Source organism: Paramacrobiotus metropolitanus, unplaced genomic scaffold, assembly GCF_019649055.1.
Source record: "Paramacrobiotus metropolitanus isolate TYO unplaced genomic scaffold, Prichtersi_v1.0 Parri_scaffold0000102, whole genome shotgun sequence".
Classification (NCBI taxonomy): domain Eukaryota; kingdom Metazoa; phylum Tardigrada; class Eutardigrada; order Parachela; family Macrobiotidae; genus Paramacrobiotus; species Paramacrobiotus metropolitanus.
The window spans coordinates 425063-496087 of NW_026570322.1; the positions used below are offsets into that span (position 1 = coordinate 425063).

The 71025-nt window shown below is 43.4% G+C and overlaps 7 protein-coding genes and 2 long non-coding RNA genes across 11 annotated transcripts in view; 6 read left to right on the plus strand and 3 right to left on the minus strand.

Moving 5' to 3' along the window:
* Positions 1-2958, plus strand: part of LOC129597262 (uncharacterized) — a 4308-nt gene extending 1350 nt beyond the window's left edge. The window contains exon 2 of the mRNA XM_055494744.1: positions 2158-2958. Coding sequence (XP_055350719.1) covers positions 2158-2732 — 575 coding nt within the window. The 3' untranslated portion in view covers positions 2733-2958. The remainder of the gene's footprint in view (positions 1-2157) is intronic.
* A 6821-nt stretch (positions 2959-9779) lies between these two features.
* LOC129597224 (uncharacterized) lies at positions 9780-11165 on the minus strand. Its single transcript, XR_008691543.1, has 4 exons — positions 11061-11165; positions 10580-10681; positions 10261-10367; positions 9780-10177 (listed from the first exon to the last, which is right to left on the minus strand). It is a non-coding gene; the product is annotated as an uncharacterized LOC129597224 (long non-coding RNA).
* Positions 11166-13204: 2039 nt separating this feature from the next.
* Positions 13205-18787, plus strand: LOC129597222 (septin-1-like). Of its 3 annotated transcripts, none has more exons than XM_055494690.1 (12): positions 13205-13469; positions 13769-13914; positions 15403-15540; positions 15900-16000; positions 16128-16199; positions 16298-16326; positions 16492-16565; positions 16720-16763; positions 17122-17168; positions 17238-17435; positions 17852-17968; positions 18350-18787. In XM_055494690.1, exons 2-12 carry the CDS (start codon positions 13785-13787, stop codon positions 18507-18509), a joined length of 1110 nt encoding a protein of 369 aa, XP_055350665.1. In that variant the 5' UTR covers positions 13205-13469; positions 13769-13784; the 3' UTR covers positions 18510-18787. The 3 variants fall into 3 exon arrangements, with proteins under 3 accessions (XP_055350665.1, XP_055350667.1, XP_055350666.1); XM_055494692.1 differs by having other exon boundaries at positions 17852-17944; positions 18350-18786; XM_055494691.1 differs by lacking the exon at positions 13205-13469 and having other exon boundaries at positions 13635-13914.
* A 3964-nt stretch (positions 18788-22751) lies between these two features.
* Positions 22752-23801, plus strand: LOC129597293 (uncharacterized). The gene is made up of 4 exons (XM_055494776.1): positions 22752-22880; positions 22966-23077; positions 23221-23340; positions 23438-23801. The coding sequence occupies exons 1-4, from the start codon at positions 22858-22860 to the stop codon at positions 23564-23566; spliced, it is 384 nt and encodes a 127-aa protein (XP_055350751.1). The 5' UTR covers positions 22752-22857; the 3' UTR covers positions 23567-23801.
* An 826-nt stretch (positions 23802-24627) lies between these two features.
* Positions 24628-25305, plus strand: LOC129597295 (uncharacterized). The gene is made up of 3 exons (XR_008691549.1): positions 24628-24755; positions 24896-25000; positions 25089-25305. It is a non-coding gene; the product is annotated as an uncharacterized LOC129597295 (long non-coding RNA).
* Positions 25306-26082: 777 nt separating this feature from the next.
* LOC129597294 (uncharacterized) lies at positions 26083-26824 on the plus strand. The gene is made up of 4 exons (XM_055494777.1): positions 26083-26101; positions 26175-26314; positions 26472-26588; positions 26661-26824. Exons 2-4 carry the CDS (start codon positions 26258-26260, stop codon positions 26790-26792), a joined length of 306 nt encoding a protein of 101 aa, XP_055350752.1. The 5' UTR covers positions 26083-26101; positions 26175-26257; the 3' UTR covers positions 26793-26824.
* Positions 26825-28612: 1788 nt separating this feature from the next.
* LOC129597290 (uncharacterized) lies at positions 28613-29485 on the minus strand. Its single transcript, XM_055494774.1, has 2 exons — positions 29127-29485; positions 28613-29012 (listed from the first exon to the last, which is right to left on the minus strand). The coding sequence occupies exons 1-2, from the start codon at positions 29242-29244 to the stop codon at positions 28720-28722; spliced, it is 411 nt and encodes a 136-aa protein (XP_055350749.1). The 5' UTR covers positions 29245-29485; the 3' UTR covers positions 28613-28719.
* A 6179-nt stretch (positions 29486-35664) lies between these two features.
* Positions 35665-38465, plus strand: LOC129597279 (uncharacterized). Its single transcript, XM_055494760.1, has 2 exons — positions 35665-36974; positions 37693-38465. Exon 2 carries the CDS (start codon positions 37990-37992, stop codon positions 38302-38304), a length of 315 nt encoding a protein of 104 aa, XP_055350735.1. The 5' UTR covers positions 35665-36974; positions 37693-37989; the 3' UTR covers positions 38305-38465.
* A 9240-nt stretch (positions 38466-47705) lies between these two features.
* Positions 47706-71025, minus strand: part of LOC129597254 (uncharacterized) — a 29595-nt gene continuing 6275 nt past the window's right edge. The window contains exon 2 of the mRNA XM_055494735.1: positions 47706-48644. Coding sequence (XP_055350710.1) covers positions 47824-48644 — 821 coding nt within the window. The 3' untranslated portion in view covers positions 47706-47823. The remainder of the gene's footprint in view (positions 48645-71025) is intronic.

A 71025-nucleotide genomic window follows, 5' to 3' on the forward strand; every position in this document is an offset into this window, starting at 1 on the left:
GATTTGAGTAGAAATTTAAAGGCAGGTACAGAACTTGCATCAAGAATTTTAAGGTTAACAGCAATAATTTTATCAAGCAGACGCTTTAATCGAATTTATTAAATCGAAATTCCATAGTCGCCTCTCCAATAACTCTCCTTGCCCGTGCAGCGTCGACTCTTGCCGGTTTTCGTAAATTATGTGATTCTGTGTGATTCTGTGTGAATAATGTGATTCCCTAAGAGCTGTTTGTGAAAATATTTTTTTTGCAAAAACAATAACAGTTTTATCGCTAAATACTGTTACTAAAAATATTTCTTAATCATTCTCTGTACTGAGGCGTCATAAATTTCGTTGAAATTGTAATAAACTGGAAAACTGTCGGTTTCCAATAAACCTGAAGTGGTATGTCGAGACGTTTTATGCATAAATAAAACGTTACTCTACAGATCTTGCATTATTTACGGATGTATCGCTAAGCGGTTTACAGCAGGCAGCGAGCAGTTTGAGTACTCGTACTAAAGCCTAGCATCAGCGGAAGTTTCTTCATCCGTATGTGGGCTCATTAAATATTAATTAGATTAGTGTTTCTGTTAAAATTTTTACATGTCAAGTTTAATTTTGAAGAAATGGTGCCTCTAAATTATTGATCAACCAAAAGTAGCACTGGGCAAAAATTGCTGTATTTCGATTCGATTTGTGCTGTGCAGTGTGCATACATGTTACAGATGCTTTATTAAGTTTTACTACTGAATTTGGACTATGTTATTTGTGTGTCTCACCAAGAAATTCGCTGTAAATTAGTGATGAATTTGAAAATTGCATTCGAGCGTAAACCATATCATACAAATTTAGCTAGGCCTCAATTTCCAAGAGATAATTACATCCCCGGTAATTTCCTTCGCGTTCGGTGTTTGTACACTGCCGCTCACTTCATCTGTCAACCAACACCCCGACCGGAAGCGCTTTTTGCCGTCCATCAGCGCATTATTAAGCCAAAACCGAAACCTGACACCATACATGACGCAACCATCATCCGTATGCTGTTGCAAAAACGGTTTTCTACCATTTTATTTACGGAATCATGTTTTTGCCTCCATCATATACAAACATTTCTATCCTCAGTCTCTGTACAGTACGTTCAAATTCAGCTCAGTTTACTTCGAAAACACAACACAAGTGACCTTAATTACAGTCCTGTGGTATAATGACCGCAGCGTCCCGATTTAGTCTATATTTTTTGCGACGCAGGTGACGATGATTATCGGTTATTTGTTTTCGGCTAACGACACCTTCTCTGACGTCGTCAACCTGATACAAAAAGCGTTCTCCAGAAAGCTGTTGACAAAATGGCCTGATTACACGGTATTCGATGGCATCTGTTTGGGCTGAAAGGCATAATGAAGACCCTGGTCACAGCGACAATTGACTGAGCCCACACACTAACCGATTCATATACTGGCATATCAAATAGGCACGTGCTGCCGCGCGGGGATTGGGAATATAAGGATTAACGGGATAAACTTTGAATATACTGTATTTTGTATTCACCAAAAATCAATCCGCTGTAAAAATGATTCAGTAGCAGGCAATTATTTTTTTACATCGAAGTGACAATCAACTTAGGGAGGCGTGAATAGCTGTAATCTTTGACGCTTTCATAAAAGGCTAGACCGGCGAGAATAACACTATTATCGACGGCAGTACCACTTTGCATTATTGAACGTTATACAATACCGACTGCTACCAGGGTACTACGCACATTACCCATGAAAATATCGTAAACATCGTTAGATGGAATTGCTTTTAAATTTCTGAGCGCAGGCAATTCAATAAATATTCATAACCTGCAAATTTTAAGCAGCGGTATACAAGAAGAGTTCATGCAGTTGAATCACAGAAATCGGAATGTACTGTATGTACAAAAGCATTGTGCACAATACTGCGCCTAATTACAATTTACGCATATTAATTTGTGGCTAAGCTTGCGCGACCTGGATGGCGATTCAGAGAAAATTAAATCAGCTCTGTTGAGAGCCATTTAATTCACTTCAATGCCATGTCCATAATTACTAATTCACACTTACTACGGACTGTGGAATTGTACTTCTAATATCAACAAATCAATGAAATCATTTATTTATACTGTATATTATACCTGCTTAATGCTTTTTGCAGCGGCTCTCTGGCTTCCCTATACGGAATTCTACGCGGTACACGCGGCGCTCTCTCTCATTGGCCTTCTCTGCTTCTTCGCCGGCATCTTCTCCATCATCTCCGCCCTGCATCCGCCAGATGCGGCCCGCGTACCCCGCAGTGTCCGCTTACAGCTGATCACCAGCATCGTCTCCATCCTGGCTTTACTGGCCACCTTTCTCGGCATCATGATCCACTCCGGCTATGCGATCACCTTCCCGGATTACGTGCTCCCGATGATTGACAAGCGGATGCCGGAAACGGAGGATCCGCGGAAGCGCTACCTCCGCGACATCTACATCGCCCTGACCGTGGTGTGCGTGGTGCTGGCACCGCTCCTGGCCTTGACCGCGGTGTTGGCCGTTGCCATTGGCTTCAAGATTGATGATGATGTGTATGAGCGGAAGAGCGCGGAGGAACGGGAAGAGATGCGGCTGATAAATAAGAAGGGCGGCATGCAGAGGCTGACGGTGGAGAACTACACCAACGGCGGCCGATTGTGTCCGGCTGGAATGGCCCCGGAGAGATCATCCATTTCGGCTTACGAGTCTTTCTGATCGCTTTCTATATTTCTGGTCAATTGTTTCCAAATCGTTCTTTGGGTATCGGATTAATTTTCAGTTTATCGTTGTCGAGTTTCGAGTACCTTTTTTTGACAGAGAACGTCATAGTTGTTCGACTGAGTGTAAAGTGGATTCCGCAGATCATCTAAGCGGAAGCAAAGTACAGTATGAGCATACCTTACGCGACATTTCCTTCGCTGGTTGCACAATCGAAGGTAAATTGCGTATAACAAATCTGCCAAAATCATGGTGCTATTTCCGGCTTGAAAGACAAAAAAATTCATTTTTTGCCGCCAAAGAAAAAGAAATTTATAACATTTCCTTTTTTGCCCACATTTTCCTTTTAACCTGAGAGTTTCTAGCCTTTCTGTATTTGCCGTAAATGTACATACAAGCTCAACCTCGGCGTCCGGCCTCGGTTGAGAATTTTTAGAATTGAAGAAAGTAATTCGTAATTTTATAAAGATTTAGTAAACGGAATTTAACTTGATCGGAAATGCGGTTTGTTTTGAATTTGTCACTGTAGTCATTAAGTACTCAATCTTACAGAATTCAGCTAAGTCAGTTAGTTATTTCGGTAGACGGTTGAAAGTGTAAATTTTGTTTCGTGTAAATTGTCGTCTACAAAGGTTGAGCCAAATACCTTATCAGCCAAAAATATCATTAATAACATATCGGCCAAATCCCTCCTCTATCTGACCAAAAAAATTCCCTTTTTTTCTATGACCGGCGAAAATTCTTACACCTCTGGTCTTACCGGTGAAAATCTCTGTACTTCTATCTGACCGGCGAAAATTCCTGTACTTCTATCTGACCGGCGAAAATTCCTGTCCTTCTATCTGACCGGCGAAAATCCCTGTACTTACAGATATATCTGACCGGCGAAAATCACCGTCCTTCTATCTGACCGGCGAAAATCTCTGTACTTATATCTGACCGGCGAAAATCCCTGTCCTTCTATCTAACCGGCAAAAATCCCTGTACTTCATCTGACCGGCGAAAATCACCGTCCTTCTATCTGACCGGCAAAAATCCCTGTACTTCATCTGACCGGCGAAAATCACCGTCCTTCTATCTGACCGGCGAAAATCTCTGTACTTATTTCATATTTGACCGGCGAAAATCACCGTCCTTCTATCTGACCGGCGAAAATCTCATTCCTTCTATCTGACCGGCAAAAATCCCTGTACTTCATCTGACCGGCGAAAATCTCTGTCCTTCTATCTGACCGGCGAAAATCCCTGTACTTATATCTGACCGGCGAAAATCTCAGTCCTTCTATCTGACCGGCGAGAATGCTTGTACTTCTGTAGAATCCCTGTACTCCTGTTCCAACCGGTGAAAATCCCTGTACTTATATCTGACCGGCGAAAATCACCGTCCTTCTATCTGACCGGCGAAAATCTCTGTACTTATATCTGACCGGCGAAAATCACCGTCCTTCTATCTGACCGGCGAAAATCTCTGTACTTATATCTGACCGGCGAAAATCACCGTCCTTCTATCTGACCGGCGAGAATCCCTGTACTTCTGGAGAATCCCTGGACTTCTGTAGAATCCCTGTACTTCTGTTCCAACCGGTGAAAATCCCTGTACTTCTACCTGTACTTCGGCGAAACTCCCTGTCTATCTACATGTATCTGGCCGGCGAAAATTCCTGTACTTCTATCTGACCGGCGAAAGTTCCTGTACTTATATCTGACCGGCGAAAATTTCTGTCCTTCTATCTGGCCGGCGAAAATTCCTGTACTTCATCTGACCGGCGAAAATCTCAGTCCTTCTATCTGACCGGCGAGAATCCCTGTACTTCATCTGACCGGCGAAAATTCCTGTACTTAATCTGACCGGCGAAAATCCCTGTCTTTTTATATGACCGGCGACAATCCCTGTATTTCTATCTGACCGGCAAAAATCCCTTCCTCTCTGTCTCACCGGGAAAAATACCATTGAAAATTATATCCCCAGTCGGGAATTTGCACATTACAGGGACATTTATTGTGCTCATCGTATTCCCTTCTTTTTAATAATACGTACTTATGTTAACCTTTGTATTTACCTTCCCCGTTAAGGTACAGTTATCCTTTCCTTCCGCCAATTAAATAACGTGCCGCTCGCATAATATTATGCTACGTGTTAGCGTTTTCGTTCGAGAAATTATACATTTCCGCCAATCAGCTGTTAGTCACCTTATGTTAAGCCAATTAGCGAAATTCGTTTTGGTCGCGCTTTGTAATGACGAGAAGAACGAAAAACTAAAGTCGTAAAGACAAATAATCCGATTTAAGCGTTCCTTAAGCAATCATGGGAAAATCAGCGCCGAAGGGATAAGAGAAAAATGTAGAAAAACGGCGAAGTTAGCTCTGTATACAAATAATAGTAATTGTAAAAATATGTACATGTACAGAACCAGGCTACCAACCACGTTACTATTACAATAATCAGTCAGTTTTACGTTACGCCTTTCCGCATTTTCGTATTTCCACTATATCCACAATATTAAGTAGGTTGCGTTTTGCACGGCCATACGATTAACGGCAGAATTAACGACGGTTTCAACGTGGTTAATTTAATGTTTCGTAGATTCGAATAGGAGGTTGTAAAAGATTACTCTTTTCATTCGGGAATGCGTGAATTTCTTGAAAACTGGTGGGTATGCAGTGATGCACAGTACAGGCTACAAAGTTGCTACAGAAGTTAGAACATTTGGTTGCTGAATCAGCAAAGTAAGTATTCGTATAACTGTGTTTTAGTCTTTACAATAATTTTTACATTTATGACAAAGTAAATTATTTGTTTTTCTAAATGGCTGGCAAAAGCATCACTGACAGAAGTTCAACTGTCAAGACTGGTACAATTTTCGAAAATTCGAGTCGAGTGGGCAACTCAGGATTGAATGCCCAGGCAGAAATTCCCTGAGTAGACTGTCTAGCCTATGCAGTCTTCGTGCTCAATGGTCCATGTTGGCCCAGTCGTTCATTACGGAACTTCAACGTCGTTATTAACGAAACGATACCCCCTTCGTTTCGTTAATAACGACGAGTACTGCCGTTTAAACGTTCGCTAATTGTACCCCGTCGTTAATTCTATCGTCAATCGTACCCCTTCGTTGATACCGCAGCCTGCTTATTAACTAACAGTTTAGTGCTCTTTGGCTTATGAATGTCGTTTTACCGCGTGCTGTTAGTCAGCGGTTTTCTTTCGAAACGTTTCGCATTTCCGCCAATCTTCTTTTAGTTTCTAATGATAAGCAATCAGCAAAATTTTTTCGAACGTGTTTTGTAAAATGGAGGACGAAAAGAAAGATCGAAAAACGAAAGTCGTTGACGCAAACTACATGCTTTTAGGCGTTCTCGAGCTATCGTGTATAAATAAGTATCGAACGGTGGAGGAGGAAATGTTTCAAAATAATAATTATTTTCATCTTCTGCATTCAAAATTTGCATTTCCGTCAAATGAACCATCGGAGTGGACAAACCGCGTATGTATTTGTGTGCTTTCTAAATGTGTATATCCCTTTAGCTTAACAATTCCAATACCATTTCCCAGTGGTATTGGCGCTCGCGCTCGTGCAATATTGTAGTTCGCAACCACCGCTAGTATATATGTGTGTATTTGCTAAATGGGTGTATGCCCTTTTGCTTAACAATATGCATATGCATATCGGTATGTTCGTACATAGCCATGTGTCAGCGGTTTCGGTTCGAAAAGTTACGCATTTCCGCCAATCATCTATTAGTTTCTAATGATCGACCAATCAGCGAAATTCGTTTTGGAGCCGTTTCGTAAATCGAAGGTTGAAAAGATAGAAAAACGAAAGTCGTTGCCGGAAACTACATGATTTTAGGATTTTTTTGAGCTATCGTGTAAAAATCAGTGTCGAACGGTGTAGGAGGAGATGTTGGCCGAAGAAACGGCTCAGTTAGCTTTGTATATATAACAAAATACAAATGTACACGCACAAATGTACATGTACATGCGCATGCCCAGATGTATGAAATGTACATGCACAATTGTATAAAATATTGTACATGCGCCTTATTCTACTCTTCGAAATTGTTATGTACAAAAACAGCTTAAGCTTCGCTTACGTGCTTCTTGTGGTCCAGTGACCGGTTGCAATCAATGAATTTTGGTAGAACGAGGATTATTGATGTACAGTATAGAGAATTACAGATGTAAACAGATAGTACGTATACAAAGCTTGAGATGGTGCAGGTCGAAAGCGGTTGGATGGAACGCTTAAAGCCTTAGTCGTATGAGACTCATCAGCATGTTGACGTCTAGTCCACTTCATTTATTGCACATGCACAGAAAAACAATTAACACAACATCGCAGTATTAACTGAATCAGCAATCAACATCCTCCGGTGATCTGAAAACAGAAAACTGGACTTGATTTGCTTCTGGTGGAGCTATTCCCGGAACGGGGCGACCCCGCTTCCACGCTGCATTCCTATCATTCTGGTCCTGATAAGTCGCTAAAACGCCAACATAGGTCTGTTCCGCTACATCGCTCTTGTCGGTTTCTTGTCGTATCTTCTTACCCATTTTGGTGATCAGCTGGCCGAGCCATGCCGCTCAAACATGGCAACGGGCTAGGTGAACTTTCCTTCTGGGTGAGATTGTGGTTCTGGGTCTTTCTGACCTGCTCGACCCGGCCCCCGGTGCGCCACCTCGAATGGCTGTTACAGGAAAATGTTGATCGGGATTTCCCATACGGCATACGCAAGTGAATTCTCAAGTCAAACATTGTCCCTCTTGTTCACGGTCCAAACGTGAAGCCGTCAAACGTCGTTATCCGTTCGAGATGCAAGTTCCTTTTCGATTCTGGTTGATGCAGAACTCAATCGGACAACACGATGTGACATTTCGACGCTGGGACACTTTGGTTTGAGACACCTAGCTTTGAGAAATTTTACCTGTGCGACATTTTGACGCCATTCTGATCGCTAACAGTTCATCTTGGGACTTTTCAAATCATGCGGCAATTAGCCGCAAAGTACATACAGTAATTCGATGTGCTTAGTTTTACAGGTTTTTTCAGGGTTCCACGCTTTTTGTCGAAACGACCATACGACGGAAACTCGCGGCGTGGTATCCTGCCGGCGAAATAACCTTGCGGCCAAATGTCTGCGACCAAATGTCTTCCGACTATAGTTGTCCTCGGCGAATTGTCGCGGTGCAAGCGCAAAATCCCCGTTTGCAGACTACGCCCAGATATGCATGTTGTGTGCTACTTGTGCTTTCCAGCGGTACCCTTAAACGTATCTGCAACTTGTCCGCAGTTATGCTTGTTTACGAAATGCATAAAGGGAAACGTGAGGGGTGATGTGATAAAAAGAACAAACGAACGCCGGTCTGACAAATTTGGGGCAAAAGAAAAATTGACTACAAATCTGTTTGTAGTGCACAGTTTTGACTGGTAAGTTAAGTACCTGTGCGCATGAGATACTCGTAAAATCAGTTTCAGAAATCACCGCAGAATGGCAGATCAGATATCAGAATCGCAGATCACAACGCGAAATCCAATGAACTGCCCGGCTATCATGACCTGACATTTGGCACAGGTAGCTCGCCTTCATCCTCCATGAGAAGCCGCGGCTTGTACCAGATGTTTAAAAGCGGCACATAGATGAATACAACAATTTTAATGAAAAGTAGGATCAAGTGATGTAGGAAAAGACCGAAAAACGAATAACACATGCCGTGCCACAGTATCTGCACAGTAACGCATGAATTAAATTGAATGTATATTGTACACCGACATCAACATGCAGCTGCATCAGCTCGTCAAACTCGGATGTTTGCGACAGTAGGTACTGTGTACTGCATTCCACGAAAAAGAAAAAGCGCATCTCGTATTGCTACTTCCGTATCGGCGCTTCCTGTGACCCCTGGCACGAACAACTACAATTATGAAGCCAACGTACTTTGCCGACATTTACCGAGTCGTAAAAATGTTCATGACGGGAAATGAAGAGGGTGCATGTGGAAAACGGAGAACTCCGAAAGCGCTGGAATCGATGCAAGAGATAAGGTTAAGAAACATCCATAGACTTTACTTTAATTTAATTTGATAAGATTCTGGTAAAAATTAAACGGAAGTCGAGCAGTTTTTCTTTATTTGTTACTGATTGCTACAATATAGTAACTTGTTATCCTCGATTTCTCCAACGTAACCCGAAACTCCGAATCTGCAGCCAACAACAGTAAAGACGACTGAATTTGATCTTCTTCCGAGGAGAACTGTGTATTTTAGTAGATACCGTTGACGTTGGGCAAAAAAGTGCTAAAATGTAAGCAAATAAGCAAAAAATGTATTAAAACAGACGTAGCATAAACTTGTAACCGCGTCAGTAGAAATGGCAACCGGAAAGCTCTGCAACTTCGTAAAAGATTATTCATCTAACAGCAGCTTGAAAACGAACAGAAACGGAACTAGAGGATCTATTACCGTCATTTCTGACTGCTGTGAGGTGCTAATAACCCGTACCCGGCTGGGAAAGATTAGCCGAAATCCCTTGCTGTCGCTGCTTAGGATGATATTTCCATATACTGCACATTGAATAGTACGCCGCATCACTCTTCGTTCTTTAGCAATTCACAGGTCAGTTGGTCAGAAAAGGGGCTTCCGTGGAACGAGACGGTTAAATTCACGGAAGTGGTGGTTTGTCGAAAACATGAAACTTGGCTTTACGTGACTTGTAACGACTAACTTCCGGAATGGCACAGTGAATGATAAAAGTGCAGATAATTGTGCACTTGTGCTGCTCGTATGTAGTTGTGTTTAACGCGATGGCCTTTATGTTCATATTGGCCCAGAGGATACCGAGTATGCGGTAATTACTTTCAAGGTACTTTGTAACTGTTACACTGTCAACTACACTCACTCACTTACAGTAATATGTAGTCAATGCTAGTCATTTTGTTTTTGTTTTGCTTTTGCTACATTATACTACCTTTACACACGTACTGGACACTTCCAGAAGATCCATGTACACAGTCCTTCATTAATTAGGAGAACTGCTTGCAGATTTCTAAAATCTTAGAGCTGTCATGACAGTTATGCAACCGATGTATTGCGAGTTTGCGAGCGGTTTAAGCTAAGGGCTTTGCGACGGACGTAGCGCTACAAAAAGAAATGCAGAAAACTCAGAAACAAATAAACTGACGGAAAAACTGAGAGCTATACAGCATGAAATAATTTGTACATGTTTCGGAAGCTTCATAGGTAGGACTTAATAACCAAAACTCAAAAGCAGGCAACCCATAAGCGAAGATGACAAAAATTATGAAGACGACTGAAAGACGGGGTCGTTGACGCCGCCAGCAGATGACATATCGGTCAGGTCCCTCAGAATCCACAGTCTCCAGAGTACTTCCGCTAGGTTCTTGGAATTTCCCTTCAGCAGCACCGGATAGGGAATGTCTTCCACATTCTGAGTAGTAAGGAAAATTAATTATTATGACTAAACTATTTCTGATTATATAAAACTGGAAGAAGTGGCAATTGCTAGCTTACCTCAACGCTTCGCTTGCCGAATCTTGAAAACTGCAGAAATATTCATTTAAAGCTGGAGTCAGTTGATTAAAGGAGGCACACATGCTTCTACGTACCGGTGGACAATTCTGCAACACAAACATGAAATTCTTTAGAAAGAAGTCACGACGCTGTCAAAACAGATTCAAATGCGACAACTAGCCTAACAAATTGAGGCGCCTAGGAAGTACAGGGTACAGTATCTCTCAGTTGTCGACCTGTGCTAGCAGCCAAGAGGAATGCGTACAGAGTACGGCTGCGTACATAAACAAAGCATCCGACTTTCTGCGCGTGCACTTACCCGGATATCGATCTGGACATCCATCAGACAAACAGGAAGAGGAGGTTAAGGTCAAAGTGATTACGGGGTGAATAAACAGAAACTTGTGCTTACCAGGCATGCCTGTAAAAGCAGACAGGTTTATGTTCAAGGCCAATTATATTATACATATAAAAGCCTTCGTACTTTTCCGCATACGAAAGGCTGCAAAATCATTCATCACCTTTTGTTAGTTGCAGCTATCATTCCCAAAAAATTATCATTGATTTTTAAAGGCTTAAGTACGCTTCTGTCAGGGTGATTATCATATTATGCACATAATATGATAACAAGGTTTTCTTTAAACTTTCATGTTATTATAGATTTATAGTCACCAATCACTACAACGCAATATGCGTGCGAAATGCGAAACTAAATTACCTAGGTTCTAAGTTATCAGAGAAAACGAAAATTACTTGGTACGATGTTCAAGACTTAGCGTTGATAGGTATCCCAGACTTACCAGCTAAAACAATCGCCATTAGTCACGGTCATCGGAATCGTGCAAGGTACAAAGAGGAAAAGAAAAAGGGTCAGATCATTTGTGACAAAAATGATTACAGTGGAGGAGTTTTGTGTAATTTTGTATACCATACTGCAAGCCGTTTAGATTTTTAGCGTAAATTAATTACGCAGCGTTGACCAAGCGTTAGCCGTCTTACCGTTTCTCCCTGCAAAGAAAATCTGGATAAGTCATCAAGCAAAATACAACTACATAGATCTTGTATGCATTTTTTTGCAATCACCAATAAGGAAAACCACATACCATGTTCTGTAAAATAGAAAACCGAGAGTTAGTATACTTCGGGTTTCGACAAGTAAATGACTGCAGTGACTAAATTAATTAATTGTCATTACCTCTCGTTTCTGTGGCGATTCTAGCAGGAACACAGTATCCCCTGCACGATCGCTTCCTACAAAAGAAAATAGATTCTTGAAGTATTAACCCGTTGCGTAATTACTAATAATAGCAACCTCTTCACCTTTTACTCCTGCGCATATTGACAACAGTGCCGTTATGATGTACAATCCACAGATAACCATCTTGCGCTTCATAATGCCGGTTGTAGGAGCGAAAACGGGATACTACAATACAAATTACTCAACGATCAGCCGAGGATTTTCAAGGCCATCTCTTATATAGACACAACAGCAGCCGGCAAACGGAAATTACCTGGAGAAGCAGTTAGCCGGCAATGGCTGATTGGCATCGTTACGCAGCAGGAGAAAACAATTCCAATTGTGTTACGGCACACCGGCGCAGCTGCCGGCGAAAACCAGGAGGGCCACACGATTGTCTGGAAGGGAACAGTAGACAGGTGATTCATTATGGAAATGAGCCGTGTCCCTGCTGTTTACCGCGTTTCCCGCGATAATATATAGGGGACGCTGGCAATTGTGTAAGCCCTCGCGGCTGTCGGTACCCTGCGTGAGCGGAAACACACACTATTACGAAATAGGCGATGCGGTTTTGTGGCCGGTGGCGGTTATTTAAATGGTAATTGGTTCGCAGCACGTGTTACATAATTGGCCAACGCTTATATGGATCTGATTTGGTCGACGTTCCGTAGTCGCTACGTGCCGTGGTCGGGAATTTTGCGGTGATTTGTAATACCAGTATGGTTGTGTTATTTTCGATATCACTGCATGAAATTTTCGCCGTATTCAAGGATGCTGTCAGAATTCCTGGGATGAATCTGATTGCTATAACCAAAAAAAGTTATTACCGCTCTGCTTTGTACAAGAATAAGAAGGAATCGATAATTTAAAAATATCTACCGGCGTAGATTGCTATTATTTTAAAACGTAGTGGAGCATGCATGATGTTTAATTCAAGGGAAGTGTGACCTTTAGCAGATATCGCTGCAAGAGCTCAGTATGTTATGTACGCATCGACTGCATGCACGCTGGCCAGGAACGGCCCGAGATAAAATGAAATGTTTTCGAGAATAAACTAGCGGTGGTTGCGAACCACACTATTGCACGAGCGCGAGCGCCATTACCGACTGGGCAATGGTACTGGGATTGTGGAATTGGAAAAGCGTGACGTACGCTCTTCGTGGCTTCAGACAAATTTTATGCTCTTGACGAAGACTTATTGCAGCACCTCGAGCGCGCTCGGTGCAAATTATTTTTTAAGTTAAAAAATTAGTTTCAGGTGTAATGTCGACAGTCTTGACATAAAGTACCCCACAAAAAATTCAAAAATCGTCGCTGCCAAAATTTGAGTTATTCACAAATACGGTGAAATACCACCATTACAGCATTATCAACTTGCACTTTCGACAGCAGGCTGCAATACAAAATTATTTTACAACTAACAAAAATTATAGGGAAATTAATTTTAACATATTTACCAACTTAAAGCTGTCATGGACAGTTCAAAGTTGACACAAAACAAAAACAAAGCAAAACACATGCAAAAGCGGGTACCGGAAGCTATGGCATGCCCACTGTTCAACAAGAATTTAGCGCTCAGACGCAAACGCTGTGGTAGCTGCAGATGGGCGGTTTGTCGCATTAACGGCTCACCACGGAGCTTGACGTTGTACTGTAATAACTACATACAATTAATTTTTAAATCCGTACTTTATTAAATTGGTTTTTTGGTACTTGCATCCGTATGGTATCTCCAAAGATCATTCATTATTCAGGCTTTTCCGTTATCTTGGAAAACGCATGAACCCCCGAAAATTGTTGTAGGGGAAATTGCTGATCTCGCAGTGGAAACTTTATCATTGAGGAGACTGCAAATTTGCAACGGACTGATCACTGTGCAGTGTGCAGTGTACGCTGTAGGAGCTTATAACAGCGCAGCTGAGTTTTTTCTCTGATTTGTCTTTCTCGTTTTCTGTTCTACGTAGCCTTCAAGGTATGTAAAAAAACTAACCGTACAGTACGTGTTCAATGTGATTTTTCTTGGTGAAAATAGCATAATTTGCACTGTTCATGTATTAACCACCCAACATCCTTGGCTTTAAGTTTAGGGCCTTAGGCTTACGAGTTTTTGTACAGCACTACCCTAGGTGACTAGTATGCAGTAATGTGAGATTTGGTACTGTTTGTAATCTGCACCAGTCTCCCTCCAGCTCTCTCCAAATGTTGCCGTATCATTTTTGGAGAATCTACTGTTAGTGCAGTTCTTTAACGTGACGAATTGGGTCTGTGCAGCGCGCGGCAGTTGAGGATGGAGAGCAGCAAGAAGACCGTGGATGTCGGGGGACCCGGAATGAGCTACGTGGGATTCTCCGATCTGCCCAACCTCATCCACCGCAAATCCGTCAAGAAGGGCTTTGAGTTCACGCTGCTGGTGGTTGGTAAGTGAGAAAAATTGTGGCACATTTATTCCGAGCTTACCAGTTTTTCTGAATTTTTTGTTCCAGTATTTTTACACATTTTCGATTTTCTCGAATATTTTATGTTTTTCGCAGTTGTATTGGCAGAGGGCTTGATGATTACGTACTGAAATGTCGTTTTAAAATTATGCTTCGTGATGGGAGTAAATCGTGGAAGTTTTACTATTAAGTCGCGCGATTTAGATTCTAGAATTCAGAAATAAGACAAAGAAATTAAATCGGAAAGAAATAACATGCATTATTGTTACATTGTGAGTTCTCTCAGTTACAATAAAAATTACTGATTATTTTATTTACTAGTTATTTTTTATTTTATTTTTTTGATTGTTGATCACTGTGATACGATTTTTAACTCTCGCCGAGTGGATTCAAAAATGCACCCACTTTTCCCGAATTACCTGTCTTAAATTAATCTGGAAATTCGTGTTTTGATTTTTGTTATTTTTGCGTTTTGTTGCTCTTAAGTTTTGCCGTCGATGCTGTATGCAGACGAGTAGCGCACCGTAAAACGATACGTATATAGCATATTTTTTGGAGATTTCAGTTGCATACTATTACTATTCAGTGATCATAGTCAGTAACGGTTGTTGGAAAAATTATTGGCAAGTTAACGTTATGCGCAGTATGTACAGCAGTTGCTATTCCGTGCTAGCGCATGCCGATCAGAAATTACCACGCACAAGCTAAAGAGTGCTGGTGTGTGTGAATGGCCGATGAGGTGGCCTTGTTCTGCTGACACTTGTTTATTACACTTGTCGAATTTCGTCTTTACAAGCTCCCGACCTAATCAAAATGGCACCTCGCTACTTGACATTTATGTTTCGATGTCCATGCGTTGTTTGCACATAATTAAATTTTGCGTAACATGAAGATTAGTATTAACGATATTGTATCATGCACGTTAGGGTATCTTTAATTTTTTACATCGAGTTAACGTAATCTGCATTTTATCCGTTTTATCCAAGATTTAATGATTTATTTAACCTGAAGTATAAAAATTGTCTGATACTTCATTAAATTCTGTTTCTGTAAAAGCCTGAAACTCTTGTGTTATTGTTTAAAATTAAAAGGCATTCGATAATTCACGCTGGCAATTCCGAATTAGATTAACAGCATAAATTTTACTTGAGCAGTAACAGCTGTACTGCATTCAATTCGCAGTGTTAGCTTTGATTGCTACATTTTTTTTGAAAATCTAAAATTACTTCCAGTCATTGAAAACATGAATAATCTAATTGAAACTACAATTTGTGGCAGTGCTGTTAATATGCCGGGAAAAGGAAAACGGACGGAAAAAGTCGTGTTTTATAAATACGCACGTTTACACATTGTGGTTGTTTTAATTTCACGTAGATGTGTTTTGCTTTTCGAAGAATACTCTGTATAAATAGCACACATTATTTTTCGATTAGATTAAGGTTGTTAATAGACGCTGTGATTTGTGTGCAGGTCGGGATGGTACCGGGAAGACGACCGTGGTCAACAGCATATTTCATACGGACATCATCAATGAACCACCGGAACATGTGGATTTCTCTGACTGTAAAGTGGTCCTTGACCCATCGACCGTTGAACTTGAAGAACGAGGTAAAATGTTTGCCAGTACCATCGTATACATCCTGGAGCCTACGCAGTTTACTGATAAAAAAATTTGAATTTTTTTTCCTGAAATAAGTGAAAAAATTGTTATGAATTCCTTAAATAAGGGTATGAATTACTTATTCTAATTGCAACTGGTATCGTGTGTCCATGAATTTTGCGTATGAAATACAATAGTTGAATAAATTTTTGGGTTGATGATCAGTTTCTTAGCTGCATTTCTTAGCTGCATTATTTTGGTCTCGCAAGAAGCATAAAATGATATGTTGACTCGTCTGTTTATATTGGCTGTTTTTTTTATTTCTTTTATACTTTTATATATTTTTATTGAGAGTTCATTCTTTTAGGCGTGAAAGTCCGTTTAACCGTAGTACACAGTCACGGTTATGGCGACAGTTTGAACAACACCAGCAATCCCGATCCCATTATTAAATATATTGATGATCAGGTAAAGAAATATTAATTAATTTTCTTGATTTTCTGCGATTTTATTGACTTTTAGGCGTACTATGTACCCATACTTTATTCTAGAAATAATAATTATAAATTTATAATAATTCCTGTTGTGCTTGTAGTTTGACAAATATTTCAACGATGAAAGCGGAATTAATCGTCGTCACATTTTGGATACCCGTGTGCATTGCTTGGTACGATTTGTCGACAAAGCAACAAACTAATGAAAGCTTAGTCAACTGCTGCGATTTGTATCAAACTTTTATGATAAATTTTATTTTTATACTTGCAGTTGTATTTTATTGAGCCATACCAGCGCGGGTAAGTTGCAAATCATATTTATTTATTTTGTGTTTATCGCAGATTAATGATTCGAATCAGTCGTAAAATTTATTTTTACCGCACAGTGTACATAAACGTCTGCTAAAATTTTACTCCAGAAAATCAGTGTGGTATGATTATTGATGCTGGGTTATTCTGTTGTAGACTGAAGCCGTTGGATGTCAAATTTCTGAAGGCAGTGGGATCAAAAGTGAACGTTATTCCTCTTATCGCTAAATGTAAGAATTGTCTCCTCCGTTTTCTGTTATGCACCGTAGCCTCGAACAGAGTTCCCAAGCATTACGGCCATAATTAAATTCCATTTTTGCCATAATTCAGTAATCAGACCTTGACGCATTCCTGTTTTAAGTGCACGCTTATCCGATTTTATAGCCGACACTTTGACGAAACAGGAGCTGGCTGCCAAAAAGGACCAAGTACGTAAATCTGAAATTATTGATTAGCGAATACTGTACTAGTGCAATGTTAAAGCGTGAATTACCGTTTTTTGACGGATTTGAGTTGTGAAGCGCGTGTAGAACTTTAGTGGATTCGCTTAGTTGAATCATTATTAATGCGTGCTAAGTAATGCTGTAGGGTAACTATACCAGAAAAATGATAATAATTAACACGTAATTTTGCTCCATACATGGTTAGAGAAAAATACTCAGAAAATCAGTATTTATTTAAGTTAATAAATAGTTTGCACTAAAGTCAGAGAAAAGCGTAGTGTAAATTTAATGGTTGACAATATTTATGGTAGCAGTTAATAAATGTTTGGTGTTGTCGGTTTAGTTAGCGCGGGACATTGAGAAATATGAAATCAAAGTGTACCAGATGCCGTAAGTCGGTGGATACATTTACCACGCGTTTTCACGGTGTTTTACATGATTATCTCGCATGTTCTGCAGTGATGGCGAAGATGATGATGCCGAGTACAAAGAAACCTTCGCGTGCATCAAGAAGTGTATGCCGTTTGCGGTGTGCGGCAGTAATACGCCCATCGAAATGAAAAACCACAAAGTCTTAGCACGTGCCTACCCCTGGGGCATTCTCGATGTGGAGAACGGCGAATGGACCGACTGCAAAGCGCTGCGCACCATGATCATGTACGGAATAATTGCTACTTGTTTTCTAACGGCTTCGTGCTTACTTGAGAGACAACACAATGAAAATATGTTAAAACATTGATTTATGGATGCGAAAAAATTGTACATATTTTCTCATAGTATGAATCAGTTACGTAGCAGATTTTGCATCTCCACATTTATTAATTTTTAGAAATAAATTTCTCCAGTTAAACAAATACTGGTTTAATTTTATGACAATTTTGTAAATTTTCTAATTGACTTGCTTATTAACAAAACTGATTTGCGTTTTAACAAAATTTGGAATTTGAAACAGTATTCTTATTATTTTATCCGAATTTAATTTGAATGCTCATATTTCTGTTTTTTTTTGTGTTATTTATGGTTTAGTTATGCTTTTTATTCTGTCCATAATTAGTTTTTGAGCTGTATTCCAGAAGCCAGATGTCCGATCTGCAAGAAGTGACGCATAATGTCCATTACGAGAATTACCGGTCGGAACGCCTCCTCAAAGATAAACTGGGCAAACGGTATGGAGAGGCGTCAGAATCCAGGCAAATTATACCATTTCGTTGATAATAAAATTCCATAATAACGGGAATGTTTCTCACAACTGTTTCCTTTGATTTTCGGTATTTTCGATCGCCCTTTATTAAAAAAATTAGGTTTTCTGGTTGTTCGGGCAGCATTTTTAAAAACTTATTATTTTCCTTTACTTTTTTTGGGAATTTTTGAATTTTTTTATCCGAGCGTGAACTTCAGGGTGAAGAAATTATTATTTAACTTCTGTTGGTTGCTTTTTTTGAAAGTTTCTGGCATTTTTTATCCGCACGCACAATTTCAGGATGAGGAAATTATCATTTCACTTTACCTATTTTTTAAAAATATATTTGGTTGCTATGGAAGGTGTTTAACACATGTAAATTCGTTTTCAGGATGGACGCTATCGGTGAGCAGCAGCGCGAGCAGGACCGTTTGCTGCGCGAGAAGGACGCTGAGCTGAAGCGCATGCAGGAGCACATGGCGCGTCTGCAACAGCAGCTGCAGCAGCAGACCAAACTCGATGCCATTCCGGGTCGTGACAGCCGCGTGTAAATTGTGTATTTTGCCTTGCAGCTGATTTTTTCCATAATCTGTTTGTTATTTTCTAAAAATCTCCGCATTGCTGCCTTACTGAATCTTGCGCTTCCTTTTTTGTTTGTATGCTCTGCCGTTGTTTATGGTACTATGCTTAATAATTCCTGCGCGCTGTGAATCTCGTCGGACCACAATTTTTTGTATTTTTTATGAGGGAATGTTTTTTAAGTCGATGGTGAAGTGCATGTTTCCATGGTGTTGTTTTGTTGGATAAAATGAACTGGTTATTTGCACGGTTATCAAGGTCATGTCTCAGAAACTGACTTTCAGAAAAATGTACATTTATTTCGGTTTTGAACTGTAAATCCGTGTAGGTCCACTTCACAATTTTCTCTCCAGCAGTCACATTGAATTGTTTACATGAAATGTTTAAATTATAAATATGTTAATTATAGGCATCAGTTTAGGTCGGACGGGTGTCGACTCATGAGAAACTGCAGTCAGACGGGTCAAAATTCTCGGATCTTCGACCGCAGCGTAAAAAGCAAAATAAAAATCCAGGGAAATTAACTGAACTTGAGATGAATGCTACAGTTTATGAAAAAAACCCGTTTTGCTGTTTGCAGTTCAATTAAAGGGTGGATTTTTCATATATACTGTAAATTCGTACTGTCTAGAAGCGGTCAACATTAGCAATTATTTTTTTACTAATTGTTGATCTTAAATTGCAATGAGATTTTCTGGTTTTTTTCTGGATATAAGGTGGCTTATAGGATAATTCGCATTCAACCGGGCAAGCCCATCTTTTATTCCATATGAGCATAACACACAACCGCCGTTAACACCTTAGCTAAAAAACGTAACATCGAGTCATCGACAGCACATATCGTAAAACATGACCTTTCGACACAACTTGGTCAAACCAACCAATCATTAACCTTGACCTTTCAGTTATCCAGCACGGACCATACTCCCCATACCACCATAATGTTGCTGCTGGTTCTGCGCCCATCTCCTCTCGCGTTCACCGGCCTGGGCGTAGGGCGCAGGCATCCCGTGGCCGGAGTAGCGGGCGGCCTGTCCGTAGTAGGGCGCGGCCTGCTCCATCTGGCGGCTATAGTAGGCGTACTGGTCCGGGTAGTTGTACATCTGGGCGGTAGCCGCGGCCACGGTCAGCGCCAGTGCGAGACACAGACGTAAGCTGAGCATAGTGATAAAAAACGATAAAACGGACGTGGGGTAATTCCAATTAAAAAATGGGATGATCGTTACAATAAAACGCACAAACTAAAATTTCCAGCGCTGTAGATTTTGTATCGTTTACTTTCTTCCAGCACTCCCAACAGCTGCATAGCAACCATGATAATATTAAAATGTTAATTATTATTTACTACTGTACAGACAGTACAGTATAAAGAGTACAACAGGAGTGCATTTTACGTATGTATTTATAGAATTTCCATTTACTTACTTATATGCAATTAAGCTGTCTTAATCAACCGAAGCGTAGCAAAGGTCACCCATGCAGGGCAGTGTCAATGTAGCTATTTGTGCACATCCGGTCCGTTTGTGAAATCACAATGAAAAATACGCTTATGAAAATGTGGTGAAAATGCAATCGAAAAACAAAAATTAATGTATTCCCGTAAGTGCACGCGCGGTTTAGGGTAAGAGTACCAACGCCGGCACCACCAAACAGCTACATTTGCTGCCGGTCTAACGATGCCTAACGAAAAAAAAGCAAAGAACTGCTTACACTTAATTTTATATATTAATATGTTCAGCTAATAGTAATTAGCTCCTTTTGTAAGTCCCACATCAAAGAGATATCGAAACATTCAAATAATGATCTACAACCATGCAAAATATTTACAAAATGTTATGGTTACCATTACCATTCACGTGTACAGTTTGATCTTGACTTGTCTTGCGGGGATCCAAAGTGAGAATAGAACATACTGCACTCAGCGTTTTTATGCAGTATCATACGAGTTATACCATGAACATGGGTTATTTATGCGTTCAATAGCTACAGGCAAGCCGTTTTTAGCAAGAATTAATTACTGGAGTGTGGAGTCGCCGTAATTGGACGTAATAATTATGATTCAGCATGACATGAACCACTCCTGCAGTTCTTCGAGTTCCCTACAGGCTCGGAAGCAGTTTAACAATTAATCGGTACATTGTCAGGCGACTGGTTCCATGTACAGAGAATAAAAAAGTGATAAAACCAAAGAAAGTTTTGTTCACTTCGGTAAATGGCTGCAATTTTCAGCGTTAATAACAACTACTTTATTCAGTGTATCGGCTTGCCAGGCTCAATATGTCTCGTCCTTTTTTATACCTGTGAGTCTTTCTGTAAAAATTTCCACCAAGTACAGTTAATTGTCTGCAAGTGTGTCTGTTTCTAGCGTTTCGGCTCTGCTGCTTACTGAACTGGTTGCTGCAACTTCCGCACCGCGGAAACCTGAAGTCGAAGGAACCGAGCAGGAACCGAAGGAAGTCAATCAGGACGTCAATTCAAAAAGGCTCTTGCTGCGGTAAGCGCTGTCGCGAACACTATGCAGTTATATTTTTTCTGCAACTTCAGGAATAAACTTTGTTGTATAAACCTATCCCTCATTTCCTTCGACAGAAACTTTTAATTTTTACATTTACCTTCGTTAAAATCAAACTGCTTGTTGTAGGTTGCCAGTGAAATAAAAGCTAAGATTAAGGTCAACACGAACATTTTTATACCGGTGTCGTACGCTCCTCAAAGAGGCGTGGAAGGCCTGTACTTCGTTAAGGTAAAGTCGGCGTAATATACACTGCATAAGCGTCGTTCCCAACCGTATCATACACAGTAGCCTACTGTACTTTATAGTCACTAAACATGGGTGATTGTGTTTACGAATAATAGGTCCGAATTGGTGCTGATCAAGGCGCAAAGTACGTTCACGTCCGCGTCTACCACACTTTCGAGGACAAATACCTTCTAGTGAGCATTCAGAACGATGGCCAAGCGGATCCGATTACCTACTTTGAATAAACCGTCCCTTGGTGATTAATATAGTTATATAACAATATGTTATGTATATTATAGTACTTACTGGATTCTCTTTTGCCTGTATTCTCATGCACTGCCCATAGGCGAGCAAGGAATTCAGGTAACAAGAAAGTATCCCGTTTTTGGCTTAATATTGAATTCCTGTCAGTTTTACCCACCTGTGGCTTGCTTGTGCTAAACTGCTTTTGGTGAAATAATGTTAGGTGTACAGTATTGCAGATATAACTGCTGAATGATGTTAACCGAGAAAATAAAATGTCATGTACATTAATACTTCGTGCCTTAATAAAATCAAGAGAAAGAGATCGGCCATGTCATTTCTAATGCTGTACAGGGACCAACTTGTACTGGCAACCTTCGTAAATTCGTGTGACATCGGCCTACGACAGCCGTAGTAGCGTTAAAAGGTCGCTGGCGGACCTGGCTTAAAAACCTCAGGCACCTCTTAGACTTAATGCTATTTTCCAGGTGAAAATCTGGTTAACTTCACAGGGTGCGAAAGGAAAAATACTCATACGGTTTCATACCATGTATAGGTTAATTGATTTCGAGAGAAACAGAATTGAAAAGCAGAAAACTTCCGGGGAACAGAAGGTAGTAACACTGTAGCAGTTACAAATTACAGAACCAGATGCACTCCACTTTTCAAGAAACGCGAGCTCAGATAGAGCAGCTTTGAACAAAGCCATACACCGGTATGTATATTATGCATTCACTTTTTAAATGCCCCAGTTTTCAGACACCCGTGCAGAATACAAACGATTAAAAACGTGCTCATTTGATGACCAGCTACAGCTCTAATTTGCGTGTTGGTGGGTGTACTACCTTATCTGCATGGGCTTGTCTGTCAGCGGATCTTCAACGCAAACTGAAAACTACTGTGTATAAAAATCTATTTAATTGTGCGGTCGGAAAACAGGGAGCAGTCCTTTGAAAAGTGCAGCATTATGTACTCGGAAAACCAACAACTCTTCACATTATATTTAGGGAACAGTTCTTTTGAAAAAACCACATTTTTCGGAAAAACGAATTAATGTGGCTGATAGGAACTTTGAACCGGCTCGGCAACGAGCCAGTCATGCAGCGCTTTCCAAGTTCCAACTATAAACATACTAAATTACTAATGACTCATCAACATCGAGTAATTAGCAATCGTTCAATAAGATCAATTACACATTCCTGCCTAAGCTATGAGCTATGTACTTAAAACCGGCGAAACTTTTTCGATAGCGGCAGTTTGCTAAACTTTTCGTCACTTTCCAGTATATCACGCTTCCAGTCGCTGCTTTTTAGGTTAATTGAGTAGGCTGTGGAAAAATGTCTCGCGTTGTTTTATACCTGTAAGTACAAAGTATCTACATTAATGTATGAAAACGTTCAATCGCGACTTCTAGTATAACAATCAGTGCCTGCATCTTATTCCAGCGTTTCCACGCTGCTGCTTGCTGGATTAGCTGCTGCAAGTTCCGAGCCGCATCCACCTGAAGTCACGCAAGCCAAGAAAATTGATGATGAAGCAAAGAAGGCTGTCAACGCGGTAAGCGCTATCGAACAATTTAATTCATTATTTCTACAAAATCTGTAAACCGTATTCGAGTTTCAATTTTTGAACGCATCTATCGAATTCTTATGCAGAATACTTTTGAATTTGGTAACATTCATGAAAAATGCTTTGGGTAGGTTTCCACGGAAATAAAAGCCAAGGCCAAGGTCAGCAGAGGCACCATTCTCCTTCCGGAGACGTACGCCAACCAGTTGGATTTTTATGCCGGCGTCATCCGCTCTGTCTACTTCGTCAAGGTAAAGAAAGACCTGTACAGATAGTATAATACTTTCTCGATCACTGCACAGTGCACCAGTAACATGCTCAGCATTAAATTTTCTTTTCTAATCTTAGATCCGACTTGGAGGTGGTCCGGCAGGAACATACATCCACGCCAAGATCAAACGAGAGGACAAGGGCAAATACAATTTATGGGGTATCAAGAACGTTAGAAAAGAGGATCCGATCGTCTACTTTAACTAAAACAACCGTCTTACCATCCACGCTGTGTACTGCAACAGTGAAACACCACTAAATTTTCTCTTTTGTAATACTCTTTTAGCAGGCAGTTCAAGGTCATGTGAATAATTCGCACTTTATTTAGCGCGATATTTGGCTCAGTGTCAGTTGTTCGACAGTTCTATACATTTACGCTAACTGCATGTGTTTGAATAATGTTACGTGGGTTGAAACATACGAATAAGCAAATGTTGACAGAGTTCCAACAGAAACAGAATGAGTGAAGGTCAAGGTTCCCGTCTGATTTATAAGTTAACTGGCACGGAAACGGTATTTCCATTCGTTCGCGCCAGGTTGTCTGTACTGTATTACCGCATCCATTTACCATTAGAGCCTTTGATCATTACATAATTATAGTCAGTATCTACGTTGAATCCCTTACCATATGTACGCATTATTGTACAGTTCTTCTTTAACTGTAGAAAGAAACTTACGTAGCACTTACTGGTTAGCGGCGTTATAATGTGCATGCCATCTTCTACTTCCCCATTCGGAAAAAATGTAAAAATTTAAATAAGGCAACTTTGAGTCAGCATCTAACGGTAATCAGTTACAGCTTTTCTGTGGCGTTTCTCGCATGCATCCCAGGTGCGAAAAGGATTATCCAGTCTTGTGCTACAAAAACGCGTTAGAGTATGTAGTCATAGTCCATAGACAATCAGTTCTCTTTAAAAAAAACATTTTTCGGAAACATTAGCTACGTAATGTAATTGATAGTAAGTGGCTGCGAGCCGGTTTTGAAATGAACCACTCCCGCAACTTCACACACACTAATAAGCACAGTGTTAATAATAATCGGTACAGGTTATATGATCATGTTATATTATCGATATAAAAACCAATAAAGCATTGTTCGTCTCAGCAAAGCGTTAACTCCATTGCATAGCGTGTTGGTTGCCAATTAAGAACTGCTTTTCGAGATACATAGACCGTGGCAAAATGTCTCGTGGTCTTTTATACTTGTAAGTCGTTAAATATAGAAACACATCCAAGTTATAAGAATTACTGGCTGCTTGCTATTCTTTGTGTATCTTCCTCTAGCGTTTTGGTTGTGCTGATTGCGGGATTCGTTGTTGCAACCTCCGAGCCGGAGACACCTGGCGTCGGCGAAACCAAGCCAGCCGATCAGCAAATAAAGAAGGCTGTCGATGCGGTAAGCGCTGCCCAGGACAATCCTTGCAGCTTTTCTGTAAATTCGAAAACGGTTTGCGAATTGTAAGAAATCCATCCGTCAGGTTTTTTTCTGGAGTGTTTATAAATCTGTGTAACTTTCGTGGAAAACGAACTGCGTAGGTGTCCAAGGAAATCAGATCCTTGACTGGAGTCAGCAACAGCACCGTTCTCACTCCGTTGTCGTATGCCGTACACATCTGGTTTGATACCCTGTACTACATCAAGGTAACGGTCTGCATTATTTTCAATGCTCAAGCGTTACCCAGAACCGTAATTATTGTAAAAAGGTGCTTATGTTTATTTCCAAGTTTAGGTCCGACTCGGAGCTGGTAAAATTGAAAGATATATCCATGTCATTATCTACCGGAGTATTTTCAACGGCACATACTCTTTGAGCACCGTCAAGACCGCTAAGCGAGACGAGCCCATTACCTACTTTGAATAAACAGTCATTTTGCTAATTACTGAATGATATTACCGAATTATTGTCTTCCTTGCATATAGCGCCAATATGCTATTATGCAACCAAGGAAATTTAACCTTAAAAATTACCATGCTTTGGTGTATTTAACGTAATACGATTCTTTGGCAAGCTTTATGATTTGCGATAGAGTGCTCACGCTGAAGAGACGATGCATATGCGGTAGGTTAAAAAGCATAAAACTGGTGAAAACAACTCCGATAATATTAGAGTCTGCACATCGATAGAAAGTACATACACAGATTACTAGTATCTAGTGAATTAGTAATAATCAGCTCGGGCTGCAGGATGTTACTTTTGTTATTTTACGCTCAATATACAAATAGTCTAAGGTGCAGCCTGTTAAGTAAGTATTCGTAATTTCGCCTTAAGTGTTGGCAAATCGGCGAACCGTCGCCAAACGGAAGCGGCTCCTTGACCTTCAAACAGTAGCAGTGAAACCTGTAACAATTAATGTAGTACCTCGAAAAATGTATTTAGTTAGTTATGCAGATAAAGGAAAGCAGCTCTTTTGGAAAACCATTCGTACAATAATAATATTACTCGAAGTAATTTGCTAATGTGATTCCAATGGCTTTGAACCGGTTTCGCAACGAGCAGTGCACTGCTGCATCTCTTTCCAACTACACATCACATACGATCGGTCTAGTAATATAGATATAAGGCTATGCGCATTCATGTAAACGACATAAAACCCAAGAAACTTTGTCGAGTGCAAAGGTTTGCTTAACTTTCGATCGTCAATTGCTTGGCATTTGGCAACTTGGCACAGAATAATAAACTGTCAGCAGCTGCTTTTTGAAATACACAAACTGCGACAAAATGGCCAAGGCTCTTTTATTCGTGTAAGTTTTTGTAACAAACAGTCTTTTTTCGCTTATACAATCATTGTCTGCAAATTAACGTGTCTTCTTCCAGCGTTTCCGCTTTGCTTGTTGTGGGATTCGCTGCTGCAAACTCCGAACCGCATAAACCTGAAGTCACGAAAACCAAGCCAGTCGATGAGGAAGCCAAGAAGGCTGTCGGCGCACCTGCGCACCGGCGCACCTGTCGGCTGGGTAAGCACTGCCGTAGAGACTAATTACAGTATTTACTATTTCTGCCAAATCCAATAACTGGCTGTTAAACGTCTGATTCGTAAACCATTTCTGTCTGCGTTTCTTGTAAAACAGCTCCCAATTTTTGTCACGTTTGTGGAAAACAAACTGCATATAGGTTTCCAAAGATATAAGGGTCAAGGCCAAGGTCAGCAGTGATACCGTTCTCACTCCGGTGTCATACGCCAAAGAGAAGGATTTCTATGGTGTCGTATATCCCGACTACATCGTCAAGGTAAAGATCTACCGCATAAGCGTCATGCCGAATCGTATTTATTAAAAGTACCGGTGCGCACCTTTCAATTAGATCCGACTTGGGGCTGGTTCGGCCGAAAGATACATCCAAGCCCGTATCTACCATGGTATATTCGACGGCAAATACTATTTGGAGAGAGTCAAGGACGCTAGCCGAGATGATCCAATTACATACATTTCCTAAGCGAAGCTTTACTCTCCAGAATATTGGCTAAATCAAAAGACACCTCCTCTTTCTCCTGAACATCAAGTGAAAATATCCGTATGAGGCCACCGAACTCCGACCGTAAAATTCACGATTGGTCTAACGAGTAATGTAGTGTGTTTTGCTCTTCAGAGTTTTGGTACATAATTACTGATGCAGTGCAAAATAAATGTGCTGTACTACTGACAAACACCAACAAACTAAAAGCAGTTTTAACAGGCTATAACAAGAAAATTTCCTCTAATTTCTCATGATCCGGTATTGTGCCCATCACGCACATAGCGTTTCCTCTTTGAATCTGTATAGAGATCCGCTGCCGGAAAAATTCCTTCTTCGCCCGTGGACCGTGGTTGCCCGGTAGTGGCCGCGACATGACATGTTTTGGACATGCTACCATTCAGTAACAGTGCTACGCACCGGCATTCAGTGCGGATGTTAATGCTCCTTTTGTATCTGTAGGCCGTAGAAGGAAGCAGAAAACTGGTGAATATGTTGATAAAACTACAATAACAAACTTTCCAATGAGCAAGCAACAATAAAGCTTCGCTTTCTCGTTGAAGATTTCAAAAGAACACCCGAAAAAACTGGCACCGAAACGGCATCTTTTTGGCTACGCGATTGCTTGACAGAAGTGCATTACCGCATTCATTCAGAATTTCAGCACTATCACATTGTTAATTGGAGGTAGGGTAACTCTCCACCTGCGGCTAAAAATTATGTTGAGAAATAATAATGTGCAAGTCAGTCATAATCAGCGTCCTTTTACCGGATTAATAATGTTGCTGAAAAGCGATTACAGAAGCCAGAGGAGGTAGCATCGGTAAGCTTTTTAACTGCATGTTAATGTTTCGTGTAGCGGCTGCAGTTCGTGTTTCAGCTGCGGCGCTACAAGCACAATTATGAGCCATATGCGGATTTAAAAGCTTACACGAGATGCTAGAAGCTCTCTTACTATGTACAGTAAAAACATAACATAGCATTCAGAAAGATAGCATAACATTCAGACATAAACATTTCCTCTATAACATTAAGAAAGTTAAGAACGGAGGGTGTACGTATTAGTCTATTAGAAAAGATTCACAGTATTATCATTATTTTATTGTATAATTTGCTGTACCGCAGTAAAGACTACGATTCTATGTACGGTACAATAAGAAATCAAATGACATTTTCTTTGGAAAAATGTGCAATTACATAGTGCAATACGGTCGACATGGACGCATATTATCACTAAACCGTCGTCGCGCGGGAACGCGTTCGACTGGATAAAATCGTTTGGATGCAGCCGTTCCATCGCCGCATCCAGAACCGGACCACTTGGCCCAAATACTGCCGACTGGTAGCCGCATCCGGGCTGAGCTTGTTACATCGCACATAACCATATGCCGGCGCCGACAACCAAAGGCTGAATTTATTATGCCTGTACATAACGGCATCGCGTACAGGCATAATAAATTCAGCCTAACATCCCACTACAGTTAGGTACAGTAATTACCTACTGTAGCGGGATGTCAGATGTTACGGTTTTTATCGCTCCACAGGCCTGGCCGCTCGGTAGACGGTTATATCCGATATACTGTAAGATATAATGACGGCACCGAAAGCGCGCCGGAAAATACGAATACCATGAGCGAAGCTGTGATCGCAGCTGCGCGTTTGCGGCGATACGGTATCCGATGAACAAATACGGCGTAATCAGTCCATTTAATTGACGAATAAATGCTGTGAAGTTGACTGTCTTTTCAGCATCGAATTTTTATTTATTGAAAAAAAAACACAAAAGTCAGGATGTCGCCCGTTGCCATAACTAAGAAAGCTAAGAACTCGAACAACACTTTTTTCATGAGTTCTCTGTTTTTGTTGTTGAGCTTTAGACTGTGAAAGATATGATAGTACAAACAGTCTCTCAAAAGAGAAAGACCAATGTACAAACATAAAGCGCCACCACCAGCGACATCCTGGCGCTGGCGCCGCTTTTCAGCCTGGACAACTCCTTAACTACAACATCGGTCTCGTTGACCATATTCTCATTCTTGTTGACCATCTCCTCAGTCCCGAGGACGGCTGGTTCCGGTGTTTTCAAACGTGAAGTGTCCACAGTTAAGCGCTGTACCATCGGCTCCTTGCCGCTGCCTTCAGCTTCCAAAAGATCAGCATAATCCATTTCCTCGTCATCAGCCGAGCGTTGTTGTGCAGCGCCTGTCAACCGGTTTGTCTCGTTAGCAATGTGTCTCTTAACCCGGGTTTCGTTGGCAACGGTCGTAATTGTCGCATTCGTTAATCTGTTTGAAAACAGCAATTCTTTAGCATTACTTCCGGGAGATATAGGGTCCGTCCGACCAAAGACTTGGGCATCCGATGTTGCGAATAATACGAGAATTAAGACGGAGACGGTTTGACCGGCGAATTGCAAAAACATTCTGAACGACATTCTGTTCAACGATAAACATGTGATGAAAAAACTGTGCTAGTCAAATAATCCCAATACAAGACTGAGAACGTTGCATATACCGCCGGTTGTGATTGAGTTGTCCCTATCACACTGGTTCTAGCTGGTGTAAAGTTTCTCGAAGTCGTGCGCGCCGGCTGCAGTTGCAGTACACTAGCTTATAATAAGTAATCTCTCAAAGCATCATGAGAGTTTGTGTAATTAAACCGCAAGAAAACGCGATAATGTGATACCATCGTATGGCCTTCCTTCTTTTCCCGGGACCGATCTTTCCTGTATAAGCGTTTCTAGTTTGCATTTACATATCTTATTATATGTACTCGTCCATATTATATAAGGTTGCATGGAAAAAATAACAAGTAAAACAGCAACTGCACTTTTAGACGCTGTAAGGAGGCATAAAACGGTGTTATCTATTTTTTTCTTGCACAAGTATTGCAATATTTTTGTAGATCAGATAAAAATGATAGCAGTACTTGGTTCGCCTCATTACTCACAGGACAAACTCCACGATCAGGTTTCGCTTGTCTTAGTGGCGTTCTTTTCGCGCTTCTTTGTCTGTGCACGACGAACAGCACTCGAGTATCGAATATATTGAGACGATTTTTAGCATTAATAGTGGTGCCAAGATATTTTCCACTATCGTATTTTTTAAATTGATTAGCAATTTACTTATTTGCTATTCTGCATTCGAATCAACTGGAAATCCTTGCCGCAAAGTTTAATAAGTTGGTAATCCGCTTAATAATTTGTGACCACGATCGCGAGCTGGGGGAACAGTAGTAGTACTAGTACTAAGAGTCGTACTAAACCCAGTGATGATATTATAAGACCGTAAATCACAATTATTACGATCAGTCTCCCAGTGATTATTCAACACACCCTCGGTGTTACGTATACGGTTTCGGGTCAGTAAACTACACGTTACAGGTCACATCCCATCACAGATTTCAGATCATATGTGCAGGTTAAGTGGGTGAAAAGTTGATTCTATCTCATGCCAGTGTTCAGATGATTTTAATAAAACCGCAAGTGCATGGTCTCACATTACAGTACCTTACTGAAGCAGTACTGCATATAAGTACATACTGGTGTTACTTAATATCTGGGGTGGGGATGGCCAAGATTTTACTACCCCTGGGGGCAGTTCTGTAAATTTAATCTATCTGGATATTAAACACGGGATTGGCTGAACCGTCGGCGTACGTATTTAGAATTACAGTACTTAGTTTAATAATACCAGGTTTACTGTAGCTGCACTAGTACGCGAGCGTTCGATCTACAGTATTAGTGACGTTGCGCAAACGCGCTTCTGGTGGCAGTTGCTTGTAGCTCGTAGATTTTAACGCCTTTTAACCTGCCTGTGCTCTATCTACGATAAGCAGAAGACAGACAGGATTAGGGACATTAAAAGCTACGAGCAACAAGCAACTGCCACCAGAAGCGCGTTTGCGCAACGTCACTATTTTATTACTGTAGCTGCACTAGTACGCGAGCGTTCGATTAATTAATTAATTAATCGAGACATGTTAATTTTTTCTTTTGGCTGATCGCTGAACGCTGTTAAAATTACAGTTGCGCAAAATTAAAAGCAAATGCGATGGTAGTTAAGTGTGCATCCGTCGCATCGCGCTTAGCGGATACAGAGCACGTACGTACGTGCACCTAAACTCAACCCGGATATGCAGTGCTTTGCTAAGCGCGCAGGCCTTACGGTAACTTCGCAAGTTATCGTCGTGGCTGAAGCGGTCTTGCGCTAAACGTCACGAATTTGGGGAGGAGCCACAAATAACAGCAGTAAAACTTTAGAGCTAGTGAAAAATTAACCTCTATAATATCGATACTTCTACACCTACTAATACAGAAATAAAATACTGAAATCGGACTGTACAATACTTACATGAACTGACAATGAATTCAAAACCTCCTGTATCAATATTGTGACTTCTGTAATAACAGATCACCTTCACTTTTATTATTTTACCGATGGCATATAACTTAACAGCGCAAAATTAAAATTAACAGCGCAAAATTGTGTCAAGTAAAGCATATTGTTAAGTAATCTTATTTGTGGAAACAGGCAAACATAGTGGAGTAAATAATGTAAACATTATTTATACCGTTTGCAACGGTCTTCATCGACTTTAGCTATCCTAATGAAATAGGGTTAGGACAAGATGTGTAACGTCCAGTCCGCACAGATAGCGGACACATACAGGGATATCAATAGTCAATATATAAATATATGCAATAGTCAATATTAAATACACATATATTCACTAGTCAATATTAAATGCGTTACGCTAATTAATTACCGAAACTTATATTACTATAACATAATTACCATGCAATTCCAGCTAAGCGGTTCTATCTTTGAACTACTTACCACCGTTCGGTCTGTGGTCTTTAAACATAGTCAGAAATCACCTGTCTTCCGCAAGTAGTGTTTCGCAGTGAATGTCAGTCTTCTTAATTTTATTCATACAGCAGAAAACTTTTGCCTGTAAGATGCTAATTAAGACACCGTTTAATGATCTTCATATTTTTTTTGCATCGCTGCATGCTTTTATTAATACGCAGCTACTTAACAAAATTTCATCATTTACTTGGTCTAAAGTTTTCCAGCTTCATAGATTCTCTCAGGTCAGTTTTGCAGCTAGATCGCAGTTAGCCTAAATAAAGTTTAAAAAAAATCGCATCCTGTAAGGGAATAATCGGTATTTTTAAAATTGTAAGCTGTTCAAAGCGTTTTTGGCAATATTAAAATATCAAGGACACCAGTAGAATTTACTTAATTTAGTATAAGAAGACATTGTCTAAAACATTCGGAAGGAGAGAAGCACTCGAGGACTAGCTGCACATAACATTAACGCTATAATACCTGTACTATTAAATTATAGGCACAGTGCATACTCGTTTTCTGACAGTGCCAAGTATGGATATTGGTGCTGTCTGCTGACAAATCCGTGGTCATGTGCACAGCTTTCGCAAAATGATAATTACGAGTATTACACCATGTATTATATACAGTACCTGGATGGACGTACAGTTGCACTTTACTTTTCCAGCCGGGTTAATACCTAATACCTCGTTGCAGATTCTGTGAATCATCTTAAGTCATAGTATGATAATTATGCTGATAAAAATACTTACAGAGTTTGAATGTGCCGAAACTGACATGCTGTTTTTATTGTGGTTGCTTACAGTTATAGCCATGCACCCACGCATACTTACACCGCACCATACCGCTTCTGTTTTCCGGTCCTGTGCAAGTGTTTACGGGAAACCGGAAATTTTTACTTACTATTCAGCTGACAGTGGCATTTGTGGAGGGCAGTCTGCTGCATGTTCTGAGAAGCGACGCACAGAACAGAAGGCGAAACCGAAAGAAAGCAGCTACAAGCCCGTCTCACAAGTCAGTGAAAGCCGGCAATGAGATGCGTACAGAAATGCAGAAAATACCTGCTTCAGTACGGTTGTGGCTGCAACTGTGTTGTAGAGTGAGTGCAATCACGGAATGCACACACGGCTGCGTAAATTGTTTATGATATATTTATCTTCCCTCGTTAAGATTTCGCTGTTACAGTGTTCGGCTTTCGCTGAGACGGGCTTGTATAACAACAAAGTCCTTTTATTATTATTATTATTATTGCAACTACAGTTGCCAAACTCCATTAAAGGAGACTTTATACCCTAAGGTGAAAACCTTTGGGCTTTTAGGCTACTGGAAAATTTTTTTTGTTTAATTTTGAAAATTGTATACTTTTTTTGGTTTGATTTTATGAGATAAAAATTTACCATTATAAACCGTTGGACCGTTGGCCATTAAAAATCGTATAGTTATAGTTAACAATCTTTGCATTACAGTAAACAGGATTTGTAATAAACATATGTACAACTTAGGACTAAAAAGACGCATAACCCCATACCCAGATACTTATCCGTACGCATGTGGCAAGTGCACTTGTACGACAACCGGATATTTAGCTGAGTCGTACAGCGCACTGCGCCGCATATGTTCGGAATGCGGTGGGTGGGACTATGCGTCTTTTTTGTCCTAAGCTGTAGTATGCAGTGGAAGACAAATTTGATTTATTTTACATTAGGGCTGTTAGGCCTGCCAGCGTACAGCGCATAATTCGATAAATGACTGCTGCAAAACAAAACTAAACCCGTAACTAAACTAACAAAACAAAACTAAACGGGGCCGGTAATTCTCAATTCCAAGGAAAGTACCTCGGCTAATATTACGCGCCCCTTTCAATACTTCAGATATTTCCGCTTCCGATGCCCGGGCACGGATAAAACATATATAAAAGATAAACAGGATAAGACAGATTTTTATAGATAAAAGGAACATATAAATTTCTCTGGCCATCCAGATCTAGGTTCCTCTTGAGGCTGTCTATTAAAATGGATAAACAAAATGTGACCCAGAGGCCATATAAATACATGAAAGATATAGTTTTCCATGAAAAATTTCAACAATTTCGGCAAATGTTTGAGCCCACACCATAAAACTGACCGCATTAAAACATACGGCAGTTGGATAGAATGCTTGGTGCAATGTGGTTTGGAAGGCAACATCTCTACAAAAATGTTAATAGTATCAATACATTTTGTATATATTGATAATATTAACATTTTTGACCGCACAGTAAAGAACAAACTATAATTTTGTTAAAAATCTTGTTTAATATTTTTTGTGTCTTACCTTGTAAAGAATAAGAGTGTTCCATTCTGAAATATTCAACAAACACTATACTGCTGTACAAACTTTTAAAAGTTCTAATGGATGTAAACTTGCTTGAGTAAGTACAGAAATTGTCTGCATAACATTAATTTATACGGGAATTCCATACAGGTTAATTTTACTGCCAATATGCTAACGGTTTTTGATGGTCAGATCTTCTAAAATAAGGAAACGCTTATTAGCACCTTTTTCAATCAGCAGTTAAGAAGACTACCGAAACTGGAACCAAACTTACCGCTCATGCCCCATAAAACAAAATAAATGCCGCATTTTGCAGTAATTTAGTTGGTAGTCAAGTCAATTGCAAACAATCTTTAATGAGATGTTCATGCGGCACAGTTTAATGTCTCAGCGGCACACCTCATACGCGTTTAGTTTGCATCATAAGACCTAGCTGTAGAGTAGTGTTTGTGTAAATATAAAGCAATATTAATATTTATTAGAATTCTCAACATTCACCAGCAGGGGCATTCGTGCGTGTGTAGATGTCGCACTAAGATCGTACGTTCTAATTTTGTTTCGTTGAAATGTAATTATTTGTTAAATTTGCATCGTTTAATCTTGTGTGCAGAACATACTGTACTGAACTAACAGTTTTAAATTCAAATTTTTGGTGGGCGAATTTCGTGCTTAAATGTCCATCACTTTAAAGCGTGTTAAGAAACCGAATATGTGCAAAAAACGCGTAAAAACGCAGTGCATGTACAAGATGTCCGCTTCAAAAATTCCCGTCAGCATCATTGCAAACGAAAAAACAGTAGCACGGGTTATTTAATTTTTGGCGGGCAAACAGAAGATTGTCTGCCGGCATGATAGTAAGTATAATATATGGCTAGCGTTTTATTTTCAAGGTGCAGAAGACACACGTATTACACTGCATTTCGAACTATAAATATTATTAAATTCATCAGTGCAAAATTTATATTTTCTTCATATAAGCACATTCATATATTACAATAGATACAGTTGAAATTATTATATCCACCTTCTACCAACATGCATAATATACATGTGGGTAATATGTATGCATAATATGCATTATGCATGCCCACATCATTATACGTGTAATTATTATAATAATGTGGATAAAGTAACTGAACTAAATAATTGACAACCCCTTTATTAATACTGCTTAAGCACACTGTCGTGTCAGCTCAAAATAATTCTGTCATGCGGCGTCTTTCTAATAATTGTAAATTAATTCTTATGGCTTTGTTGATCTTGATTTTATCCGAACCATCCACTTTATGACTGCTGGATCCCGAGGGCGTAAATAGCACATATTTCGTTAGTGGAAACAAGATTATCCGTGACTGCGCTCTTTGATTTAGCTCATTCGTCATGCTGTTGCTACTGTGACAGCGCCATCAATTACCGCAATATGAACAATACACCCAACACTAGAAATCCCAGGTGCGCGGCTTTAGTCGAATCCAGCCCCAACACTCATAAATGTTGGTGATTGATGAAATAATGCACAAACAAAATCCTGAAGTTACTATGTATTCGAATTTACAAACCACCACATCAGGATAGCCCATCAGGCAAATTAACTTCCGGCTACAAACGTTGAATATAAAATATGAACAAGCACTTACTAATTTTTAGTTGCCGACTTGCCGTCGTGACGTCCCCACAATCATGGATTACAACGGCACAGTTTTCACTAAAGTTTGCAACTTCACATATATTCCGATAAGCCTTAACGTTAGTGAACACTTCCACGTTAACTGTAGCCCTGATAAGTACCAAACAAGTATTTTGTCCCTGGTGTGCTTCCATCTTTTAAATACTTTCTTATCGATGCTGAGTGCCCGGATTATCATGCCATGGTTGGAAAAGAAACTGAAACCACCATGTGAACGCTTGTGGGCCTGGATACGTACCAGTCATATCTATATCTGGATATCGGGAAGAATCACGGGGATACGTCGCGGTATCCGCCGCTGTTTTGGTCTGCATGACCCTCCGCCAATACAGGACGGCCACCAGGCCGAAGAACTGGAACAGCTAAATTCCGGGACCGTCCAGAGTCCCGTCCAGACAGACATTGTCTGTCAAGAAGAAACAGCCAAGCCAGCCAGAACGGCCCCGCGTTAAGTGTGTCCCACAGCTTTTAATTGGGCGCGGTACACGTGATTACGCCCTCGAAATACTCTCTTTTTTTCATTTAACATATCTGTATATTTAGCGCTCGAATCAGTCTTACCAAAATAGTCTTTAAAGCTTAATCTACGTTCAGTCTTTAATCTACGTATAGTTCTGACAGCGATCGAAATGGCTGAGCAACAAATCAACAATAATAATTACGCTGCCTGATCCATATCCATATACCATGCATACATGCCGACGAAGCGACTGTTAATGGAACGTCCGCTGATTGTGACCTTAAGCATTGCAGGAAAAGTTGAATGCTCTCAGCCGCTTGACGATAGAAGACACAATCTCTGGCAGCAACACGAGTACACAATTCAACCTGAAAGTACTGCGCCTCGCGAACACCTGGATGTACAGGATTAAGAGGCAATGCACCGGCTTCCGCAGTAACACATACACGCATCCGCCTACACAACCCAGCCTTTCTCCGAGTTTTGTTGTCCCGTCTGCGTTGATCGGAGTGTTCATTTAAAGGGCAGGATTATTAACGGGTCTATTCTGAGTATTCTCCTTGGATGGCAGCAGTGGCCGCGCTGGTAAGACTTCCTGTCAGACGCTCAGTGGAATAATACGCAGGCTGTGTCAATGGCGGTGGCAACCAGATGTGACCGCGCACATTAACACCCACCACTGCCGCCGTTTGCAATGGGGGATCGCGTTTTGTGAGGAGGCGATTACGAGCGGGAGTAGATTGAATTTTATGATTATACCGAGTGATGGACTGGAAAATTAAGATTTTACGCGTGTTGGTGGTATTCGATGACGGTTTCCGGCTGCTGTATCGGAGCGCTGAATATACCATGTTAGTACCAATGATCGGCCAAGCCGACATAATTATTTTAATCCTAAGCACAAGAATTAATGTTTATTTATACGAACATGATTTACTTCTACCAGTCTAATTTCTAGCAACGATAATATTCAGTATGATCGATAATAACGTTTTTTATACCCACTTTTTACATCAAGAACAAATGTAGACATATATCGCTTGTATTTTCCCAAAACCTTAAAAATGACAGTACTGCAGAGCCTTTCATAATATTACATGTCTAACTATTTATTTCAGCTTCAACAAATTACATGTATAAAGATTTATTGATTTCCGTTGCCATTCGATTAACTATGCTCTCATGATGTCGTTTGAACTATTTGCATTACATCAATAGTCGTTGTCTTCCTCGTATATACTCGGATAACATTATCGTTTGTGACTTTAAGTACCATCGTTTGAACCAGCTTTATCTGGAGGAACACTCTTTGAATACATACAAAGACGTAATCCATCTATTATATCATGGACGGATTACGTCACACGTGCCGGTGCGGCCTTTTAGACGGTGGATTACAATGGCATTATTACACTTCTCCATCTAAAAATTAAAACTAGATAATATTCATTTATTAAGCCTCATTACGTACTGCAGCAATATATAGAAGCACATGTGCGTTAGTTAATTTTACGAAGCTTTGCATTTGTTATGCGATTATAACTGACGTGATGTCTTAATTCTTGGTAGTGGCAGTTCACCTGTTCAGCTGGCGTTTTGCCATCTTCCACATTGGCTTCTTCAGCCTGTCTCTCCTGCACACCATCATCGGCATCACCGGTCTGTGCGCCGCCACACCCTCCCACTCCTAACCGGCGCCTGCTGCCCATCCACTTCGTCGGCACAATCATCAGCGTGGCCTACTCCCTGGTTTTCTTCGCCGCGCTGGCCTTCGAATACGACACCATCTCCTTCCCGAAGTCCGGCGTGGCGCTGGCCCGCAAATTAGCCAATCTGTCCGCCACCGACGAAGCGTACGTCTACGCCATGTACAGCGCCCTGCAAGCGGTCTGGCTGTTCTCCACCGCGTGTCTGTGCGGGAGCGGCGCGCTGGTGTTGTGTGTGTGGAAGGCGGCGGTGGAGCAGGAGAGCGGCACCCCGTTGTGTCTGCAGCATTATGCACTGCCGGGGACGCGCTATTCCCGCGCCGGCCGCTCCGATTCCTCGGTGATGCTGTCGTCGTTCGGCGGGTCAAAGGTCACGCTGGATATGGTGGACGAGCCGGCGTCGCGTGGCGCCGTGGAGGAACTGAAGGATCCGGCGATGGAGGGGGTGGAGATGAGTAGGTTTATTGAAGTGTGAACCACTGGGAATCGAGCGTGAAATCTTTGTAAATTTTATCGTTGCACAATTGTGACCTCATTCACGAAAAACAGCGGTAGCGTACGCGTGTACCTGTGCATGTGTACATACAATATCTATAAAGAAAAAAAGTTGCTTATCTTTCCTACTGTTATTTTACACTGTCGTTATAGCAAATGCTTGTTTTCTGGGCGTTTGTCTTGGTATTATGTATATGAAAAAGGAACATTTCATAAAGAGTCAACCAGTTTGACTCGTTTTGACTGTATTGCGGTTTAAATTAATACGAGTACTGAAGCTAATGTTCACAGTGCCCACTTTTTTACGACGATATTGTACTTTGCACAGATATCTCCGGAAAACTATACTCAAGCTTAATAATAATAAACTAAACTCAAGCACACCGTCACCTGTAATCAAAATTCCGTGAGAGCTTTTTGGATGACGATGCGCTTGGAGGTGGCCCTGAAGACGTGCACGATGACCTGTGTACTTTGCAAGAAGCGCTGAAAAAAGCCGGGCTGCATCTGAACATCGCAAAATGCGAATTGGTAGTGAGTCCAAAACAGATCGCCAAAGAGTAACTGACGCATTCCTTCAATCGTTTCCTGATTTACAACTGCCACATCTGAAGGAGTTGAATTACCTCGGCGCACCACTCCACGACGACGCAGTTGCGGGCACCCTAGCTGCTGAAACCGAGAAGATTGCCAGGATGACTCAGTGGTTAAATCTGCTGCCTGCCCACCACGCGTTGTATCTTTTGAAATGCAGCATGGGTCCAGTAAAAATGATTTACAGGTTGCGCACTACGCGGTGCTACCTGCAAGCAGAGTTGCTGCGACAGTTCGACAAAATGATAATCGGCTGTTTGTCCAGAATTACGAATGTGGATATCACCGACGCAATATGGACGCAAGCGTCACTTTCGGTCGCACAGGGTGGTCTCGGAATCCGGAGCACTGAGAAGGTGGCCCTTCCGGCCTTTTTGGCCTTGGCTTACTCAGTAGCTAAACTGATCAACGAGATAGTGGATTTCGACCCGGAAGTGTACTGTTGTGGCGCCTTAGAAGAGTGGCAGCGAACAGCCGAAGCCGATCTCCCGACTTCCGAAACCCGAAAACTCCTGAAGACATGGGACGAACTGATCATTCGGGGCATGGCAGAGGCCCTGCTGGTGGCAGCACAATCGGACATGTCGAGTGGAGCTCGTCTTCAAGGTGTGAACACTAAAGATAACGGCACATGGCTCGAAGCGCTTCCAACCGCATCCCTCGGGAACTTCCTAACCGACACCACACTCAGAATTGCTGTCGGCCTGCGTCTCGGCGTTCCAGTCACCATTCCACACCGCTGTAATTGTGGTGAATGGGCTGATGCGCGAGGATACCATGGCCTGAGTTGCAAAAAAAGCCGGGGCCGGAAGCCCAGGCACAGCTGCATCAACGTCGCTTTAAAGCGCCTATTTGCTTCGGCCGGTATAGAAACGGAATTGGAACCACCTGGTATATGCCGAACCAACGGCATGCGCCCCGATGAAGTAACGTTGGTCTAGGGTTGTTGATACCATTTGGTATTTGGTATTGTGGTACGGCTGGTATACCACTTACCAATGGTATATCAGGCAGGTGTCAAATGGTAAAATTAAATACCAGATATACCAGATAAAGTTTGGTATACCAAACTGCGTATGGTATTTCCAAAAATTTATTTAATTTGCAGTGCAGGACTGCAGGAGATGGAGGAGCAGGTTCATAAAGACGTAAATCTACTGCCAGCGTTACAAGTTTGGTATTCTTGCTGTGCTTAATGAATTAATGCTATTATCGTTCACTACCATGCAGTTTGATAGAAGTATCCATCATTCGCTCTGCATCCGCATCAAAATCAGTCAGAAATTCTACTGTAACGAAAAATCATTATTTTGTGTTCATTTCAAAAACTGATTAAGCACATGTTAAGCAAAATTGGTTAAAAAGGTATATGTTAAGCAAAACTGCCCGTTCGATATCATTAAGAGCTCCTGTAATAAATCTAGCTGTAAGTCCAAGTATTCGAGCAAGCCAGAACAACGAGTCCGATTAAACGGACGATCAGTCTAACCGGTTGGTCCCATGGGAAAGAGGAAAAATGTTAACTTGGGACGCCACATGTGTGTGCACGGTAGCTTTGTCACATATCGCGGCAACATCGAAACAAGCAGGGGCCGCCGCGGCACGCGCAGAGCAGGACAAAGTGGCAAAATATTGGGAAATCGCTCGAGATTACATGTTCCGTGAAGTAGGCATCGAAACACTCGGACCGGACGCCTCGCGGTTGGTCACCGAAGTCGGGAGCATCAAAGATGATACAACGGGAAACGGTACGGGCGACGGAGTATCTGCGCCAACGGATCAGCATAGAAATCCAACGCGGGAACGCGGCCTCCGTCATGGGAACAGCACCAGTATCGGCTAACTTAGACGAAATGTTCTGTTTGATTACCCACGTAAAAAGTTTTTTCTAAATTACATCAAAATACCACAACATATCCGTAGTCTTTCACAACATATATCCACGGCAAGATTTGGGCAGCCGGTTTGAGCCAGGTTTTATATCAGTACAAATTGGTACCGAGTTACATCCTTCACCAAAAGCAAACTTGTAAAAGCCATTTTATACGTTGTCAGTTTATATGTGTTGTTACAAAATTTTAATTACATTTAACTGGAAAATATATTAAAACGGAAGTTCGACTAGCTAAATTGTCTCAACAAAACAGTGCTAATTCAATTTTTCGGAACCAATGCGTGCGACCCGTTTGTCCATGCAATCAGTAGGCTACGTACAATCACCAACAAAAATATAAAATTCGGTGCAAAAAAAGTGTCGGTCGACCGACATAAATAACCAAACACTGCAGAAATAATCGTATAAATGCACCTTTTTTTAAGATTGAAACTGTTTATTTCGCTTCCGAATGTATCGCCTACAAATTATTTAGCGTTAAAATCCACGCGCGTCGGCAATAAAATTTTTGCTGCAAAGTTTAGTCGGTGAACGCTGCAGCAATGTTTCCTCTGATTGGGCGAGTGGCAACTTCAATGTTAACAGCACGTTCACGTTCAGTGCCGTTGTGCAGTCTTTGCTTCGGAAAACTAACTTTAAAATCCGCAACTTTTAACTTTCTAAAAGCCATTCATTTTAATTATGATTCCACATGAACCATCTCAAGCTTTAGTTACATGGCTGTCGACAGCCAGATCCTTTTTCAGCATGTACGTGAATAGTGAGAGTGCTAGCATTCCGTTCCGTAAAGCTGTGGGACGCGACACCTCTATGAAAGTACACGCAAGGGCGCGTTTTCGTCTGCGGCGTTTGTGAAGATCCCAGGAGTTTTGTGCTGATTCTACGGTGAGAGTTTGAATAAAACCTCAGATTTTATACACCTGATTAATAGAAAAATTATATAATCTTGTGTCAATGTTTTCAGCTCGTCGAAAGATGCTGCACAACGGGAAAATTGTGCATTACGACATGCAGCGGGACAGCAGGTACAAGTTTGATAAATGATCGTAATAAGCCTGCATTTTAGTGGCGGTTTCATTTAAGATGGGGTTACTTCACAAAAACAAGTAGCTAGTTCGGCCGCCCATACTACAGTAAAGTACAGTCTTGATTTGCTTAAGGCAAATTGTAAGCTAAAATCTCAATTTCGCTTTGGTGCATGTCGACAAGCAAGCGTTTTATTAATTGAAAGTTTCGAATGTATTGTAAAAAATGTTTATCTGCGTATGACTACATGCTGCTATTTCTCTTCTTTTAGTTTTAAAAAAATTCAACCATAGAAACCATGTAGATTTGTTGCGTGCAGTTTGACTTATGATAAAATGATAGTCGTAGAAAACATTCTTCTTTCAACCAACTTTAAATGAACCAATATGCTTTTAATTTTGAATTTTTTTCTTCAATTGGTTTTTTATCTGCAGCAGTGATTTTAATTTTTTCAAATGCAGTGCATGTCAACATGCATTCGTTGCGCAGAACTGATTGAAATAATTTAGTCAATTGTATGAAAACTTATAGTGTCACTTGAGCGCAGTAGAATGTGTATCCTGAGATATTTGGACTATCGGTAGTTTGAATGCGCTAATTAATTGCTTTGCAGGACTGATGAATGACTGCTCTTTTGCGTCGGTTTCCGGAAAGCAGCTTCCCCGTAAAACGCATGGATGTCAACACCCAAAATATGATGCTGAATGCCGCATGCTACGTTTTTAATGATTTTATGCTGAGTTGTTAAAAGCGTTTCTATTCGTTAAACATTGGTTTTTGAGTGATAAACGCGTAACGAACTGGATTTTCATTGTTAATGGCATCGCCGCTGTGCTTTAAAACAAGCTCGCTGCTATATACCCGAATAAATATATCTTACATCGATTACTCATATCGAAATCGGGCATTTTAGTATAAATCTAAGGGTCAATACATGGCCTCTAATATCTACATTGCATTCAAAACCTACCAATAAACTATATCACATTTCTGACGAGGGTTAGGCCGCCTATCTCCGTAGTCGGCTGAGGCTGTGTATTCAGTACAAATTTTTCACTTTTATAGAAAACTTGTGACTGTGTATCGTATCGCCAATCTGAATAAAAAGCTTAATAATACTCAAGGTTTAATAGTCCACTATACTCAAGATTAAAAAAACAAATCTCCGGAAATGTGTATGCACGTGAAACTTCGGACAGATACCGAACTACAGGTTAAATTTTGAACGTTCTTAGTATTTCTAATTTCTGTAAAACTGTCTGTCTATCTGTGTGTACTATGTAGCAGAAAATACATCGAAGTCCTTTACTTCTGAAATCCCTTAAACAATACACAAGTTTATAACTTACTCTATATACGAGCACATTAGTCAATGCTGCGCGGGGCCAGCTGTGGAAATGTTTTCAAATTTTTAAAAATGTAGAATCCAAATTTTGGAGGTATTCCATTAAATATTTCCAAACAGCGCTTCGCAAATATTATAATATTCACAAATGTTTAAAAATATCTGAAAATTCCAAAATATGTGTGTGAGGCCTTCGAGATTAATGAAATCCCGTACTTATGAGCATCGATACTTCTGTTATCATCTTTCGTGTTGCTACGTACTTTGTATTGTACTTTGTATTGACAGCGCAAATAAAAAAGAAATTTGCTGCTATTGTTGACCTTTCTAGATATAGGGGGAAAAAGCAGTCTAGCCGGACCATTCCCCTGTACTGCTGCCTTCAGCCGGCTGGAGGCGTTGGGGCTAATCTTTGGGCGTTGGGGCGTTGCTGACGTTGGGACTAATGTTTTTTTCCTAAGTAACTTGAAAAGTTACTTAGGAAACTTGAATAGTAACTTGAAAAGTTAATTCTGGAATTTGGAGTTAATTTCTTGTAATAAAGACGTAGCGATTTATAAATCTACAGAGTATATAGGGGGAAAAATGAGTCTAGCCGAACTTCTGATGTCAGCCGGCTGGTGTTTTACGTTGTGGCTATACATGGTGCTTATGTACCGCGCCTGATTTAACCGTATGTATTGCCATAACGTCACACTCCAGGCGGGTGACGGCAGTAGTACAGGGAAACGGGCCGAGTAGACTTGTTTGTCCCCCTATATACAACGTAATAGTGTATAGTGTCACGTAATAGTGTATAACGTAGGTAAAAAAACGTAATTCATAGCAAGATTTGTCTCTGCCATGCAGAAATGACCTCAACCAAGATTTGTTGGAGCAATGGTCCATTCAAGGACTACGCTGTAAAATCTTCAACCACAACAACAACAAAAACAACAACAACATATTGTCAGGCACATGAGCCTGTGCGTGGTGCGTACGGCTCAACATGGAGCGTACTTGCACTCACTGCTGTCTTTTTATTTCTTAAACGCGTATAAATTGCAGATTGAAAAGAAACAGTAATCACAACAACAAAATTTCATTTAAAGCTGCCGCTCCATCCACTGTTCCGAGAACTGAAGCGGCGTTGCCCCGCTGAATTTCTAGTGACAACCGTTGACGGAGAAATTCATGGGAGCGAGGTTCACCCGTGTGCAGTTGAAGTCGTTTGCCGATTTCCTTTACTAAGAGTATGGCTAGCTTCCCCCAAGGCCCAAGAGTTTCGAAACCTAGTGGAGAGAAGACATATCTACCCTCCAGATACGAGTACAGTCGTAATTTTTTATCTTCGGCCTCCGCAGCAGCAGCTCCTGCGGTAACTGACGTGGATTGCAGGTAAGACATCGCAACGGTATCCACGCAGGTCGCGTCCCATGCCAGGCACATACCACGCTTCCAGGCAAAGGTTGTGCACCCATCCGGACGGCGATCGGACGTGTGGGATGTACCCCGGGGTTCCAGCTTAGCCGGGATGCCGGCTGACACTAACGATCTACACACAATACTATTCAAACCGCCGTGGCGTGCGTGTCTTCCAGCGGAAAAGGAGCAGGATAAGCCGTGGTGTCCATACTCATCTACGGACTTGTAACACTTCGCACATGAATGCGGCTCGCAGATCTTTACGCCCAGTCTCAGGCCGACTGAAATCTTTACTGTGTCGTCGTCAAGGAGGTTACCGATGTGTGCAGAGGGCAAGGCATTCAACCAGAGGCCTGCTTCCGGTGTTGATTGAGCCATTAAGCGGGCACGGTTGACCTTATCGTCGCACTCACTTACATGCCATATTGCCTCTCTCTTGTACGTACGTGTGACGCTGCACTGCACTCATCCACTGAAGAGGATATACCGCGTGCGCACACACTGAGCACTGAGCACTCTCTCGTTCCTCTCTCGCAGTACTACTCAGCGTTCATACGCTCGCGTTGGGTAGAGTCCAGTCTGCGCATCACACAGCTGATTCACGTCTTGGCCTGCATCAACGCACCTGTTTGCCGCCAGGATTCAATTGACACTTGATGCGTGTCGTTGGCGAGTCGCCAACGACACGCATCAAGAACCCTTTTTAGCACACACTTTGCTATTTGGCCACACGTGCCTTTGTTCTTTCTTCCTGCTATTACGAAGCATTGTCAGCCTTTATTGTCTAATAAAGACAGCATCGTGAGCTCCTCGCCATAGTCTGTTACAATATCTACATAAATTTATGAGTACATTTACAATTATGAAAATTCCTAGACGCTTCTGGAAACTACTGCTTAAGTACTGTGAAAACGTTCAAGAATTTTAGAAACTTTCTGCAAAACAGAACTTGTTTTACAACTGCAAATGAATCTCTTCTGAAAAATGACTGAATTTTTAACAAAATTTGGAGCTCGAACGAATGAGTCTGAAATTAGTTTTAGATTTACAAAGCTAAAAAGACGTAATAGTGTACAACTCTTAAGATAAGAATGATAAAGATTTGTAGCAGTACTTTGTAATAGACTGCGCTCAGTGCAAAACTGCAAATACGTTTTATAACTTAAAAAAAGGTTTAGAAAGGTAGTAAAGATTTGTTAAAGTCGAAGCAGGACCAAAGCAATTTTAATTTCGTCGGCAGCAATCTTTACCTTCACTGACATGAAAGTCTCTACCTTCGTCTACGACACACGCCTTGAGTTCTCGCGCAGGGTTCAGTCTCTATCGTCGTGACAACGTAATAAATAAACTCCCACGATACACGGTAAAGGCCGCAGTGCCAACGTCGTTGCCCAGCAAGTCAGCATTAATTCTATCGCGATTGTAGTAGCAGCAAAGTGCTTCGTAGCATTTCTTCGTAAACTTTTTTATTTAATAAGTGTTATTGACGATTTGTCAGGATTTTTGTGTAAGAACATGTCATAATACAAGCTGAGCACGGATGAATATTGGCTTACGACTATTTAAAATTACATACGTCGTATCTTGATGTGTTGAATTGTGTTGCAAATTCAGAATGAAAGCCAGACAGCTACAAAGTACTTATTCAAGATGGTTGCCTGCGGTAAGCATCGTGGATTATTGATCTTTTGCCCCTTGAGTTTTTTCGTTCCTGGCTCAGCTGCTAAGTTTCTGTTTATTCTACTAAACTGGCACAAATCTGAGAAGGCTATCAGTGGGCGAAATGGTTTGTTAACTGTTCACTCAGCCAGGGAAACACAAGAAACGCAGAGGCGAAGCCAAAAATTTTTCTTGTTCAAATTTATCATGCCCATGTTAGACCTATGGCATCCATGGTAACAAGCTTTCCAGTGACCTATGGGCCTACCGCGATCGCGATGGCGAAAGGTCAAGTGTCTAAGAACACTCCCCGCACTGCGAGGATTCTTGTGCAATTTGAAGCAGAAAAATCCATTGAGTAGAAGCGGAGATCACGCGTTACAATCAAGAGAGGCCGAAGGCCTGCAAGAGATGTTTAGTATTCATATAACCAGTTTACGGGATCTATTGTACATCCGTACGTATTGTCGTGGCGTACATTAGTTTTGAAAATTTGTATTTAAAGAAACATACGAATCTTCTGTATTCAAAAAATTTTAAGAGCGTAAGAATTGTAAGAAGCTTTAAAACCTTAAGAAATCTAAGAAACCTTAGAACCTAAGAAACCTAAGAAACCTAAGAAACCTAAGAAACCTAAGAAACCTAAGAAACCTAAGAAACCTAAGAAGTCTAAGAAACCTAAGAAACCTAAGAAAGATAAGAAACAAAGCAAAAGATACAGATTGCGCTAATCGCCAGCTTGATTACCATTATCATTTTGCCCTGGTTTTCCGATTTTTCGTTTTGTTTGCCGAAGCGATGCCGGAGGCCGCGGTCTGCCTCTGTCGCTGCGAGTGTACAAATAATTAGGCCACGTCCGTCTATAGGGGCCCATGGCAACAATTTCTTTTTCAGGGCCTCTGTTTCCCCGATGGGGCGCATCGATTAAACAAAAGCGTAACATTACCGGCGTCGTTGCGACGATTCTAACGCACTTTTCTGCGCGAAAATCGGCCCAGCCGTTCGGCCAATCATTCGGAACAAAGCATACTCGTGTATAAGATGTTACGGATGTAGATAATTATCATTTTTATAGCTATTTTACCACCTTTTATTTAATTATTTTATTTTTTGATATTGAAGTTACTACTTTACTGGCTATCCTACGCACAGAACCGCACCGGAAGGCAACCATAACATCCTGGCCACGTACCAGAATTCAACTCACTCCCTGGCCACGAATCAACGGGTCACCTGGCCACGCACCAGATATCGCAGCTCGAAATGACACACATGCGCTCCTTCCGGTGGTCGAGCATGTTCTGACGTTTTCCACGAGACTCCGCGGCCGAGGTGAGGCTGGCCACATGCCTCAAGACCCATGTCAGCGTTATCTCAACTTAATCTTTAATTTATAAAAAAACTAGATTATCATGCAGTAAACTGAGCAGGATGTCGTACAATGAACAATATTTTAGCATCGATAACATCGATCTTTATTGTTTTCAGCTGATACGGTAAATAAATAAGTACATCGGAATTCAGATAATGAATAAATTAAACAGTACAATAAATAAGCTAAATAATAAGAATTTTACTTAAGTCATGCGTGACTGCACTAGGATCTTGGCTTTCTGCACAATCCACTCATGTAGGCCAGCATGCGGCCGGAACCAGCATTCAACCGCACCCTTGCCGCTCGCGGCGGAGATATTCGGTATGGACGTGGTAACAATGAGCGGACTGCGAAATCCACGATTGAGAAACTTGGCCGCTTCAAAACCGCTACGCATCTCTGCGCTCAGCTGCAGTCTGTGTGTTAGATGCGAGTACGGCGCTTCCACCGGTGTACTCAGCAACCGGCTGTTGTGACGCCACATAACATGGTTCAGCGGAAAATTATTCTTGACCGCTTCCGGTGACAGCGGCAAACGCAGCGCGCAAGCCACCGTTAAAGTGTCGCCTTCGGTGACCAGCTGATCGGGCATCGGCGTATAGAAGACCTGGCTGGCGCGGGTGACCAACGGCAGTAGATAGTAGCGTTTAATGGGGATATTGGGTTCAACGGTTTTCACGCATGTCACCGCACCACTGGCCAGAAAGGAGACACTGCTGATGCGAAACAGCATGACGTCGTCCATGCGGCTGAAGCTGTACTCCTGACCATCCTCCACCGGCACCGGCTGCCCGCGTTCAAAGACGACACGGTCCTGGTGCAGCCAGGACACCGTATGCCAGTGCGTTCCGGGTGGCAGTTCACAGGCGAACGTGACGTTATCACCTAAGTGTGGCCGCTGCATCACTTCTTGATTACTAAATGGCCGCTGCTGAGCTGCTGCTTCCCAGCTTGGGTCAAACTGCAGTATCGTCAGATCGCCCTGCCGATGTTGGCTTAGTCCTTTCTCAATAATTTCATCCACTGAAACAAATTGCGTAGCGATTAGTATTGCTGCTGAACAGAACGGACGGCGGATAGCAATCTAATTAACTTTATCCTTCGCCCATGCTTAAAAAATAGACCTTCTTACAGTGGACGTCAAAAAGGTGTTACATTCGGTCCGCGACCGATAATTTATTAGTCAAGACCAAATGACCAATAAAATGACCAATAAACTGCAAACATGCATCTGACTACTGAGCACAAACTCATGCTGAATTCAAACACTTGCGCCGCGCACAGTTCCGAACGGAAACCATCCACCGATATCTCAAACGAAAGAAAAAACAAATATAAGAATTTTGATACCAAACAAGTTGTTTTTTTATGGGATCTAAAAGAAAATCGAGGCACTCAAAGTTTCTCGTAGACAAAGCATAGAATTTAAATCCACGATTTACTTTCAGTTTTCACGCAGAAACAGTATGCTTTGTCTACGAGAAACTTTAAGTGCCTCGATTTTCTCCTGCATCCCATAAAAAACAACTTGTTTGGTATCAAAATTCTTATAATTTTTTTCTCTTTCGTTTGAGATATCGGTGGACAGTTTTCGTTGGGAAATGTGCAAGTTGCAAGTAATATCAGCAGGCCGATGGCCAGCACGGAATTTCGGCTGTTTGTACAGGTAAGTTCCTGGTTGCGCGCGTTTTGTGGGTGGGTGGTTTTTGTAACACCTTTTTGAATTCCATTGTAGTTTGTGTTTGACTCAAATACGGTATCTAAGTATAACACAAACTAAGCAAGTCTATTTTTAAGGTTCCATCAAAATTTGTCATTAATGGATTGTCAAGGTGTGTGTGTATGAGTGTGGTAAAACTAACGGTAAGGTAGAGCCAGCAAGCTGGGGCAAACTTTATACGTTGGCATGCACCAGCCTGTGCCCTATCCGCACCAGGACATTGGGGAGTGTGACATTGCGCCGCACCCAAATTCGACGCGCGACTTTTCGCCGCAAAGACATTTCGCCACGGGACATATAGTCGCAGCGACATTTTGTTTTGGGACATACTGCTTTGAGACATTTAACCTTTGCGACATTTCGACGCAAGACATCTGGTCGCGGACGGTTCGCCGTCATAACGAATTCGAATTGCTGTGTGTTCACATGTTTCCTGTTCAAGTTATTCTTAGGTTTCTTATTTTTTTTAGATTTTCGTCAGTGTTTTATGTATTCTCAGGTTTCTTATGATTCCTTCTTATGTTTTATGTATTCTCAGGTTTCTTATGTTTCTTATGTTTTGGGTTTCTTATGTTTCCTTGGTTTCTTAGGTTTCTTTAGTTTCTTAAGTTTCTTAGGTTTCTTTGTTATAATTTTTATTTTCGTCGATTGTTGTAAAACTTTTCATTCTCTAACGGATGCAAGGTGCTGTCGTCGAAACAGTCTTGCGGCTAAATGGCCTCGTGACGAAAGGTCTCGCGTGGTGGTGTCCTCCCGACTAAATGTCCCGCGACGAAACGTAGCGCTGTGAAACGGCCTTGCGGCGAAAAGTCTGCGACCGAATGTCTTGCGACTAGTTATCCTCGGCCAAATGTCGCGGTACCAGACTCAGACATTGTACCAATAAAGGGCAAAATCAATTTAGTACTAGTAGCTTTTGTACAAAAATTAATGAGCGATTTTAGCAATGTGACTCGTGTCCATTCATTTCGGCCACCATTCATTTCGGCTACCATTCATTTCGGCTATCATAGATCCGGTTACCGCGTTCAATTTTCTTAGGTTTTTCTCAGGTTTCTTAGGTCATTCTTAGGTTATTCTTGTTTTTTAGGTTATTCTTAGGTTTCTTAGATTTCTTAAATTTTTCTTAATGCTCATTGCTTGAGAACCTTGGCTAGCCTTACAATAGAGTCATAGACTATTGTACATGTAAGCTAAAAATCGAACGCGATAACCAAATCTATGATAGCCGAAATGAATGGCAGCCGAAATGAATGGTGGCCGAAATGAATGGTGGCCGATATGATAGGGTGCCATGTGACTTTGGTTATTCTTTGGTTTCTTAGGTTTCATAAGTTATTCTTAGGTTTCTTCGGTTTCAGACGTTTTTGAGGTTTCCGAGATTTCTGAGGTTTCTTAGGATTCTTAGGTTTTTTGGGTTTCTTTGGCTTCTTAGGTTTCTTAGGTTGTTCTTAGGTTTTTTATGTTATTCTTTGCCGGTTTTGAAACCAGTTTTGTTTCAGTTTTTTATGTTTCGCTGTTTAGTGTATCTTGTAACACAGTTAGTACGCAGTATTTGTAAGTTGCGCCATATTTTCTGTTTTTGTCTGTAACTCTGGAAGGTTTGAGTATCCTCAGTCGGGACCAACGTTTTTGGTTTCAGGAAGAAAAGTTACATATGAAACACTTAAAAGTTGGTCAGTAGGTCGCGCCCGATATAATAATAGTATACCTATCAGAATTCTATCACGCCTGGCGCAAGCAACATCACGAAACAACCAAATCTGGTTATCTAAAAAACCCTTCACAGGATATCCTACAAGTTGTCTCCACAGCGTGGTACAAAGTCAAACCTGAAACGATCAAAAATTCCTTCGTTGCCGCGAAAATCATTCCTCGAACGGAGACAGAAAATGATGAAAATACATTCCCCGTGGAGAACTCTCCTCCAAATGATAACAGTTTTCTTGAAATGAGCTGTGAGCTGAATTTGGACGAGTCGCTCTCGGAACTCGAATAAGCTAAATTTTTTTTCATTTGTTAAATTGAACAGAAAATGTTAAGAATTTAGCAATACCAAATTCGAATGCAGAATATCCTGGGAAAAACCAAAATAAAATGAGAATTTGGATCGTGCTAGATTACAGTATTTCCAATTTATACTCGTACAAAAATAACATTAAAAGTCGATATGGCAAGGAGTGGTACGCGCACGCGGCCCAAGGCATTTTAGTGTCCTTTAATATCGTGTAAATACAGTACGAATACTCCAGAAATTCGATCCAGAAAAATAAAGTGAAAGACTCAAAATTGCTTTCGAAATCGGAAAAAAATACTTGATGAAATTCAGTCAACAAGCTTCATACGAAGATCGAAAAATATGAAAGTTCTGAAATTTGTTTTGCGTCGACCAAGATTTTACCGTTTACTTCAAGGATGACTACTGTTTTGGGTGGAGCTATTCGTTGTACCCTCTTTCAGTTAAATTCTAATAATTATAAGTTTATAACTAATTCATTTTCAAATATTTTCGAAAACGCTTTCGTGCATTAGGTAAAAAAATGATTTCTCTACATTCTAGTACCGGAAAGACATTCTGGGTTCTTCAGGAAAACGCAATACAAGCATCCAAAAAGTGGACAACTAGAAGGGCCTCTCTACTGCGCGCAGTAGCGATTCAGTACACTAGCGGTAGCAGTAGTGACGTCAAGGCCCAGTAGTGACTGTTTTTTTTACACTGCAGACGTTTGCGAAAGGTTCGTATTGTCGGCACATGGTTTCTATCATGTTTGCATACCGCCATATTGATATTGGTGACTACAGTCTGTGTCAGTGACCACTGTCAGAGAGGCAGCCTCTATCTATAGTATCGTTCGACAAATCTTTCAATACAGTCTGTGTGCTTTGCGGGTAGCCTAGTGGTGCCTCTCTCGGCCTTACCAGTAAAGTGAAAATCTGCGCAATGACCAAAATACGAGTCTTATATTACCTAGTAGAATAAAATGTGTAGTATTTTTAAAAAAATGTTTTATTTTCCGGTTAAGTATTATTAATTTTGTAATAATGATATAATCATCCAAACCAAGTATGGAAAAACGTTCCGTGACGTCTACACGAGCATCCAAGATGCCGCCGCCCATCGCGCACCTGAGATACCCTTCTTCACTCAGATCTTGAGCGCTATTATTCGCTCTAATTTTCGATTTACATAGGGCGCCGACACATAACTATTATTTTCATGATTTTTAAATCTAGAATTCTTTGAACAGCAATTTTTCTGGTTCGTAAAACCAGAAAGAAAAATTACGTCGTTCATTGCTCGGAAGTGAGTTTACTTCAGCTGGCGCTGAATCCGCGTATATGAACTGCCAACTGATACCATGCGATGCAGAATATCCGCGATCAGCATTAGAGAAGATCCGTATCTCAGGTGCGCGATGGGCGGCATCTTTGATGTGCGCACGTAGACGTTATGGCACGTTTTCCCATACTTGGTTTGGATGACTATTACACAAAATTAATAATACTTAACCGGAAAATAAAAAATTTAATAAAATACTACTCGTACACATTTTATTCCATTAGGTGATGTAAGTCAAATATTTTGGTCAATATGCGCCGATTCGAACTTTACGGGTTAGAGTATGGAGGTTGTCGGTTCGATTCCCTTAATCGGCAGGTTTTTTTGGAAGTTTCTATGCTATTCTAGCTCGTCTCTTGCACGATCAGCGTAAACAGGCAGAGAACCCAGCAATCTCAAGCCAAGGCTGTATATATTACTGCTGGTATACAACGGTAGACACTAATCCTGCAAACGCCTGCGCCTCTGTAGTCAGCCAGTATACATTCTAAGCAATTTAATGTCTACGGGTATGAATACAAGGTAACTACAGCCTGTTAGCTCTCAACGTAGCAGATGACTACCGTGACTACGACACAGGACGAAAAAACAGCCCACATTTTTTCTTTGGTACGAAATGAGGTAACGCCATGGTAAAAGTTTTGAAAAGGTCATGTACTACCCTGGCGCCTGTGGCACGAATCGTACTCCATGATCTTTTCAGAACTGTTACCATGGCATTGCCATGCAAGACTTTCTCAAGATAAAACCCATTATTTAATTAGTGGCTCAAAGCCTCAAAACAAGTTTATCTCCATCTATGATGTATCTAATTACTTAACAATCGGGCAGAATCGCCACGCCGTCCGAAAACTTGTTGTGAAAGTCCTTGTTGTCTCCTTTTGGGCCAAAGCTAAAATGTTTACCTTTTGCGCTGATGGCAGCGATGATATTGCAAAATGCTTCGGGGAGATTTTTCTAATCATCTAAGCTGTCATCAAAACAGCATTACTGAGGTAGGATAAAGGCTTTGCTTCGTGAAAAGATATTTTTCCTGACAGAAACCAAAAGTTGCGTTGTCCAGTACAACCTCCACACCCTCTCTCCAGCTGGCTATGCCAGGGATCCAGCGGTAACATCACAGCTGTCCGCTGTAGTGACCTCATTGCGTAAGTTCTATAACGAACTGTCGAAGCGGACACTAATTAAGCGCTACAGAAATTAGTTTGTATCAGAGACCGCACAGTCGTGGCAGCTGGCGCCTCTCGGGGCTTGCTGTCACCCGCACGCAGGTGGCTACGCACTCGTTCCGTTCATATGCTGCTGATTACTTAGCGCACATTTTGTCAGTACTGACCAATCAGCATCACGCTGCTGCCCTCGTGAGGGGCGGAGCCTTGCCTACGAGCGATTCTATGTTATACGGCCTCAGCTGATATGTAGCTTCAGCAAGCTCTTCATTCAATGCGTTTGCAACACGGAATCCACGAGCTCTTTACCAGCCACTTTTTCAGCATCACGAGGCCGCATGGCTTTTGTTGTTTTTAGCTTTATTGATTCCCTTTTGCTCCCCTTCTGCGCCATGTTCTGAAATGGTAGCAGACCGATGGTATTCTTTTCTCTGATCTCTGAACCCCCAGTGGAGGCATGATTTTCGGTCAGCGAACTTGCTGCGACCATAAGTGGTTCAACGCCCGCGACCTACGAATTTTCATACGGATCTCCGTGGAAATTCCGCAACGCAAACGGATAAATCATACGGGCGTGCGGACTTAAAGTAGACGGCTCCCGCATCTTGGCTCATGGCCCAAAAACTGCGCAGGAACGATCCAGACCTATTAAAGGCCTATCGGCTACGCTGCGGTCTTTACGGTAGAAAAGCGCGAAGTGGACGTTGGAGCAGCTGTTAGGAACCGAAGAAGTCGGTAAGACCAGTGCTGTGGCGTCGTAGGAATTTTTTTGCGTAGAAGTTGGGAATTCGCCACTGATCTTAATCTTTAAAAATTAATAACATTTGAAACGTAGATCCGAATTGCTTAAAAGTAGCACCATTAGAAAGATCGTTAAAAGCACTACTAGAATTGTGTACTTTTACCTTCCTAAATTAACTTCGTAAATTGTTATTGAATTGTTGGTGAGAAAATCCGCAATTTTGTCCAGCCAGAAATTTCGCGAAATGTCGCGTGACAATATTGTGGTTTACTTCTGCGTAAAACGGACCAATTAGAGGACGGGGTAAAATTCCCCGTACTGTAGGCCTGTAGTGAGTCATGCTTGTTTTTCATATTTTGCACACGGCACACTACTTGTGAGTAGTAGCTTTAGCACTAAGTACGTGACGTCAAACTGGTCAGTAAGGTACCATAAGGCCATAGGTAGGCTAGCGCTACACCTGAGTTCTAGCGTAACTAAACAGCACCGATCCGCAATCCCGACCCAAGCCAACGTACCTGAAACCTGAGTTCCGGTACCTGACCTGACCAAGACCCACAGCATGGGTCCAGCACATAGGGCCTTGGCCCGGGGATGCCATACACCAGCCACTGGCAACTCCAGCGGAGAATGCTAAGTCCTATGGACAGCCGCCTATAAAACGCATGTGAAGCCACTGGGAAGAACTACGCCACGCGCGACACCACGGGACCACACGGTCTCCGTAGCGCCACGCGCTCTGGTTTTAACCCAGAGCCAACCTCTACCGGCTCATCGAGTTCGGTCGAAGCCAAAAATAGGCGGGACGAACAGATCCTGCCCCCCGACTTGAACACAAGCGGGAAGTGCCTGGACGACACATTCGTGGAAGCGTCCGAAGGGCTGTCCGAGGCCAACCCGCCTCGAGAAAACTCACCTAGCACCAAGAAGCCGGCCCAGGCCAATACTGTCGCCTCGGACCTGGAACCCAAGCCGGCCATACCTGGCCCGGGCCAGGTCCAACCTGCTGTAACAACGGTGACCACAGGTGGAACAAGGCACATGATCCGGGCCAACAGCACGTGGGCCAATCGCCAATAATCGAACTGGATGGCTCGGGAGGTCCGACGCCATCACCCACCGACCACATATCGGTCGCGACAGGCAGGGCCCAACGGTAACCGGACCTTGCACTAGTGGACCTGACCCATCTTATCACGACCAAAACCAAGATAGACCTAAACCAGTCTACCTTGGACATAAGTCGCGCCGACTTCAGCCCGCAGAAGCTAATTAAGGTTGTCCCTCCAAGGCAAATCGTAGAAGTCGAAAGTCTCCGGAACAGGGTGCGGGACGTGACAGAGCAACTTGTGGCAGCAGCAGAAGTCGCCCTCACAGCCGACACGGTGATGAGAGACGAAGTCCACAAGTAGCAAGTCTTCGCGACCAAAGCGGAAGCGGAGGTCAAACGAGTCTCGGTCCTACAGGCACAGACCCTATTTGAGCCTACCAAGCCCAAGCTTAGCCCATGTCACAACGCAGGGAGCGACCAACATAACCGGGACATTCATCGCCTAGAAATGGCGTTGATGGGACTGCATTGTTCACCTGTGCGAGGAACGAGCTGGCCGCAGTCAAGGCCACCGTCGATGAAACCGACGCGGAAGCAGACCGCTTCCAGAGCCTGAGCAAGAAACTGGAAGACGACAACCAGAATCTGCAGAATGAAATTAACCGCGTCCGGAACGGGTACTACCAGTTGTACCAGGACCACCAGACCGTACTGAGTGCGGCCCGACCAGGAGGTCAGTTGGACCAAATGATCCAACTGAAGGAGACGCAGATTGCGCAACACCAGCAGCAGTACGCTGCCATCTAGGACCAGCTCCGGGCCGAATCAACGATTCGGCCCCAACTTGAGCGAATCTCGTCATGGGCAACAGAATTTGTCTTGCTGGAGAAAAACCTCGCGGATGCTAAGCAGATGCTGCAGATGCAACGCGACCGGATCTTCAACCTCGAGTCACACAGCGCCGGACTGGTAAAAGATAACCAGACGGCAACCCAACGCATGAGTGAGCTACCCGTGAAACTGGGCGGTCTAGGCCTGGAGAACGCTTGCCTAGACGCGGAGAAGCCACATCTCGAGAACCTGCATTCCGAGAATTCCGCAAAACCGACGTCATACCATACGATTCCAGACTCGGAAACGCATAATCGACCAGAAAAAGTCGATGAGGCTCTGCGGCAGGACCAACGGTTTTACCGCCAGCCAGTCTACCACCAACAACGATACCAAGTCAACATGTTCAAGGAGGATACATCAACCAGACAACCGCCAACAGGGCCGACCATACCGGCGCCCTTCAGCAACGTGACGCAGGGATTATTCACGGCACAACCAACGGTAACGTCACCACCAGTCCCGGTCACCACATCAGCCAGCATGGGACATTCCACAGCTGTGACGCCCGCGATACAGACATCACCGTCTGTATTACGTAGGCCATCTCAACAGGTGAACGTCAGCCAACACTCGAACCCTTCCCAGCCTACACCTCAAAATCCGGCGCCAGGCCACTGATTTTTTGGGTGGAGCCGAACGATCTCATCTCTGTTCCCGAACGCATCCAACGGTGCCATTCAGTACCCGCTTCAACCACTGGTGAGCCCTTTACAAGGACACCAGCCGACTCTGGCCATTCAGCTCAACTCCTCACAACGGGGGTCCACACCGCTCAGCAACGGCAATGGTGGCGGCTATGCGCAGGTCCAGAACCAGGGTTACTCAAGCTATAGCCAGAGATATGGAGGCGGAGCACAAAGTCGAGGATATTCCAGAAGCAAACATGCCAGCTTCAGCGAAAGGCGAGGCAGCGGAAACAGTGGCATTGGACGGAATATTTACGCCCAAGGAGGCGGCGGGGGCCAGAGCGGCCAACGTCAGAGCTCCGAACAGGCCGAGCGACAAGAAGACCTGTACATAGATCGCTAAGAGCGCATGTTTGAGAAGTGTTCACTTGACAAGGCTATTACCTGTACCAACTGTCTATGGGGAAACCACTCAAACAGCGGTTGCGGCTATGCCCACAGAGATTACAAGGATAACCCTAACAGACGTTGGTACCTAGACTGGCGAGTATGGTACAATAAGAGGTACCCCACCGGGGCAAAGAATCCTAACCGCGCCGGCGTGGTGCCAGACCGCAACGTAGCAACGGCCCAGGAAGCGGGTCTGGTGGCGGAAATCGCCAAAGTGGCACTGAAAGATTGGGAGCGCGGGGATACTAATTACCCGCCACCGAAAGGCCACTACCGCCGTTACCTGACCAACAGCTGGAGCTGAATATGTTCCCCGCCATTAACAATGGCAGCGGCTCGGCTCGAGAAAGCCCAACCGCGGAAACGCCTAAGGTCAGTGAGCACCAACAGCTCATCTGACATATTATCCGAACCAAAACCGCCGGATAAGAACAGTCCCGCAAAAAATTCCAAAACGGCAACTTCGAGAAGCGCAGGGAATCGGAACCGGCAGCCCAGCGGCCCGCCGGCGGTTCGCCGTTTAACACATGAGCCGTGATTAAACCACATGACTCGAGAAACGTGGTCATGCCGCGACGTGCAGAATGCACGCCCGGACTATCTGGCTCAAGAACTGACAGTCGTCCAACCGGGGACTAGGCAGTGCCAGGATTCAACAATGTCGAAAGTGAAAAGTGGCACCATAAAACCTCACATATGCCAGATCGGCATATGAATTATCCTCCGACAGCGCACCGGAATGATGGTCCGCAGGAAGTACGTTCAGCTCGGTTGGAGCACAAGAAGAGTGGAACGCAGTACCGTTTGAGGCTTTTAGTCCTCGCACCTGCTGGTCCCTGACCGGTGGACGCTCCCTCGGAACCGCACCTTTCGTGCGGACCATCAACAGTTCACGAACATTCCTGAACCCGCAGTACTTATACTCAACATTAAGAGAACCAGAGCATTAACCAACAGAACTGGTCCAAGGTCCTAACTTAAAGCACGACCTTGGTTTCCCTAAGAGGGGTCCAGGACCAATGTCGCTAACCCCACCTGTACAGGTCATGGAGGAACTGGCAGTTGGCGTCGACGAGAATCGAAAATCGAAAACTGTCAGAGCATGGACACACAAAGTCCAAATCAGACATGTCCATACATTTGCCATGCTGGACAAGGGAGCAGAAATCCCCTTCATAAGCCAGAAATTCTGCACAGCCAACGGCATCAAAATTGAGCCGTTAGGACGGAGCACCAAAACCCTGGTGTCGATGGACAAACCGCCTTTGTGGACTCCCACTGCTGCACCGTACCGGTGACCCTGCAGGGCTACTAGAGCCACCACACATTCTTCGTGCAACCAACGCCGACGGATGTGCAATTTCTGCTTGGGTGCGATTACTTCCACTTTAATTTCACCGCCAAACAAAGAAATCGTTTGGGATGCGGTAAAGTTTATACTGGTCCTTGAAATCCGACAACAAAGTTGGGATAAATTGGCTGGCGCAACCGTCCGTCCGAGCTTTAACCTGTCCGGAATGCCTGGATACCATTAACAGCCTTGTCTCGGAACTCCGCGTCCATAACGCCATATGAACCAGTTTCGCGCTGGCACAGTCAAACCATCGCACGAGATAGTAAAGACTATCCCGATATCAGAGGCACCGGGACAACGGCCGGTGCCTGACAAGGAAATCAAGGAGAAACTTGTTTTGATATAAAAGACATGGTTAACAGGGACAGGATGAATCCTGGAATACCGCGCTGACCAACTCCTGGCTTTGAAAAAATCTTCCCAAGAGGCGATGGACGCACCAGCCACTTTGGTCACAGATAAGTTTGGAATTCGGACCATTCGCCAAAAAACTGGAAAAGGAAGGGAAATTGTGGGAGGACGAACGTCTATCCCTCTGGTAGAAATATAAAGAGTACCACATGGAAATCCTTCGGGCACTCGAAAAGATGTGCTCGGACCTGTTCGACGCCATAACAAAACTGAAAAAATTTATGGCAAGACCTCTGTACCGTATATGGACAAGGTATACCCAGGACCTGAACAAAGTCAGGACAATCGTGGAACTATTGACAGAAGTGGAAACACATGTGGCGACAAGGGTTCGCTTCGGTGACGGTTCACACCCAAAACAGGAAGACCGACGGAGGGGCACCAGCAAAAAAGCGCGAGACCCTTCGACAGAGGAAGTCCAACTGACATGTCCCCTATATGAAGACGGCGTTGAGTTGGTAATAAGGGCCTTACGGACCCGTGCCGCCCAGCGGTGGACAGGAAGCCGACCCGCCTCGCCACTCCGTAACGTGGACCGTCCAAACCACCCTAGCAGAACCAGCCGAACCTGAGAACCATGAAATTGAGCCCATCTTTGTAGAGACTCGAGAAGCTGAACTAAATACAGTACCGGCACCAACGGTAACCGCCGGCGAGTCAGCCTTTACCGAGGCCAATGGATGGTGAGCCATTACCAGAGCAGTACGACAAACTCGAGTCTACCGACTGGGACTTCCAAAGCTCAAGACTTACCGGACACCGACTCCGAAAACGCATCATCGGAGGAGTCCAGCGACGACAAAGATAAACGCAAACATTCTCTAACTCCGCGCAGAAAATCCGGTAATCCGCAAACTGTGAGCCGAACGTCAAAGAGTTTGCCTCAAAGAAGAAAGAGAAGTCGTCTTCGTACGTACATTTGCGCTACAGTTTACCGGCCTACTCAACCTGTTGGGTGAAAGTCCGCATATACCGAACCATGGACCAACCAAGGCAATCCACTTCAAGTCGTTAACTCAACCACACCGCCTGATTCTACTATTGAGGCGGAGGTTCAGACCCGTCACGACGAATACGCATGGATCGAGGTCCAGAAAAAGACTCTAAGGGCCCAGGTCCTCCGTAAAGATGCAAGAATCGGCCAAATCGGCCAAGTGCCCATTAGCGACACGTATAAGCCGGACGTCAAAGAGAACGGCCTAGATTGGTCCATACGTACCAACGAGGCCTTACCCTGGCCAAAGGAGACGGGACACAACGCAAAAGGGCACCGCACTATTACTGACTATTACGTCAAGGTCCGGGCACCCGTGAAGGTGGAGCTTATACCGGAGACTTTCGCCCCGGTCCAAGTTAAAATGGACCTTTTGGCGGACCCAAAGCAGAGACTCATGTACCTTGGAAAGCAATACACACAGCAAAGTGCCGCCATGCTCGATGGACCCTTCCAGCATAACCGCAAAAGTATCACCATACTACGTGTCAAACTACTCCAAAGAGCCCCAGATATTCCGGAAGGGATCCGAGATGGGCCGAATGTAGCCATATGAAGAAATCACGGACAAGAATTCGCCCGCATCAACTCCTTCTAATCCGGAGATGAAGACCATAAAGTCGAATGCGAAATTCGCCAACACATTGCAAAGGCAAACTTCAGAGACTACCTGATCGAAGACCAGACTGCTTTGCTTCGGCGAGACTTATGGGAACTCAGAGCCATATCTTTGAAGTCTAAAAGCCGTACGGCCACGTCAAGAGAGAGTCTCACGTCACAGAAGTTGGCAAAGCGACGCCGATCAAGATGAACGCAACCAAAACGAGTTGGAAGCACGCCCAGCATATGTTGGACCAGGGCGTGATTGCAACGTTCATAGCAGCCTGAAGTTTCGCAGTGGCCCTCGCCTCAAAGAAAAACGGCAACGGAAACATGGTCACCCGGTTATGCATGAACTATAAAATAAAGCTGAACTCAGTGACCAAAAAGAATAATTACCCACTGCCCAATTTAGACGAACTTCTGCAATCCTAATGGACGCGGCATCCATGGACTACGCAGCCGTCGTTACACCAAAAGGGATGTTTCGGTTCAAACGAATACCGTTCGGAGTCTGCAATGGACCCCATACTTTCCAAATTACCAGGGACAAGGTAATTACACCGGCTCGGAAAGAAGCGGTGTCTTTGGATACATTGGCGAAGTGATGTTCATTCGAGGAATTCAAACAGGCGTTCAGAAACACGCTCATATGCCTCAGAAATGCCAGATTCACGATAAAATCGGGGGAGTGCGAATTCGGAAAGGAAAAACTCCATTTTTAGGAATACATCCTCAGCAAGGACCGTGTCTTCACTGACCTAGAAAAGGTCGGGGCTATCGCCAAGAAACAGCCACCACAGACGGAACGTCACTTTCGCTCGTTCGTGGGTCTAAGAAACTACTACCAGAAGGTCATCCATGGCTACGCCCAGAAGATTTCCAAGTTGTACAAATTCCTGCGGAAGGAAAGTTCAGGTAAAAACGAACGGACTGACGCCCACACCGCCGAGTTAACGAAATTGAGGAAACTCTAAACAAGGCGCCCATCCTAGCCAAATTCGATGCCACAAAGCAGTCACCAATGAATATGATGCAAGTGGCGAAGACATCGGAGCCATTGTTGGCCAAGACTCAAAACCAGCTGCATACGCGAGCCAAGTCCCACATGGAGCTGAGAAGAACTACGGCGTAACCGAATGGGAATGTCTCGCGGTAGTTTAGACCGTTCAAAAGTTTAAGCACTACATCGACCACGGACCATTCACCGTAAGGGTGGACCACAGAGCCCTAACCAATCTACTCAGATGCGAGTCTAACATACTCGGCATCAACCCTCGACTTACTCGATTAGCTCTGGCACTACAAGGACGGGACATCACCATCGAGTATAAGCCAGGCACCTTATGCGACAACGCCGATGCGTTATCCAGATGGCCCTAGAACGGGACGACGACAAAGATCCACACGAAAAGTTGGACCAAGTCCCTAACTTGCAAAGACAACGATTACAAAGACAAAATCCCAGCACGCATCATACGAGTGCGCAGGCTGAAAGTCACAGATGAGGATCCAGTACACGATTGGGAAAAGCCTCTTTTACCTGGTTGTAACGCAGTTAGTGACTGAAATAAAATGAGTACCGCGGACATACGGGTTAATAAAGTACTATGGACTGGAGCAGAAGAACCGGAACCCGTGGTCCCACCTTGCCCAAATGTAACGGATTCCATTGCGCAAGAATTGCGCAGGATGCTGCACCGAGATCCGCCACTGGCAGTCATCCATCAACTTGAACATCAGGCAGAATTTGACCACCGATCCAAGCGATCTGAACATCACCAGATGGACAAAGGTATGCGTTGCCGGATCACCGAAATCAATGCGAAACTCGAAAGGAAATTCGCAGTCCTGAACTTCATGTCGAAAAACATCATCCAGTCCCTTAATCACGGAAAAACTGGAAACCACTTTAGATGCCGCAAGACCACAGAAGCAGCTAAGCTCAGGTATTACTGTGACCGCATGAGCAGCAACATACACGATTACATCGTGCAAAAATGTCAAAGGTGCTTCTTCGGCAAAGTGTCACAGCACGCTACCTGCGGTAAGCTGCAGCCGACCCAAGGCAGTGAACCCTGGTCCCGCGTCTTTGAAGATTTCAAAGGCCCACTGCCGGTGATCAAAACCAAGAAGTACCGGTACATCGCACTGGTAGTCGACCAGCTGACCAGGTTCACCATAGCCAGGCCGACCAAAACAAACTCGGCCAAGGAATTTGAAAAGTTTTTCGTCGAAAAGTCGTCCTGAAGTACGAAATTTTGCACATAATGCACTCAGACCACGGTACAAATTTCACGACAAAGTCATTCGCTAAAGTCGCGAAGGTCTTCAGAATCCATCAAACCATTGGATCCGCCTACCACCCAGAAGGACCATACCAAGTCGAACGCTAGATGCAAACCATCTGGGACGGCATTCGAAACCTTGGCAGCGCCGGCGGCAAACATTGTTGGCACCGTGCCCTACCTTACGTGATCTCCGGCAAGAACCGTGCCGTTCACCCAACCACGGAAGTCGCAGCGTATAGCATGCTATAACATAACATGCAAGAGCACAAAAGACACGGGACTCCCACAAAACAAAAATTTGGATGAGCTACTGCAGAAGCAGAAGTCCGGAAAGGTCCCTTCCAAGAAACTTGTGAAGGAACAGCAAAAGACTGCAGATTCCTGGCTTTAGCCGGCCTGAACCAGAACCATCGGACCCGGCCCCGAAGCGTGGCCTCGGCCGACCACGAAAGACCAAACCGGACTTGAGACACAAGCCTTGACAAAACTACTGTAGCCGCTAGATGAAATGGCACCACAGAGTCTGGTGTACTGAAAACAGCACACACGCTGCTGTTAACTTTTGCGCTGTCCGGCAGGGGGCAGGCACCGGCCGGATCTAAAAGTGGTACCATTTCATCTAGCGGCTACAGTACAGAACTAGGCTTTAGCCGTCAATGATCCAGAGTCAGTCCCAGCGGTACCAAAATTATGAACACTCGCAGTAAACAAGACCAGGACCGTGGAACTTAACCAGGCCTCAGTAGCTAAGGAAAACCAAAAAGAGCCAAGTCACGGAAAAAAACCTGCAGCAACCCTTACGGCTCAGCACGTCCTGGAAGAGGACAAAGTTGCTGACGACGAGGCAGACAAAGACTTAGTCAGCCGCATAACTGCGGGCTGAGAATAATCTGAGAAACGCTCAACGAGCAAAAAGCAGAAGTCTGATACCACATCACGTGATGTATCGGATAAGACGACAGAGAAGGCTGGACAGAATGACGCTAAATAGACTTAGAATTAGTCTAACTAACTTTAACTAAACCGTAGCTTAGAAGGTGCCCGAAGCAGCTTTTTGTTTGACATGGTTGCTTAGAAGTAGCAAACCCGGTGCATAAAATAACCCTATAGGTAGGAGTCTAACGTAGCGTAAATTGTCTTGTAATAGCTTGCCTATAGAACGATGGAAGGGCGACGACGCAGCGAACGCCCCCACGACTCCGACCACAGCTACCGACCATACCCACGGTCGCGACCCGAATCCGAAGCTGGCGGATCTTCAAACCGGTCGTCTAACGCAACTCCGTGTGTACAGAGATTAGGACTTTCACCACAGCAGAAATACGAGCACAGCTGCCGTGACTGCATCAACAACAGCAAGGACCAGTCAAACTAGCGGGATCACTGTCAACGAGATGTTTCCCAGTGCATACCACCTGAGACCCGGTTTCCGTAACGACAATGAAATGGGGTACGCTTTCTACCAAGAAGTGGTCCGAGGCAACTTTGACGTCTATAGCAACATGGTCCACGACGGACGCCACCTGTTACCATTACTGAGGAACAGTGAACATATCGAAATCTTTGATCTCTACACAGAACGTTGTGGAGCCTTACCTGGCCGTAAGGAGCAACGAGCGATACCAAGCAGTCTCCTCTCACCCAAGCCGCCCGAGAGCAGAAGGCTCAGCGTGACCACGGCCGGCCGACCAAACCGACCCTGCCACGCGGGTGTCGAACAGTCCAGAGGGCGCGGTCTACCAGCCGCCCCGACACAATAGACAGGTTAATTTTTTCTTTTGGCTGATCGCTGAACGCTGTTAAAATTAAAGTTGCGCAAAATTAAAAGGAAACGCGATGGTAGTTAATTCTGCATCCATCGCATCGCGCATAGCGGATACAGAGCACGTACGTACGTGCACCTCAACTCAACCCGGATATGCAGTGCTTTGCTAAGCGCGCAGGCCTTACGGTAACTTCGCATGTTATCGTCGTGGCTGAAACGGTCTCGCGCTAAACGTCACGAATTTGGGAGGAGCAACAAATAACAGCAGTAAAACTTTAGAGCTAGTGAAAAATTAACCTCTATAATATGGACAGCAGCCGCGCCAGTTACGTTTTCAATTCTACAGGCATGAGACACCCACCACCACAACATTTGGGTGAGGGCATGAGGCACCCCCACCCAAATCAAGGTTAACCTAAATGCACAGTCCGTCTTCGATAAAGTCGCCAAAGAACTTGTGGCCCGTGGACTGTTTGAAGCCCTACAGGGCCGCTATGAAGCGCACGTATGCAACAGTACGTGCTACCGGCACCGCTATTGCGGCATCCTGATGGTTTACGACAGTATACTGACGATCGACGTCAGGACCGGACCAGCCGCCAGAATCGGAGCGATCCGCAGGAGCGATCGCATCAAACGCGGACCATACCCTGTGGGCGGAACGAGGATGAGTCAAACCTATTTGTCCCTCGCACCAACAAGAAGACCGAGCAGAGCGGCAGCACTACGATTCACAACTTCCGTGTACATCTACCTATGGACACTGATGCCGCGCCACCGACATCTGACCCACCAGCCCGTGAACGCGACGCGAAAACAAGTGCGAAGGGTTTCGACAGTTACGAATACGCCAAGAAACGGGTCGCAGGAGTGAAGCCGCAGTCCCACCAAGAAGTCACTGATTGCATCATGACGGCCATCATCAACCCGTACGCATCATCTCGTACGCAAGGGACAAGTGGGCACAGATTGACGTAATTACCCAGAACCTGCAAAACTTGTTGTGTGGTCCCGACATGAACGGGAGTTCCAGCGAAAGGGCTGGCTCCATAATTTTAGCAAGAAGGATCACATCGACAACCGTGAGTGCTACCTGATTGTCCAATTTAGTGCCCTGCAACGGACTAGAAAACTTCGTCCAGTCCGATCCAAACTTAAAAAATTTTATCCGAACCCAGTCCGACTCCTAATTCTAAAAATCGTAATCCAACCAATCCGATTCGTAAATTTTTTGGCCAACCCGAACACAATCCGATCCACTCCGAAACGTTTTTCAAAAGAATATTTACATAAAAATTTTAATATGCAGTAGTGCGCTATTGGACAATGTCCATAGTAACGCACTACAGTGTAATTGCCCTCACTGCAATACCGACGTGAACCTGCTAGGACAGCCTATCAGAAGACCAGATTGGAATGAACTGTGCGAACTGCACATCGAGGATGACCAGATCGACCGCATCAAATACCTGGCCCAGTCCATCCCACCGGACGCGAACGCCAGCTTTTTGGTCACAGCCGCAATGTCCGCGATGGGAATTCCGCGGAGGCCCGAAAACTACCAGGGAGCCCCGACTGGAACCTATGCGTACACACATAACGGAACAGTGACACGCATCTTCACCGCGAGACTGGGAGATCTACGTGGTAACTGGGAACTGGAAGTTGCCTACTGGCAGGAACAATTCATTCCATAGCTCCTTAGTCGAGTGGCCTTGCTTGGAAAGCAGATCCATGAAGTCGCGGCGGGTGTCAGAGTCCACGACACTCTTAGCGCTTTTAGGGGTCACAAGACAGCCTACCGCTACAAACGACCGGATGACGCCAACGATGGGGCGGAGCTGTTTGTCAACAGAACAGCCACGCGGAAGCTTCCAACGAAATTCTGTACCAGCGACCAGAAGGATCGACATCGTCGCACAATATGACACCGGCCGAGCATCCAAACCGAGACGACCAGGCTCCTATCAGGTCGTCCCGAAGGGAGGACAACACTAATCAGGAGATGGCGGACCTCGAAAAGATATCGTCGACGTCCCGTTGGACGGAGAGGAATAGTCCCAGGGCCATTCCTCCATGTCGACCTAGAAGTGGTTCGGTATGCGCCTAGAAGTGGTCTGGTTACCTAGAAGTTGTACTTTAGAGCGGAAGCGAAAGGCTTGACCACCCTCATGGAAACGTCTACCGGTTGCTACCCTCGTAAACAAGCGTGGCTTGCAGCCATGTAACGACTACCTCACCGGATCTCTAAGTCTCAACCGAATTCACCGGATTGGCTCTGGCTTAGCGGCTGGGACCATAAATTTGGCCTGGCCACCCCAGACCAATTTGTGTGGAATCCACTAGACCGAACTTGGCACAAGGCGCTGTTCCCGGCACGGAAGAAATTCAGCGCCCAGATGGCGGTGACGTCCCGCATAGAAGCTGCGGCAAACCGTGGAGAAGCCCTGGTCCATCAAAGTTAGAACAGGCCCGCCATGCATCCCACGGGCCATAGGCGGCTTGCAGAAGGAATTCACCGGAGCGGGTGAATGTGCTCTGTAAGCTCGAGGGAGCCACGCAGAAGTTATGGTACCCCAGAAGCTGGCTGTGCGCACAGCACCGCCCAACGGACATCGTCAGAATGACCATGCACCCGTCCAGAGGCTTTGTCACAAGGACAGCGGACCCGCCAGATGATGTCAAAAGGACGCCTGCTTTGCCCAGAGGCGACACTCAAGAACTTTTAGTCAGCAGACCGGCTCCTCCGTGGTACCGCCTACCGGCACCCACAACCTAATTTTAAAAGTTTGGCCAAGCCAACCTGATGTCTCAGAGCCATAGTTTGGATACGGGCCACTACCGTGGTCCCGACCAGCGTTTACTTAATTGCCACGGTCTCAGGAACATTGCGTAACCAAGACGCTTACTCGAGCCCCAGGGCCTTCGAGATGGACCAGATCTGACCCAACGAGTCCCAAGGGTCAAGGGGCGGAGCCCCAATAAGCAGGGAGTGCGGAGAGCGCAGCTACCCGCTGAAACAACTGGGAAGTAGCGAAAAAGTCGAAAAGCTAACAGGATTGTTTTTGACGGACCTGCTGCAGTAAATGCATAGGCAATCGGTAATTTGGACCCGGTACACTCATACAGACCGGCCCGGGTTAGTCGTTTCCGACATGCGGCGAACCATCGCGGCATTTTTCGCGAACCCGCCATACAAATGCATGGAGGGTCCGTTCTTTAGGACCCGGTCCGGAAATTTTGCCCGCCCGGTGGAGTTTTTTTTAGGAATCGACATGCGGTGAAGCAGCGCATTCGCAAAAGTGGAGTTTTTCCGTGGAAAAAAAACAGATTTGAGAGGATCAAACTCGGAAGGATGGTCACCACATCCCTGAAACCACCGTATTTGCTTAATATCGGCCGCAAGATGCGGATCCTTCTCAACTGACACGCGCCAGTAATTCAACCTGGCGGAAGCTGCAGTCACTGGTGAGACCCATACCGGTCATCGAAACGGAACCATAAGATTTTATCACCAAAGGAACCTCCACCTTTACACATTACGGCGGAGTAGCAAACCGTTCTGGTATGCAAGACCTGGCTAGCCTCGAAGTAACACCAATGGATTTTTCACAACCGCCGCATAAAACTACATGGTGTCTTAGTCAGATGATTAGTAGATAACCACCGTTAAATTAGTGACTAAGAAAGTTATCTCATATAAGTCCACCCAAGTAAACCACGAACCATCCGAACATGGACACACAAAATCCACATATGTGTAACGCAGACAATAGCAATGCGCGACACTAGATCTGAAATTTCACTAGCCGAAAATGAATTTTAACGTGAACCAACGGCCTGAAAATCAAACCGCTGATACATCGCACCAATATCCTGGAAGCCGGCGGACAGGTCGGCTCCATGATGACCTGTTGTTTAACCGTCCAAATCACCCTACAGGAGTCATTAGCTCCCAAACCTTATGACCGGCCCCACGAAATGGACGTGCCAGTACTCCTACAATACCAATACCTTCTCCGAATTAACTTTCATACTATCGCCACTTCTAAACTTGGATCAACCAGTAACAATCCAAGGATGTGGCATATCCTATGCAAATGAAAATACCAGGACCACCGAGCACGGCTGAGAAATAATCTCAGACAAATCGGATTGATCACCCGACTTATTCCGGGTGATTTCCTATTTCCTGCTTGCTGCGAGTGCTGGTACACCAAGCTGAAAGTCCATAATGTCATCGAACGACACCAGGGTCGGTACGCACCGGTAGACGAAAATGGAATGAGGGATATTTAAACCTATCTCGATACTAGAGGCTTCACTTATTATATCTTATTGCTACGATACTTTGAATGGTTTCCAGGTTTACGGCACCTCCGGCAAAGGCAGCGCCATCCTGCACCGGAATGGTGCATGCACGGAAGACAAAATCCAACTGGCCATTTATACGTGCGATTTGGTACTTAACCTCGCCGGCACCCTCGATAGAACAAGCCATCGACTGGATAAAAGCACGAATAATTCTCTACATCTAGTGAAGAGAATACGGAACCCTTGCATCACAAACTCAAAATAACGGGCAAGGAATTACGCAAGGCTATCCTTCGGCACATGCGAGACTTAAAACAATTCACCCGAGAATTTTTGATACGAAAAATAGCAAGCACTGCTTGGCACAGCACAAGCTTTTGGTTATTTCTACTGGAGGCATTGTTTTGATAGGCTTTACTTAAAGACTGTATTCTGAACAGCTGCTGTTTCCATTAAATGGAAAAGCTGTCAAGCCTCCAAGTGAAAGATTTATTTTGAAACTGATGATGATTGAGTTTTGATTTTGATACTGTTTTTCCACTACATCAGTATGCTGACATCGCTTTTGAGCAGGCTTGAGTCGGTTGACACTCCTAGCCGACTCCAATGGCTTGGTTAACATTTCAAATCTTGTCTGCTAACAAGCTAAATATTTCGTCCGTCATATTCGTCATAAGAGAAATACCGTTGTATAGAGAAAAATATGCTCTACCTAGAATGATTTTTTTGTTCGGGGCTATTGTTATAGTTATTCTTTAAAATATAAGTAAAGTTAATATTGCAAAACGTTCCGTAACGTGTAGGCGCAAGTCAAAGGTGCCGCCCATGGACTCATCAGAGATCTTCACTCGAACTCCAGCGGTATCCTGCCTGCGCAGCGGTCACGTTTTCAATAAAAAAGTTTTTTTATCCATCTCCTTTTGAGCTGACATCAAGCACCGACGAATATGTATAATTTTCTTGCGTATTCAAAGCGAAAAAGCCTTGAATGGCAGTTTGTGGATTCATAGAACCCAAACGAAAAATTATGCCTTGGCAAGATGTTCAGTGCTCAGAAGATACGGTCGAAGATGCACCAGCTGACACTGAATCCTGATATGATTCCCAAACTGATAAGCATGCCATGCAGCATATCCGCGATCAGCGATGGAGCTGATCGGTATCTCTGATGCGCGATGGGCGGCATTTTTTATGTGCGCGGCTACACGTCACGGAACGTTTTGCAGTACTAACTTTACTGATATTTTGAAAAATAACTACGAGAACATTTGGGTGCTGTGAACATACCCTGCACGATTAGGCTGCGATGAACAGCCGGCTAAATTAATGGCAGTCGATTGCCTCAACCGTGTATGCCATCCTGGGCGGCTGGCAAACCAGAATTCGCATCCACGGATTTTAAACAGATTTTCTCCATAGACTGGTAACTCAGATGCGTGTCATTCTGATTTTTGAAAACTGTTAAATTGTCACCAAACGACAGAAAATTAATTTTAATTTTCACGATTTTTGAGACCAAAGAAGTTGTGGTTTGTGGCAAATGAAACAAGTTACAGCCATTTTAGTTTTCTCGTAGACTTAGCATACAATTCACGATCAAGGGTCCCACGCGGCGATTCTATGCTGTGTCCACGAGAAACTTCAAACAGCTATAACTTGTCTTTCACGCCATAAACTGCAACT

Bases quoted from the DNA above. Each gene is read 5' to 3' on its own strand.
- LOC129597279 (XM_055494760.1), top strand. From the start codon at position 37,990: ATGTACAGCGCCCTGCAAGCGGTCTGGCTGTTCTCCACCGCGTGTCTG.
- LOC129597222 (XM_055494690.1), top strand. From the start codon at position 13,785: ATGGAGAGCAGCAAGAAGACCGTGGATGTCGGGGGACCCGGAATGAGC. The intron at 13,915-15,402 runs GTAAGTGAGAAA...ATTTGTGTGCAG, and splicing joins GTTCACGCTGCTGGTGGTTG to GTCGGGATGGTACCGGGAAG. The intron at 16,566-16,719 runs GTAAGAATTGTC...CCGATTTTATAG, and splicing joins TATTCCTCTTATCGCTAAAT to CCGACACTTTGACGAAACAG.
- LOC129597294 (XM_055494777.1), top strand. From the start codon at position 26,258: ATGAGGAAGCCAAGAAGGCTGTCGGCGCACCTGCGCACCGGCGCACCT. The intron at 26,315-26,471 runs GTAAGCACTGCC...AACTGCATATAG, and splicing joins CCGGCGCACCTGTCGGCTGG to GTTTCCAAAGATATAAGGGT. The intron at 26,589-26,660 runs GTAAAGATCTAC...CCTTTCAATTAG, and splicing joins ATCCCGACTACATCGTCAAG to ATCCGACTTGGGGCTGGTTC.
- LOC129597290 (XM_055494774.1), bottom strand. From the start codon at position 29,244: ATGTCGTTCAGAATGTTTTTGCAATTCGCCGGTCAAACCGTCTCCGTC. The intron at 29,013-29,126 runs GTAATGCTAAAG...ACCGGTTGACAG, and splicing joins GGACCCTATATCTCCCGGAA to GCGCTGCACAACAACGCTCG.
- LOC129597293 (XM_055494776.1), top strand. From the start codon at position 22,858: ATGTCTCGCGTTGTTTTATACCT. The intron at 22,881-22,965 runs GTAAGTACAAAG...ATCTTATTCCAG, and splicing joins TCTCGCGTTGTTTTATACCT to CGTTTCCACGCTGCTGCTTG. The intron at 23,341-23,437 runs GTAAAGAAAGAC...TTCTAATCTTAG, and splicing joins GCTCTGTCTACTTCGTCAAG to ATCCGACTTGGAGGTGGTCC.